The sequence below is a fragment of the Berghia stephanieae genome, chromosome 3 (genome assembly GCF_034508935.2).
Source record: "Berghia stephanieae isolate SIO BIC M18660-M18661 chromosome 3, UCSD_Bste_1.3, whole genome shotgun sequence".
Lineage (NCBI taxonomy): Eukaryota > Metazoa > Mollusca > Gastropoda > Nudibranchia > Aeolidiidae > Berghia > Berghia stephanieae.
This window is the reverse complement of record NC_088362.1, coordinates 3686332-3738815: the sequence shown is the minus strand read 5'-3', so window position 1 is coordinate 3738815 and position 52484 is coordinate 3686332. Positions and strand designations below refer to the sequence as shown.

General features: G+C 35.6%; 3 protein-coding genes across 4 annotated transcripts in view; 2 read left to right on the top strand and 1 right to left on the bottom strand.

Moving 5' to 3' along the window:
* LOC144967042 (neuropilin and tolloid-like protein 1) overlaps window positions 1-2917 on the top strand; it is a gene marked incomplete in the record, with an annotated part of 130706 nt that extends 127789 nt beyond the window's left edge. The window contains 1 exon segment of the mRNA XM_078903797.1: window positions 628-2917. Within this exon segment, the coding sequence (XP_078759923.1) occupies window positions 628-891 (264 nt within the window).
* An 18819-nt stretch (window positions 2918-21736) lies between these two features.
* LOC144967037 (malonyl-CoA decarboxylase, mitochondrial-like) lies at window positions 21737-51980 on the bottom strand. 2 transcript variants are annotated; one of them, XM_078903795.1, is made up of 10 exons: window positions 51655-51980; window positions 34305-34442; window positions 33645-33785; window positions 31978-32118; window positions 30510-30662; window positions 28523-28687; window positions 27176-27413; window positions 26140-26298; window positions 24166-24399; window positions 21737-22152 (listed from the first exon to the last, which is right to left on the bottom strand). In XM_078903795.1, exons 2-10 carry the CDS (start codon window positions 34404-34406, stop codon window positions 21929-21931), a joined length of 1557 nt encoding a protein of 518 aa, XP_078759921.1. In that variant the 5' UTR covers window positions 34407-34442; window positions 51655-51980; the 3' UTR covers window positions 21737-21928. The 2 variants fall into 2 exon arrangements, with proteins under 2 accessions (XP_078759921.1, XP_078759920.1); XM_078903794.1 differs by lacking the exon at window positions 51655-51980 and adding an exon at window positions 35257-35571.
* LOC144967038 (all trans-polyprenyl-diphosphate synthase PDSS2-like) lies at window positions 36054-42425 on the top strand. Its single transcript, XM_078903796.1, has 6 exons — window positions 36054-36554; window positions 37688-37819; window positions 38564-38765; window positions 39373-39624; window positions 40505-40660; window positions 42154-42425. Exons 1-6 carry the CDS (start codon window positions 36190-36192, stop codon window positions 42313-42315), a joined length of 1269 nt encoding a protein of 422 aa, XP_078759922.1. The 5' UTR covers window positions 36054-36189; the 3' UTR covers window positions 42316-42425.
* Window positions 51981-52484: the final 504 nt, after the last annotated feature.

Here is a 52484-nt window from a genome sequence, read left to right as displayed (position 1 = left end):
AATCTTGATATCGGTCAAAATCTTATGATAAAATGATTTAATATTTCAAACCACAATGACAGGCATATGTGACGTATCACGTCTATCTGGTATTAGGTCGAATTGAATTAAATGTGGATGAATAAAGTCAAAATGATAAGAATTGGGGAAATTCAACTTTTTTTTTTTTTAAGTTTGATAAACAAAACTTTCTTCTTTTATTTAACCTCTCCTTACCACCCATAGGAAAATCGTCACGGTCATTACGATGCAACCAACAAGTTTCTCATTCTGATTTCTCTTGTACAAGACATCACAAAATGTAAAGAAATGCTTTGATTACAGCCATAAATACTAAACACTGTGTTGTAGAGCTCACATGTTACTTTTTTGTTCGAGTAAGAAAAGTCTATTTTGTGCTGGGTGGGTGTGAATTTTCAGGGAAAATTCTAAAAATAGCTGGTAAGGAGAGAGTCAATACAAACATTCAGCTTCAAATTCATTTCAAAACGCCAGAGTCATCCCGACATAATACCGCTTACAGACGAAGGGTCACTTAATATAGTTTAAAATATCTTTTGCTTATTTTTCCTGATACATGTCGTAAGACCATAAAATTACCATTATTATTTTTGCCTTTCTTTCCAGGGCAACGCATCTCACGATTCGTTCACGTCAAACCATCACCAAATGATTCTCCACACGTCCTTTGTAGACGGTATTGGCGGAGCCACGCCCACAAATATGATGATAGGCAATCACGAGGACCCGGATGACATCGATTTGCAGACGACACGAGGACTTTTCAACGAAGGGCCCAGTAACAGTTTACGAACGCACAAGAAAAGGCCGTCGTATCACATGATGCAACAGAATTATGAAGATGGGAATCTGATCGTCGCTCAAATTTGATATCTTCTAGTCTCAATGAATTAGCCATGCCCAAAGTCCTATTTATTTTCGATGCCGCTCTAACGAGCTCTGAGTATTTTCAATATTCAAATTAGGATTGCCACCCAAAACATACTTCTGACATCAAATAATATGCAAAATTATATACTGTGTCAATTGAAGCGCAATCTTTCTCATGCGATGTACATAAGGAAAAATAAGACTGTCTTTGAAAATATAAAAATGATGTCCTCAAAACAAAACAAAAATGGTGGAGGGTTGATAATTTGAGTTGTTGGGGGATTTTACTGCTTTCGGATAGGACACAATTCTTTAATTGCCCATTTTAAATGAGGGCTGTGTCTTTTCATTGAGACACCAGCAAACAAGTAGAGACAGTGAGCGGAGGTGGTCGATCAAGTGCGAAAATCAAGTGACGAAACCTACAAAATCATTCTATTCTGTTATAATAATACCGAGCGAAATTGGCGCATTTGTCTCACACGGGCTGTATCTTAGGTACACATTCTTTTATTATTTTGCAAGTCTGATAGCGAACGCAACTATGGGCTTATATTAGCATTGTTGTAATGTAGTATATCTTTTCGGTTGGTTTGCGAGTATTTACAATAGGGAATCAGATTAGCGGAAGAGTAGCGTCCCTTGATTGGACGTCACCCATAGTCTGTGACGTCACCGGAAAAAAAGTTATTAGAGGAGAGAAGGTCATGTTGGTTGTGCGCATGCGAGGACGAGAGACGCATGTGCACAACCAACATGACGTTCTCTCTCTAATAACTTTTCCGCCCGTGACGTCACAGACTATGGGTGACGTCCAATCAAGGGACGCTATTCTTCCGCTAATCTCATTCCCTATACATAAATGAGACTATCACAACATGTGTTATATGTCTTGTCAAAAAAGCTCATGTCTGTTGTATCTAATAATAGGAAACGTGTTTGTTGGGAAACGAAATTAATTTACTCGGCTGTTTCCAAGACAGTTTCCTAAACTAAACCTAAGCTATCCTAATATTCCTTGATTTAATTTTTTCTCGCTCATTTCATTCTTTAAACATTTTATACGTACAAAACCTTCTTGAATTTGGCAGCTGACTTATATATATTTTGATGACAGACATTTCCATTACCGTAGGCCTAACACATGATATACAAAATGCAATCGAAGGTTATCGCCAAATTAGAACACATCCTTTCACATAGATAATATTTCATGGTATTGTCCGGCTATGTGGTCTTGTGGTATGACACTCGCTTTCGGATCGTAAGGTCCTGGGTTCGAGCCTTGCGCTCGGCGCATAGTTCAGTCCTTGGAAAAGGCTCTTTACTCACATTCTTTCACCATACTCAGGTGTAAATTGAGTACCTGGCCGTTAACAGCGTTGTCTTTGTCCGAAAAATTGTAATATAGCCTAACAGGCGTTATGTCCCGTCATAAATGTTAAATGTTGCTGTTGACCAGGGACCCCTTGTAAAGCGCTTTGAGCACATTTTGTGGATATTGCGCTATATAAAAAAGCTCCAAAAAAAAAGAAGCTCAATTTTATACTCGAGCTTGAGCTTTTATGTATAACGAGACATGGCGCCTGTTTGGAGATAATATTACAATTTTATCCGACAGATACAAAGCTGTCAACCGCAATTATGCGCCTCTTAGAGCGGGACTCGAACCTAGGACCCTTCCGATCTGAAGGCGAGTGTCATACCACTAGACCACATACTAATTTCATAATATTATGACCCGACGACTCAAACGGGTGTTGAGTTGTAAATTACGCGCAAAAAATATGATTTTATCTCCACAAATTTGAAACATGGTTGGTTTTTATATTGATTGAAGACAATAGACACAGTTTTTTTTGACGTGACAAAAACTTAAATCTTATATTTCTGTTCATTTGTGCAATAAAATAGTTATAACATCTGGCATAGTGCCGTTATGAGACGATGGGTCACAGATCTATTATGTTTTTTTTTCACATATGATTGGATTGATGTACAGATCGGAACCCCCCCCCCCCCCTCCTCCCCCACCTTCTCATCTCCGGATAATTCAATAATATTCATAACATCCAAACCAAATGCAAAACAAGAATAAGTCAGAACACTTCATTGATGGTTTATTTACCACCTAACCATTTGTGCGGCTATCTGGTCTTGTGGTGTATGACACTCGCTTTCGGATCGGATGGTCCTGGGTTCGAGCCTTGCGCTCGGCGCATAGTTGAGTCCTTGGAAAAGGCTCTTTACTCACATTCTCTCACCGTACTCAGGTGTAAAATGAGTACCTGGCCGTTAACAACGTTGTCTTTGTCCGAAAAATTGTAATATCGCTAACAGGCGTTATATCACGTCCTACATGTAAAATGTTGCTGTTGACCAGGGACCCCTTGTAAAGCGCTTTGAGCACATTTAGTGGATATTGCGCTATATAAAGCTCAATTTTTTAAAAAATGTTAACCATTTGTGAAAAATAAAATACAAGACCCAATTTGATAGGCGTGTGAAATTATGAGGTATAAAGCAATCCAGCTTGGAGATTTTGACCGATAAAATATCACAGAAAATGAATAAACCATCTGAGCAGTGATGAAGACTAGTCTGGTGTTCAAACACTTCAGAAATGAAAATAATGGGCATGATCTAAATTAACTTTCCATGTCGTGCTCGAGGTCATTGGTCACATTGCAAAATGTGCTCAAAGTGACCCACATAGTGAAAGGTGTTCACAGATTTTGAAATATCTAACATCACGATTGGTCATTGTGTTCAGCTTGACACATGGGTGTGTTTACAACTTTCATAAACAAAGCAGCGTGTTAACATTTGTTCAGAAATGTCCAATCGTTGGACAGCAAAAATTCACGTGATTGATGACTCGGTTGGACGAAAACATTAATAAAGATCGCTCCCATTAACACACACGGAACGCTTCCCCCCCCCCCCCCCCCCCCCCCCCCCGGACGCTACTCTTCCGCTAATCTCATTTCCTTTCTAGCAGCTTAAAAGGCTTGTGTTTCAAATTGCCTAATCATAATCGTATCAATGAAATGACAGATTTATATCATTATTTATTGCCTACAAAAAGAATTGACTTAGACAATAGATAATCATGCTTTAAAAATGCCACATGTTAATATTGTAATGTAGTCGCATCACTATTCGCTGATATCGTAGCCATCGTTATGTTAAATAGCCTGACACTGAAATCCAAAAGGACTGGCAGTTTGACGTCATTATTTGGTTTTTGCACCTCCTAGTGAGTTGTCGTTAGTAGAGCTCATGGAAACAAGTTATTTCATTGGTTGAACTATTGAATACAACTCACGATTTGTTTTCTTTTGTTGCAAAAGACGGGCATTTTGATGTCATTTTTTTGGTCAGTGTCAGGCCATAACTTTACGAAGGCGACGCTGAAACACCCTAATATTGTCATTCACACAATAAGGCTTTCTCGTCATTGAAATCAAAATAATGATAAATCAATCACTATAGATTGCTATTTTTGATGCCATGCGCTTAGGTCAAATACCTGTACTGCACGCCAGATCAATCGTACCACAACAATCACAACTAATGAACCCTTTATCGATGATAGCCGAGACTGAAATACCGAGACACTGGTACTCTTCTCGTAGCCATCGTTAAGTTTATAGATAGTATGTGCTTGGCGAAGAAGCTCATAACATTGCCATCCGGAGGTATAACAGACCAACACACAAAACTGTGTGTATCCATGAACGTTTATAGTCGGCTTAATACAGTTCAATGAGCATTACTCATAAACGCGGATGGCAAAAAACAATAACAAAGACCTGAGTGACGTCATCTGCATACTATCTATAGCCTGACACTGAAACCCAAAAGGACGTCATTTTTTAGTTTTGTGTATTGTCTAGTGAGTTGTCGTTAGTAGAGCTCGTGGAAACAAGTGATCCTATTGGTTGAACTATTGAATACAACTCACGATTTGTTTTCTTTTGTGGCAAAAGACTGGCATTTTGACGTCATTTTTTGGTCAGTGTCCGACCATAACTTAACGGTGGCTACGCTCTTCTACTCACTTCATTTCTTGTTATTAAACACTTAGACAGTATTTTTGAGAGTGTCGAAATAGCAGACGACGCGTTTCTAGACCAGGTCATTTTAAGTCGGTAAACATCATTTCACTCATATTCTTATTTGTATTAACAAGAGATGAAGTGAGCAGTAAAGTGCCAGAAGACATATATAGAGAATAAAAATTTTTTGCGGCGGTGATGGGGATTTGAACCCGCGAACTTACTGGTACGACAACTCCGCCTGGCCGGTGAGAGCGTGACTCTCTTAATGGCACAGATATATTGGTTTGGTTCATTCACAACAAAGTGTAGATAACCCATTGCTTATGATTTGCACAATATTTTTACTCTTCCAGTGATGTTCAACGTGCGGTTTAGTATTATTATTATTTTTTTTTTATTTCCTTGTTTTGAAAAGGGGAGGGGAGGGGGGGGGGGTATCTCAACCCCACATAAGAGAATACAGCTCGTTTTAAAATCCCCCCGCTTTCATGTCTTGATGTGAGATACATGGACTTGAATTTCACTGACAATGATTTGCTTATTATGACATCCTTTAATTTAAGATTAAACATATTTGATTACAATCGCAAGCTTCCAGATTTACCTCTAGTAATGGGGTTTGTGAAATGGGTTTGAATGCGAAATGCCACGATTCACATTTTATTCTTTGTTAAATTAATATATTATGCGCATGCGTGAGCGCAAGTTTAAGCCTGTGTGTTTTGGTAATATGTACATTACGTATATAGGCTACTTAAGTTCGTGCGCATTACAATGTTCATTGTATGTATGTATGTATGTATGTATGTATGTATGTATGTATGTATGTATGTATGTATGTATGAATGTATGTATGTATGTATGTATGTATGTATGTATGTATGTATGTATGTATGTATGTATGTGTGTGTGTATGTATGTATGTATGTATGTATGTATGTATGTATGTATGTTTGTTTGTATGCATGTATGTATCTATGTATATATGATATGTATGTATGCATGTATGTATGTATGTATGTATGTATGTATTTATGTATGTATGTATGTATGTATGTATGTATGTATGTATGTATGTATGTTTGTATGTATATATGTATGTATGTATGTATGTATGTATATGTGGTGATATGATATTCCCAAAGGCCACTAAAGGATAAATCTAGCTTATTCACTTCACCAACATTTCTCATAAGTTCAAAGCGCATTCAAATTTCATATAAGTACCTCTCTGTGTTTTAAGCTTTCTTTGTGCTTCAACGACACAACTATAAATTGTTCTAAATTGCTCAACCACCTACTTGCACTCTTATTTGAAATATCCCACCAGGAACAATATTGAAAGAAACCATTTGATATCTGGCTACAGACCGACATCAACACGCAGAGAAATCTTTTATACCAAATGATACACATTGACCATTTTATATTTCTTTAGGTCAAACTACCCTATTGGGGTCACGTGTCATTAAAAAATTCTCCCATAGTGGGCAGGGGGGTACATACTGTGTCTTCTATCCCCTTTTATGTTTTCCAACATGCTTTCTGTCTTTGTCTTGGAATGAGATTACTTGGTTTTGTCCTGGCCCTGGCCGGAGTCCTAGCTGGGAGGGAAACAGTCAAATGCATATAAGGGGATAGAAGACACAGTTTGTACCCCCCCCCCCCCTGCCCACTATGGGAGGTCAGGATCCCCACCCAGTTCCACAACTATCACCACCAAACGATCGACAAAAAAAATTTAAAAATCCCAAAATGTTGTCAATATTATTATTATGCTTTTATGCTGATATATTATTAATATTATCATGATTGCACTCTTTTTTATTATTGATATAACTTATTAAAAGCATGTTTGATTATTATTATTGCTGGTCCCTTTACTATTGTTTCGATCCAATACGACCAGTGCGATGACTAATCTCAAATGATTATGATGCACTAAATTATTATCCTTTGATAAATGTGACCCCTGGTCTCAAACCGGTATTATGTCGGGATGGACCAGATGCTAAAAAGTCAAATTATAGTTAAACTGCTCAAACATATAAAACGTTGGTATTTAGCACAGTAAAATATGATATTCTTGTTCCTCTATAAAGCATATAAACTCAACTTAAGCATGATATTTCTGGCTACAAATTCCATTTTCCAGCGTCTTAATCATTCCGACTTAATACCGATTTGAGACGAGGAGTCACAAATGCGTTTATTGATATTAGTAACAGTAAATATAGAAATGTCAAATACATTTATATTCAATGGTGTTTGTTTACCCGAAAAGTGTTCAGATAAGTAGGCTTAACTCGCTCAATCCTATAGATTTTTTGCTACTTTTCGAATAAAAATGTATTAAAAATGAGCATGTACATAGAAAGTTTTATTCACCTATCATTAACATGTAAAAATTAAAAACATTAGCTTTGATACTACGCCTATAATTTGTCTCAGAAAAATGTAATAAATAGGCATGGAGTAAAAGTAATCCAGGGTAAACTACGGATATAGTCGGTGTTAGGGTTGAGTGAGTTAAACTTGAGCAGCACAAAACAATACATTAGTCTTTCGTCGCACATGGCGTAAGCCTTTAAATTTAAATATGAATATCACAAGATCAGCTTAAATGACGTATACACCATCTTGGCACAAATCAAAGCGATAGGTCGTGGAATTTTTACATTTTTGCTGGTAACAATACCATAATTACTTAATTAAGTTTACGCCGTATGCTGCCAAAGGGATCTAGATAATAGACAAAGCCCGGTCATGATATATATATCATTGATGTAGACTGTCCCAAACATTGTGGTAAATATTTTAAATAATATATATATATATATATATATATATATATATATATATATATATATATATATATATATATATGGATGTACATAGTATCTGAATGACATTGTCGTGCAAGTACAATGACAGAAAGCCGCATTGAAAATAGATTTCATTTAGTCATGTCTTCTTCTTTTTGTTCAAAATCAACCCTTTTTAACATTAAATCAGCTTGTTGAGAAAATATGAATTTCCATAAGCGATCACTTCAGTTGCAATGAACTTTATTCATCGCTTGTTAAGGGGGAGGTAATATATATATGTTGTTAATCATTTATAGTATTGGTGAAAATGAAACAATTTTCTTTTCTATTTTTATTTCTCATTGTTTTGTTTTTAATATTGTCATTGTTTATGGTTTCAATCTACGAAGCTATTTTAGTGTTTAATTTGGTTTGTTTACAATTGGAACGGCCATCATCTTCATCGTCGTCATCCTCACCACCATCGTCATCATCATCAACATTATCACCATCATCATCTCAGCCATGAACATTAACATGTGTTTGACATTTTAAGTATGCGAGTGAGCATTAGTAGCATTTAATTGTTATAAGAAATTTTATTTTTATTTTTTTTTTTGTTTACATCCAGCATATTTCCTCTTTCTCACAACTCATGAAAATAAAGCAAATTATCTTCTTTTTTTTTTTCTTTTTTTTTTCTTCTAAATTTCAATTTGGTTTTTGAAAAATGACTTATGATCTTACAAGGCAGCTGAGCAAAGGTATTTCTGAACATGATAGAATACAAAACATGGTTATTATTTGAATAATGTCGTCCATATTTTCTACAATTTTCACTAGAAATATTCAAATGACTCTAAATATGTGTTAGATAATTTTAAATCATCAAAGTGTTTGTCTCATTTTGCTCATGTTTTGTTTTCCCAATTTCTTTTTTGTACGATTCAATTTTGCAATAAAATTTGTCATCCTAGTCCTCGTTTTTATTGTTGTACTATTTGTCATCCACACGTCTATTTGTTTTGTGAGCTTAAGTGCTTGTGTCACTACAGTAAACGATGGATTCCAGCACGTGCTCAGGAAAACTCAAAAAGCGTGCTTGAATCAGAGAGTTTTGAAATCCAATGCTCCCGGAAGTAGCGACTTGTTATATATATAAAATTCGGTCACCCAGCTCCAATGTACCGTATTGTAGAGCGTGCTAGTGTTGGAATTCGGTCACCCAGCTCCAATGTGCAGTATTGTAGAGCATACTGGAATTCAGTCACCCAGCTCCAATGTGCCGTATTGTAGAGCGTGTTGGGATTCGGTCATCCAGCTCCAATGTGCAGTATTGTAGAGCATACTGGAATTCAGTCACCCAGCTCCAATGTGCAGTATTGTAGAGCGTGTTGGGATTCGGTCATCCAGCTCCAATGTGCAGTATTGTAGAGCGTGTTGGAATTCAGTCACCCAGCTCCAATGTACCGTATTGTAGAGCGTGTTGGGATTCGGTCACCCAGCTCCAATGTACCGTATTGTAGAGCGTGTTGGGATTCGGTCACCCAGCTCCAATGTACCGTATTGTAGAGCGTGTTGGGATTCGGTCACCCAGCTCCAATGTACAGTATTGCAGAGCGTGTTGGGATTCGGTCACCCCGCTCCAATGTACCGTATTGTAGAGCATACTGGAATTCAGTCACCCAGCTCCAATGTACGTATTGTAGAGCGTGTTGGGATTCGGTCACCCAGCTCCAATGTACAGTATTGCAGAGCGTGTTGGGATTCGGTCACCCCACTCCAATGTGCAGTATTGTAGAGCATACTGGAATTCAGTCACCCAGCTCCAATGTGCAGTATTGTAGAGCGTGTTGGGATTCGGTCACCCAGCTCCAATGTACAGTATTGTAGAGCGTGTTGGGATTCGGTCACCCAGCTCCAATGTACCTATTGCAGAGCGTGTTGGGATTCGGTCACCCCGCTCCAATGTACCGTATTGTAGAGCGTGTTGGAATTCGGTCACCCAGCTCCAATGTACCGTATTGCAGAGCATGCTAGTGCTGGGATTCGGTCACCCAGCTCCAATGTACCGTATTGTAGAGCGTGTTGGGATTCAGTCACCCAGCTCCAATGTACCGTATTGTAGAGCGTATTGGAATTCGGTCACCCAGCTCCAATGTACCGTATTGTAGAGCGTGTTGGAATTCAGTCACCCAGCTCCAATTTGTTTTTGTTTTTAAGGGTTTTACGGTGCTTGCAACACATTTAGGTTATATCAGCGCCAGTAAAAAGGAAGAAAATAAGATAGTAAAAAGTTATAGAATTACAATTAAAGTGGCCAAGAAAAGAGAAGACAAAAGGGGAATTGATTCAAATAGGAAAGAGATGTAGATTCCAAGAGCACACTATCAAAGTACTTAGTTTGAGATTACCTAAAAGTCTCATCCAGACACAAGCACAGGTCCCAACTAAGAGGAATACACTCAAATGTTTTACAAATTGTATATACTATAAAGAAAGCATAATACAGTGCATAACAGAGAGATGATTTACAAGGAAAAAAATATCATCTCCTAAAACAATAACTATGCATTTGACTGTTTCCCTCCCTGCTAGGACTCCGGCCAGGGCCAGGACAAAACCAAGTAATTCCATTCCAAGACAAAGACAGAAAGCACGTTGGAAAACAGATATAAGATGATAGAAGACACAGCATGTACCTCCCTGCCCACTATGGGAGGTCAGGATCCCCACCCAGATCCAGCTCCAATGTACCGTATTGTAGAGCGTGTTGGGATTCGGTCACCCAGCTCCAATGTACCGTATTGTAGAGCGTGTTGGGATTCGGTCACCCAGCTCCAATGTACAGTATTGTAGAGCGTGTTGGGATTCGGTCACCCAGCTCCAATGTACCTATTGCAGAGCGTGTTGGAAAAAGAAGAAAAAACATGCACCACTTATTAAAAATCTGACTATAGTACATCTACTTCACAAAAAGGACAACATTGCAAAATTACACGTCTTCAACTAAACCCAGAACACCATTGTTTATTCTTTGAGATTATATTACATAAAACAGTTTTATATTCAACGTTCAACATAATACAAAAAGCATACAATTTATGGCAGTAATCTGTAGACATTGGAATTCAAGATCAATTCATGTTGGAACACTTTTAGGTCATATTATTAGAAGCGTCAATGACTCAGGAAGATGTTACACTTACACCCGCACAGACAGGGGCAGTGAGGTTTTGATTTTATTAGTGCCTGTTTTTGTTTTTGTTTTTAAGGGTTTTACGGCGCTTGCAACACATTTAGGTTATATCAGCGCCAGTAAAAAGGAAGAAAATGGGATAGGAAAAAGTTCTAGAATTACAATTAAAGCACCCAAGAAAGGGTAAGACAAAGGGGAACTGGGGACAAATAGGGATCAGATGTAGATTCCAAGAGCATACCACCAATGTACTTAGTTTGAGATCACCTATAAGTCTCATCCAGACACGAGCACAAAATCCAACAAAGAGGAATACACTCAAATGCTTACATTATATACTAAAAATAACAAATATAATAATACATAAGAGAGATGATTTACAAGGAAAAAAATATCATCTCCCAAAACGATAAATATACATTTGACTGTTTCCCTCTCAGCCAAGACTCCAACCAAGGCCAGAGCAAGTAACCTCATTCCAAGACAAAGACAGAAAGCATGTTGGAAAACATATAAGGGGATAGAAGACACAGTATGGACCCCCCTGCCCACTATGGGAGGTCAGGATCCCCACCCAGAGTGAGGTTTTGATTTTATCAGTGTCTGCAAACTTAACAGTTCAGCGAGGTCAAATAAGATGTAAGAAGTAATCGATCATGCACCCAGTCTGACGCTGACCAAAGTCTCACATCAGATGCCGACACAGTCAGAAAGTTTATCAAAACACAGTAGTGTGGGTATAATGTGGTCTTGTGATATGACACTCACCTTTGGATTGGAAGGTCCTGCGTTCGAGTCCCGAGCAGCACCAAGTTGAGTCCTTGGATAAGGCTCTTTATTCACATTCTCTCATTGTACTCAGGTGTAAATTGAGTATCTGGTTGTTAACGGCGTTGTTGTCCAAAAAAATTGTAATATCGCCTAACAGGCGTCGTGTCTCGTCCTACATGTTTAATGGATATTGCTCTGTATAAAAGCTGTTTTTTTTTTTTCTTCTTTTCAATAATAAAAAAGACCACACATCTGACTGCCTCACTCATGGCAAAGGACTCCAGCTATGGCTAAGTCATATACCACCAAGACACTGCGAGTAAGCCACATAAAAGAAACTACAGATACAGGGAATAGAAGAGATCCTTTCAGCCAATATCCAAGCGCCAACTAATGATACAGTAGCTTAAACTTTCAGTTCAATAATTCATAACTAAAATATGATTTACCTGTAAGATGAAAATTGGATTGTAAATATATGTGTACTACACGGAATCAGTCTTAATCATCACAGGTATTTCACAACCATTTTCATACAACACAGGTTAAAAGATACAGGTGGGTAAGATTGAATATCGGAGAAATTTATATTTTATTTATTTTTAAGGGTTTTACGGCGCTTGCAACACATTTAGGTTATATCAGCGCCAGTAAAAAGGAAGAAAATGGGATAGTAAAAAGTTCTAGAAATACAATTAAAGCACCCAAGAAAAAGTAAGACACAGGGGAACTGGGAACAAATAGGGATCAGATGTAGATTCCAAGAGCATACCACCAATGTACTTAGTTTGAGATCACCTATAAGTCTCATCCAGACACGAGCACAAAATCCAACAAAGAGGAATACACTCAAATGCTTACATTATATACTAAAAATAACAAATATAATAATACATAAGAGAGATGATTTACAAGGAAAAAAATATCATCTCCCAAAACGATAAATATACATTTGACTGTTTCCCTCTCAGCCAAGACTCCAACCAAGGCCAGAGCAAGTAATCTCATTCCAAGACAAAGACAGAAAGCATGTTGGAAAACAGATATAAGAGGATAGAAGACACAGTATGTACCCCCCTGCCAACTATGGGAGGTCAGGAACCCCACCCAAATGATCGGAGAAAGGTTTTGCAAAGCTCAATTTAAAGCATGAATACTTTTCTACATCTGCCTCGCTAGGAAATATTATCAGGAATACGTTTCATGGGTTAAAAGATAAGAGAGGGAAAATGGAGATAAGAAAAGTGGTAATAGGGGACTCTATGCTGCATCATTATGGTTTTTCCGCTTGCGCATACTGAAAACTTAAAACTGTATCTCATAATTATTTAATAAGCAGCTTGAAGCTTTTATGGTCTGAAATAGTATTTTAAGAAAGAAGAAATGCAATAATAATAATAATAATAATAATAATAATAATAATAATAATAATAATAATAATAATAATAATAATAATAATAATAATAATAATAATAATAATAATAATAATAATAATAATAATAATAATAATAATAATAATAATAATAATAATAATAACAATAATAATAATATAATAATAATAATAATAATAATAATAATAATAATAATAATAATAATAATAATAATAATAATGACAATGACAACAATGATGAAGATGGCAACAATGATGAAGATGATGAAAGTATAACATCAATATTTCTAGTCTTAAAGGTTGTAAAATAAGAAAAATAGTAAAAGAGTAAAAAATAAGAAATGGCAAGCATCCACGACTCAATCAGTCAGGTGACAATCAAGATAGAAAACTATAAAATGAATGCTATAAATGCATCGTCTGATCATGAACAGCTTCCGCAGCAATGATTGTGTTTTCTGCATAGTATATCTCAAATTCTAATACTCTTCAACAGCCCTCGTAATGACACATAGTAACTTAGCAACTAGCTCTAAACTATCGGAACAATGGCGGACGCCCTTATGAAATATGTCTCTGGCGAGCATAAAAGTGTATCCCGAGGAAAAAAACAACATTATAAATTTGATCATGTTTTGACTTTTACACATTCTGATCACAAGACATATGAAAAGTTCTGGCCAGCTTGAAGAATAAAAAGCAAAGATTTTCTTTGTTTAGAACCAAGATGGCCGCCGTGACATCAGACTATTGAATCCAATTGCATCAGTTGCTTGCTACTCATGACCAGCAGTGATTAAAAGCCCTAGTAAAGTGACACCCAGATTGAAAAGGAATCAAAACTATCTTCAAATATATTTGGACACCTTGGAATCGCCAGGAAAAAGCTTAGCTTATATACAAAACACTTGCAGTGTTGTTCTATAAGTCAAAGATGACAAGTATTATCCTCTTTAATTCACTAAATATATTGACCAAAAAAAAACAGAGAATTTCTCAGAATGCTGAAGAAGACTTGGCAGGTATTGGAAGACATTTCCTCATTTCTTCCCTCAATTAGCTTGTCGGTGCGTGTGGTGGCAAACAGCATTTGGCCTCTAGCAATTCTATTGTTTTTATGGGTTTACAGTGCAAATGGCACCTTGGCGTTTTGTTTTCTTTTTAGTGTAAATGTTGCTGCTCGAAGCTCGAAGAAATTAATAATAACGTGAAGTTGAATGTAAGCTTCAATTTAATCCACATCATCTCATTAATCTGTGGTGTTTCAATCATCCTGTTTTGTTGATAAAGGGGAAACCTGAAACGTTCATTTGATCTGTTTTTGTAATTAAATTGAATCTTACATTCAACTTCACGTTATTATTTATGTTTTCTTTTTAGGGATTTTATGGCGCATATAGCTAGCACGATTAGGCCATTTCAGCACCAATAAAAAAGAAGATAAATAAAAGAAAAGTTGTAAATCTGAAATTGAAAACACCGATGAAAAAGCAAGAAAAAAGTAGACTAGTCCAAATCGGGAATAGAAGACTCCACAAGCAATTCACCGATTTTCACATTACCCGAATCAAGGCATCAGTAAAAGATCCTGCTATTGTTTTTGTTTGTTTTTAAGGGTTTTACCGTGCTTGCAACAGATTAAGGTTATATCAGCGCCAGTAAAAAGGAGGAAAACGGGATAGTAAAAAGTTCTAGAATTACAAGTAAAGCACAAAATAAAAGGTGAGACAAAGGGGAATTGGTTCAAATAGGGAACAGATGTAGATTCCAAGAGCACACTATCAAAGTACTCAGTTTGAGATCACCTATGTTTGTTTTTTTGTTGTTTTTAAGGGTTTTACGGCGCTTGGAACACATTAAGGTCATATCAGCACCAATAAAAAGGAAGAAAATGGGATAGTAAAAAGTTCTAGAATTACAAGTAAAGCACAAAATAAAAGGTGAGACAAAGGGGAATTGGTTCAAATAGGGAACAGATGTAGATTCCAAGAGCACACTATCAAAGTACTCAGTTTGAGATCACCTATGTTTGTTTTTTTGTTGTTTTTAAGGGTTTTACGGCGCTTGCAACACATTAAGGTCATATCAGCACCAATAAAAAGGAAGAAAATGGGATAGTAAAAAGTTCTAGAATTACAAGTAAAGCACAAAATAAAAGGTGAGACAAAGGGGAATTGGTTCAAATAGGGAACAGATGTAGATTCCAAGAGCACACTATCAAAGTACTCAGTTTGAGATCACCTATGTTTGTTTTTTTGTTGTTTTTAAGGGTTTTACGGCGCTTGCAACACATTAAGGTCATATCAGCACCAATAAAAAGGAAGAAAATGGGATAGTAAAAAGTTCTAGAATTACAAGTAAAGCACAAAATAAAAGGTGAGACAAAGGGGAATTGGTTCAAATAGGGAACAGATGTAGATTCCAAGAGCACACTATCAAAGTACTCAGTTTGAGATCACCTATGTTTGTTTTTTTGTTGTTTTTAAGGGTTTTACGGCGCTTGCAACACATTAAGGTCATATCAGCACCAATAAAAAGGAAGAAAATGGGATAGTAAAAAGTTCTAGAATTACAAGTAAAGCACAAAATAAAAGGTGAGACAAAGGGGAATTGGTTCAAATAGGGAACAGATGTAGATTCCAAGAGCACACTATCAAAGTACTCAGTTTGAGATCACCTATGTTTGTTTTTTTGTTGTTTTTAAGGGTTTCACGGCGCTTGCAACACATTTAGGTTATATCAGCGCCAGTAAAAAGGAAGAAAATGGGATAGTAAAAAGTTCTAGAATTACAATAAAAGCACCCAAGAAAAAGTAAGACATAGGGGAACTGGGAACAAATAGGGATCAGATGTAGATTCCAAGAGCAGACCACCAATGCACTTAGTTTGAGATCACCTAAAAGTCTCATCCAGACACAAGCACAGGTCCCATCTAAGAGGAATACACTCAAATGTTTACCAATCATTTAATATAATATGTAAACTCAACATAATACAATGCATAACAGAGAGATGATTTACAAGGAAAAAAATATCATCTCCCAAAACTATAACTATACATTCGACTGTTTCCCTCCCAGCCAAGGAGCTCCGGCAAGGATCAGGACAAAACTAAGTAATCTCATTCCAAGACAATGACAGGGAACAATTGGGAAACGGGTATGGGGGGATAGAAGACACAGCATGTACCTCCCTGCCCACTATGGGAAGTCAGGATCCCCACCCAGAGAGATCACCTAAAAGTCTCATCCAGACACAAGCACAGGTCCCCACTAAGAGGTATACACTCAAATGTTTACCATTCATATAATATAATATGTAAACTAAACATAATCAAATGCATAACAGAGAGATGATTTACAAGGAAAAAAATATCATCTCCCAAAACTATAACTATACATTCGACTGTTTCCCTCCCAGCCAAGGAACTCTGACAAGGGTCAGGACAGAACTAAGTAATCTCATTCCAAGACAATGACAGGAAACAATTGGAAATCGGGTATGGGGGGATAGAAGACACAGTGTGTACCTCCCTGCCCACTTTGGGAGGTCAGGATCCCCACCCAGGATCCTGCTATGAAAGATACACCCAAATGCTTACAAAGTACAATAATATATTCAAATTTAAAGACTATAAGACTACATAGCACAAGAAGAATTACAAGGAAAAAATATTATTTCTCAAAACAAAAAAATAAGTACCGTACAATACATTTGACTGATAAGGATCCCCGCCAGAACCAGGAAAAAAGACTAAGCAATCTCAATCCAAAACAAAGATAGAGAGCAATATGGAAAGGGAAAACAGATAGAAGACACTGAGTGACCTCTCGGCCCACCTAGGAGGTCAGAGGGTAAACATTATTTTATCTGAGTAATGAGACTATGTACTGTTCTTGTCAATCTTGTGTTCAGCTCACCCCTTACTTCATCTATAATTAAACGGGCTGTCACCACTCATCTTTATGAAGTAAGATAATGCTATCATTTAGCTTTTGAAAAATCATAATTGAGTGTAAATATTTCTTGGTTTCATTCACATAAATGATTTAACTCAGAGATCAATGCAATAGTTTTTTAAAAAGTGACATTAAATTGGGAACATGTAAAAATGACCAGAAGTATGTCAACACTGTAACAATAGGGAATGAGATTAGTGGAAGAGTAGCGTCCCTTGATTGGACGTCACCTTACAGAGAGAACGTCAAAATGGTTTTGTGCATGCGTCTCTCTCGTCCTCGCTTTCGGTGAAGTGTCTCATGCCGCACAACCAACATGACGTTCTCTCTCTAATAACTTTTCCGCTCGTGACTTCCAATCAAGGGACGCTACTCTTCCACTAATCTCATTCCCTGTAGGGAAAGTATTGCAAATTGTAGGAAGATCAAGTATATATACTATGACACAGTCCTTGTACATCATTAATGTCTGCAATGCCAAGCTTTGAGCCATAGCATTACTCGTTTGTTTGTTTTTAAGGGTTTTACGGTGCTTGCGACACATTCAGGTCATATCAGCGCCAGTTAAAAGGAAGAATATGGGATAGTAATAAGTTCTAGAATTACAATTAAAGCACCCAAGAAAAGGTAAGACTAAGGGGAATTGGTTCAAATAGGGAGCAGATGTAGATTCCAACAGCACACTATCAAAGTATTTAGTTTGAGATTACCTGAATGTCTCATCCTGACGTTAAGCACAGGTCCCCACTACGAGGAACAACTCAAATGTTTATAAATCATATATAACATGTAAAACAAAACATAATACAGTGCATAACAGAGAGATGATTTACAAAGGAAAAAAATATCATCTCCCAAAACTAACCATACATTTGACTGTTTCCCTCTCAGCCAGGGTATCCGACCAGGGTCAGGACCAAACCAAGTAATCTGATTCCAAGACAAAAACAGAAAGCAAGTTGGAAAATAGATTTAGGGGGATCGAAGACACAGTAAGTACCTCCCTGCCGACTATGGGAGGTCAGGAACCCCAGCCAGTCTATGGGAGGTCAGGAACCCCACCCAGTCTATGGGAGGTCAGGAACCCCAGCCAGTCTATGGGAGGTCAGGAACCCCACCCAGTCTATGGGAGGTCAGGAACCCCACCCAGTAGCAATACTAGAATAATAGTCATCAGTTCAAGGTTCAAAGTATAAAATGAAAATTTTGTTACATCTAATTCGTGAAGGTTGTAAAAGAAAATCATTGTAAAGCGCACATAAAACGGAAATGCATTATCATATAAATACAAATATTTGTTTAACCCATTAAATCTTTGGAAAAAAAAAAAAAAAAAGACCGAAAAAAACAGTTAAAAAATATCTAAGCATGTCAGCCCAGATTGCTTTTAATACCTTATGCCAAATCAAAATACACATTTTAATACCTTATGCCAAATCAAAATACACATTTTAATACCTTATGCCAAATCAAAATACACATTTTTTGTAATAGTGCATACCCTGTATTGCCATTAAAATGTTGACAATTAAGCATTCCATCTAAAACAACGATAGCCTTTCATAAACAATGTTTTTGAATTTGTTCTTCTTGCTCCTCCAACATTCAAATTTATCATCAAAAGCCAAATAATAATAATAATAATAACAACAATAATATTAATAACTACAACAATAGCAATAATAATAATAATAATAATAATAATAATAATAATAATAATAATAATAATAATAATAATAATAATAATAATAATAATAACAACAACAATAATATTAATAACTACAACAATAACAATAATAATAATATTAAAAATAATAATAATAATAATAATAATAATAATAATAATAATAATAATAATAATAATAACAACAACAAATAACTACAACAATAACAATAATAATAATATTAAAAATACTAATAATAATAATAATAATAATAATAATAATAATAATAATAATAATAATAATAATAATAATAATAATAACAACAACAACAATAATATTAATAACTACAACAATAACAATAATAATAATATTAAAAATAATAACAATAATAATAATAATAATAATAATAATAATAATAATAATAATAATAATAATAATAATAATAATAACAACAACAAATAACTACAACAATAACAATAATAATAATATTAAAAATAATAATAATAATAATAATAATAATAATAATAATAATAAATAATAATAATAACAACAACAACAATAATATTAATAACTACAACAATAACAATAATAATAATATTAAAAATAATAATAATAATAATAATAATAATAATAATAATAATAATAATAATAATAATAATAATAATAATAATAACAACAACAATAATATTATAACTACAACAATAACAATAATAATAATATTAAAAATAATAATAATAATAATAATAATAATAATAAATAACAACAACAATAATATAATAACTACAACAATAACAATAATAATAATATCAAAATAATAATAATAATAATAATAATAATAATAATAATAATAATAATAATAATAATAATAATAATAATAATAATAATAATAATAATAATAACAATAATAATAATAATAATAATAATAATAATAATAATAATAATAATAATAATAATAATAATAACAATAATAATAATATGAACAATAAATATCAGTCATGTATGACATTTGCATTTGTCTCTGGGTCATTACACAAACATAGTAGTGCACAAAACCAACATAGGTTAAACGACAAAAGAATTGAACATCATTTAAATAGAAAATGATCTAAAGATTCGAAACACAAACAGTTGGCTTTACCTTGAGAGAACAAAGAGACACCAAATCATTGATTCAAATAGTTTTACACAATAAAAAAAAAAGAGATGTCTGTAGGTTTGTATGTTTGTTGGCTTTTAAGAGTTTAAAGGAACTTGCAGGACTTTTATACCCCTTCAATACCAGCAAGGAGATAATAAGACGGCATAGTCAAAAGCGTATAGATTTAGAAGTATAGATAGTTCAAAGATGACGTCACTCAGGTCTTTGTTATTGTTTTTTGCCATCCGCGTTTATGAGTAATGCTCACTGAATGGTATTAACCCGACTATAAACGTTCATGGATACACATAGTTTTGTGTGTTGGTCCGTTATACTTCCGGATGGCAATGTCATGAGCTTCTTAGCCAAGCGCATACTATCTATAGGGTGCATGCACTTACAAACTCTCAAGAAGTAGTAAGACAGGGGACAAGTTTAAACTTGGATCAGAAGTTGATCCGAAAAGCAATTCACCCATGTCTTTAGTCTGAGATTGCAAAAAGTTTCATCAGAAGAAAGGCGTAGAATCACAGGCATTATATCAATGTATCAAAATCTATCACCGGCGAAGATATAAAGTACGGGTATGATCTACAAAGTAAAAAATATCATCTCCAAAATCAAGGTCCCTTAAAAACCGTTTGGTATCTTTTTCAGGCAAAGGATCAAAGCCATGACCAGGGAAAAACCAAGTCTCATTCTGGGACAAGGACAAAGAGCAGCATGAGAAAGGACAACAGCTATAAGGGACAGAGGAGACAGCAAGATGACCTTTGTAGCGACAGATGGGAGGTCAAGGGTTCCTACCCTAGGGTAGTTTATGCTGGACATTAAACTTGTTTCGTTAAAAAATCATAGAAATCTTGTGTCTTGTCAAACAGTCAAAGCAAAGAAAAGCACATCTAATTGCAGACTATCAAAGCTGTAGATACAAGTCTTCTAAATTGGTATTTGTAAAATGAATAAAGTTGTAAAGGAATTTTAAAAATAATTGTACAATTATTGTATCAAAGTATCGGGGGAAACAAAGTGAAGGATGGTTTATTGACACGTAATATATCCATTTCAAAATATCTGGCTGGGCATGCTTTGATTTTGATCAGGGGACGATAACCAGATAAAAAGAGAATTGAATATAAACCCATAGAATTTCCTTTGTGCAACTATGTGAGCTTGTAGTATCGTGCTCAAATATTCGAACCAGAAAGTCCAGAGTTCGAGTCTTGTTCTTAGTGGCACATAGCTGGGCATGCTTTGATTTTGATCAGGGGACGATGACCAGATAAAGAGAGAGCTGAATACAAACCCATAGTTTCCTTTGTGCGACTATGTGGGCTTGTGGTATGACCCTCAAACATGGGTGCCAGCAGGAAGAAGTGCTGAAACTTGAAACTAAAATCTCGACACTTTGCCAAACCTGAAAATGTTCCTACTGAAAATGCGGCCTAAACTTTACTCTTATTTCATCACCGATTTTATACCAATATTAAATGATTACACAGCAAATTCAAAACACTGAAACCGGAGGTATTTGACCTCGAGATATCGCGAAACCGGAATTCCGGCATGAACCGGAAAACTGGCACCCATGCCCTCAAATTCAAACTAGAAAGTCCAGAGTTCGAGTCCTGTTCTTAGTGGCACATAGTTGAGTCCTTGGACAAGGCTCTTTACTTACACACCCTCTGATGTAAAATGAAAACCTGGATGTCTCTGTCAGAAAAAAAATTGTTGTATTGTCATATTGGGTGTCATGTCTCGTCCCACATGTTAAGTGTTTGTTGGCTTGGGACCTCATGTAAAGCACTTTGAGCACATTTAGTGATATTTATTGTTCTATACAAATGCTCAAGTTTTTTGTTTTTTTTCTTTTTAAAATCAAATCAAATCACATGACTAATCACATGACTACGATTTAACATCTCATTTTATGAAAACTCTTGAAGATGCTGCCTATGTGTCATACCTCAAACTTTCCATTAGGTGAATGGAAAGATTTGACATGGAAAATATAAATTAAATTCGAGGATTTTCACATGCAATTTTCACAATCCTTCACTTTTGTTGGCCGTCTTTAAAAGGGACAGGACGCTGTCCGAGGCACTAATTTGGTGATTTTCCAAATAGTTTCGGCCGTTCTCATCTGTCATTTCCAGGAAATAGCGGTAATTGACCATCAAACCACATGACTGATTAAGGCCTCGAACTGACGTGTCTGCAAGCATGTTGATACGCCATAATACAGCTCCATTGCTCAAATGAAAATTTGCTGTGGAATAAAAGATGTGTAAATTATATATATGATTTGCAGGAAAAGGAAGGAAAACAGTCAAAAATTGTGTGAAAAACAATTAGCTTGAATTTGTTTCATACATTCCAGAGTAAAAAACAATTGAAAAGATCCCAATAGTTTTTAAACCAACATTAATTGTTTGAATAGAGTAATCCCGATAACCTGAAGTCAAACTCAAAGAAAACGCGTGCTTATCAATTAGATTCAATAGTCTGATGTCACGTCGCCCAGCAACGGCGGCCATCGTGGTTCTAAACAAAGAAAATTGGTACTATTTATTCTTCATGCTGGCTAGAACTTTTCATATGTCTTGTGATCAGAATGTATAAAAGTCAAAACATGATCAGATTTATAATGTTTTTCTCCTCTGAACAGACTTTTATGCTCGTTGGAGAAATATTTCATAAGGTCGTCCGCCATTGTTCCGATAGTTTAGAACCAGTTGATAAGTTACTATGCGTCATTACGAGGGAAGTGACGTCACGACAGTTGAAGGCTATTACCTTCACCTAAACTTTTCCACGTAGCATTTATACTGGAATTTCTTCACCTTTAACATTATAAAATTGCAGTAAATACACATTAAGGTGAATGAAAATTCAACTCAATAAAAATCAACATTCATAAAATTGGTGATACCATTCCAGAAACTCGAAATCTAAATTTGATCTAAATCTTAAATTACAAATTCCACTAACTTAATAATAATAATAATAATAATAATAATAATAATAATAATAATAATAATAATAATAATAATAATAATAATAATAATAATTAAAAAAAAAAAAAAAAAAAAAAAACAATAATAATAATAATAATAATAGTAATAATAATAACAACAACAATAATATTAATAGTAATAATAATAATAATAATAATAATAATAATAATAATAATAATAATAATAATAATAATAATAATAATAATAATAATAATAATAATAATAATAATAACAATAATAATAATAAACAAAAACAACAATAGACATCTATCTCACTTCTCATACCATATCATGGACTAAAACCAAAATAGGTTTTTAGCAAATGCTTCAAAGTAGACAAAAATACTTTTTCACGGATGCTCTGTGGTAAAACGTTTCACACTGATGATCCAAAATGAGCAACCAACAGAGCATTACGACAATCTAATTTTAATAGCACGAGGGACACAACAAATGGCTTGGCCACATCTGCCGTCTTAAGGAAAAAGACCGTATATTTACTTGGAATAAGAGGCCACATACGGTCTTTTTCCTTAAGACGACAGACACCCTCAGATATGAATAGTCTACTGAAAGCAATCTTTTTTAATTGGAAAAAGAGAGATTCAATAAGTTATGAATCTATTGCTCCTTCGACAGTCCAGAGTCTAAGTCTAAGAATATGCCCAGGTTTTTTCACTTTGTCAACAATTTGAATGGAAGCGTCCCCCAGTTTAGAATCTGATTCACTTTTTCAATTCTCATTTTCCACATACAGCATCTCTCTCTTATCATTGTTCAGTTTCAGTCTTGTTCTCACTCATCCATTTCTTCTTAACAATTTGAATGCATTCCTCGCTGATGTCTGATTCTGATACTTTTTGCACATTTTTTGGAGACTCAGTATTATAATTCACAATCAGTGTATTGATGACAAGAAGGACGATGTACAAAACTATACGTCCAAGTGATGAACCCTGGAGAACCCAGGGTGGGACAGCGTGGCTCAGCGGTACGGTCTTTGCTTCGTACCCAAAAGGTACCGAGTTCAATCACCCGCCGCGCTGTGTGGCCTTGAGCAAGTCACCTCGCCCTAGCTCACTTTGCGGCTTACGCCTGGGTTATTCCAGTCTTCCCTTGGAGTACACCCTAAAAACAAATTTCCCCATGGGGATAAATAAAGGGAATTTTATTATTTTATTTATTTATAATCAACAGCAATCTGATCAGATCCAAGTTAGTGTCTAAGTACAGAAACTCACAAAGAGAAAATGATAACTACTCACCAACGGGATTCAATGCGTAGTTTCTTCTTTTCTGAACGTAGAGATAATGGGCACAGAGTCGCATCAGTGGAACGGTCATGACGTGATTTAGAGGTTCATCTCTCACCCATTGGTGATTAGTTATCAAGGCTTTGAAGGTGTCCAGGGCTGAGAACTGACCTTGAGTTTGATATGGTTCTATAGCTGATAATTCATCTGGCAAAAGTATTGGAACTCCTGGATCTTCACCAGCATCTAAAATTGAAAAAAAAAAAAGATGATCATGTTTTGTTTTTTTCCAGGAAAATGTCCAGTTATAACCAAAGTGAAAATAAAACTTTCATTAATATCTTAATATCAAAGTCTAAAAAATTATATACGAGGGCTCTTTCATAAATAACCGAAAAATGCCCATTGCTTAGCAGCCAGTGGAGATTTTTTAATTCTGTAAACGACATGATATTCCTTATTTCCTTACGGATATTCCCAGAAATTATGAAGTGCATCATTTTGCACAATGAATTTCTAGACAATTTTAAAGATGGCGGCCCACCTTGAAACTTGGTCAAAGGAGGAAATCAGAGCTGTCATACGTTTTTTGAACGCCAAAAGTCTGAATCCTACCGAAATTCATAAAGAACTTCAGAGTGTATATGGTGAGCATGTTATAAGCCGTACACAAGTCTATCACTGGTGTAATTTGTTTGAAGCTGGCCATTCCGACTTGACAGACAGGGAAGGGAGAGGGCGTTCGATAACTGCGACGTCAGAAGACAATGTGAAGCGAGTTGATGAGCTTATTCGTCAAGACAGGAGGTTGAAACTTCATGAAATCGCAAGCAGTCTTGAAATTTTGGAAACTTCTGCCCATAGAATTGTATTTGATGAACTTGGCTACAGAAAAGTCAGCGCAAGATGGGTTCCTAAGCAATTGACAGACAATCATAAAGAACAAAGATTGGACATCTGCAGGGAACTTTTGAGAAGAAGCAAGAGCTCACGCAGGGTTCACGGGCATACTGCCAACGCCGGCGGAGACTTTCTAGGGTACGATGTGACTTTTCTTGACAGCATAGTCACCGGTGATGAGACTTGGTTGCACCATTGCACCCCAGAAACAAAGCAAGATTCGATGACATGGAAACATCCATCCTCACCTGTCGCGAAGAAATTCAAAGTCATGCGGTCAGCAAAGAAAATAATGGGAACTGTTTTCTGGGACAGTCGTGGTGTTATTCTGTTCGAAACCTTACAACCTGGAGAAACAATCAATGCTGCAAGGTACTGCCAAACTCTTGAAAAGCTTAGGGAGGCCATGCGCAGAAAGCGCCCGGGGCAGTTGACCAACGGGTCATTTTGCAATACGACAACGCTACACCCCACACAGCACGAGTGACGCAAGGTTGGCTAGAGAAATATGGATGGGAGATTTTGCCACACCCACCACACAGTCCAGACCTCGCACCATCTGATTATCACCTCTTTGGGCCACTGAAACGTGAGCTGGCAGGAAAGCGCTTTGATGTCGATGAAGAGCTTGTTGACCATGTGTGGAAATGGCTACAAAACCTTGACGGAAATTTCTTCCGAGAGGGTATCTATTCCATGGTGCGGCGTTGGCAGAAGTGTGTCGACAGACTTGGCTGTTACGTAGAGAAATGAAGGACGAGTCAAGGTATGAACACGTGCAAGAATTTTGTTGATAGCATAAAAAACGCGGATTTTACAGGCATTTTTCGGTTAATTATGAAAGAGCCCTCGTAGGACAAAGCACAAAAAACATTTTATAAAGATTGAAATTTAGTCATTGTAGAGCTATACTTTTAAAATTAAGAGGTTGCGTAAGTATAATCATGAATAATAAGTATGAAAAAGTTCAAGCACATCACTGGAACTATGGACTTAGCCAATGGAAAATAAAAGGTAAAAAAAATTACAAACCAAAAAAAAAACAAAATAAAAACCCATGACATATGTGGTCATGATTTATCTTACTTCTTTTGTTGATGTTATTGGTGATGGCCATCAAGAGCCACTCGCGGAATCCAGGGATTGGAGACAGACTAGAAAACTGGGTCATTTGTGGAAATTCTTCCTGGAGCTTGCGTACGACAGACTTGATTAAATAATTACCTAGCTCTATTCCTTGTAAACCTGAAATATTCATTATGAAATCTTCAATTCATGCTTTTCTTAGTATATATTGTTAGTAAAACTAATAAATAGAGGTGCCTAAATGAGTCAATAAAATGGAGATAAAGATAAAGGGAGTAAATCTGACTCATGAATGAACAACACAAAACAAAAGGCCAAGGGCCGAAACTTTGTTTTGTGTTGTTCATTCATGAGTCAGATATACTCCCTTTATCTTTATCTCCATACATATTGTTACATTGTTAATTGACAAAAAAAATTCTTAAAACTTGAAAATGATGCAAATTTCTTACAATTCAGAGTCTTCAAATTTACGAATTTTATTAGATGAGCCATACAATGATTTTTCTGGTAACAAAATCAAATAATATCTAGCATGGTTGGGATACAACAGGTTGCAAAACTCTGGCCCTCAGTGATATTGTGTGCTTGGAAAAGAAATTTCTTTCATATAGTCCGGTTTACACCAGGCTGTAGGTCCTGACAGATATTGTAAGAACGTCAGTACAAAAAGGACACCTAAAAGTCGTTCTTTCCTAACAAGATCCATCTGGTTTCAAGAGTTTAGCCCAGAATGTTTTTCAGTATAAATACAGTCTGCATGGCACAGTGATATTGTCTTGGACTCATAACCTGTAAGCATCGAATGGTTTGACATTGCACGGTGACTGGACTCAAATTGCCTTTAGGCACTCTTATTTTCTTCCCCGGGCAAGGTAATTTATCCTCATTTTATTAACCTGGACTACGCGGGTGATTCCTGCTGACATCAACAACCTGATAGGGCATGTCGATGGCCTCTTAAGATGCAATGCAGATGGAAGAAATAGTTTTAATTTACATTGTAAAGAAAAAAGTGTGATTAAATTTCTCAAACCTCTTTGGGTGGACGTTATGGAGTAGAACACCGCGCACTGGATTTGAGCTGGGTCTTCTTTTTCATCCATGACAAATGTACTAGAAAACGCAGGAGGTTGTGATGAACTGGAAGAGTCTGGAGATTGGAGGGAAGAGGCTGGCGAGACAGGACTGGAAGCGATATTCTCAAACCCAATATCACCATAGTTGTCTTCTTGGTGGAATGATGGTCTGAATCGGGCATTATAAATTATGGACTGAAAGAGAGAAGAGAGAGAGGGAAAGAAGAATATTTTGGTAATGACAATTAACTCAATAAGCTTGGAATGAATGAAATGTCGTATTTAAAGAAAAAAAAAAACCCAGCACAACCCAACATTTTCTTTAACCAATTAGGGCAAGTATAACGACACATTGAAAAAAAAAATTGGCAACTCATACCAAATCTAAAATCATGTGGTTTACATTAATATAAAATGTGATCTCATTGGTCAATACTGAATAAATCTATTGATAACAATTGCAATCGTGCACAAAATTATCACCCATGGAGAGGGAATTATAAATAACTGTGATTAAATTGAGACAAATAATTGCTTTAAAATAATTCAGCCATGGTGCAAAAATTCCTCTAGCAACTGATACCAAACAGTGTAAATCACATGACTTACATGAGTACTAATGAATTCTCACTGGCCAATGCTGGCATTTGATTGTTAATAATAATAATAATAATAATAATAATAATAATAATAATAATAATAATAATAATAATATAATAATAATAATAATATAATAATAAAATAATAAATAATAATAATAATAATAATAATAATAATAATAATAATAATAATAATAATAATAATAATAAAAATAATAATAATAATAATAATAATAATAATAATAATAATAATAATAATAATAATAATAATAACAATAATAATAATAATAAATAATAATAATAATAATAATAATAATAATAATAATAAATGTACATTTATATAGCGCTTATGCCGAAGCTTCGAAGCGCTTCACAATGACCATCAGTAAAAAACATGACACACTGCAGATTCGGACACGCATCCAATTACACAAACACACACACACACACACATCCATATACACACTGTACATAAATACTCACACACACACAAACACACACGTATATATATATATATATATATATATATATATATATATATATATTATATATATATATTGTTCATGTAAATCTATTGATCCCAGAAGGGGAAACATAAATAAATGAAATAAAATTGGTTTATATAATAATAGCTCTAAAAATTCATCATTGTTCAGTAAATCAACTAGCAGCTTATACCAAAGGTTATGAAATCACGTGACTTACATGAATACTAGATGAGATCTCATTGGTCAAGGCTGTATGTAAAACAACCACTGGCTCCCTAGGCATGGCATTATGGGTAAAAATATAACATCTTCTGTACGGGCCTACTCTTCTCTTTATATCCTCCCATGTCTTTATTCTGTGTACGGCTTCATAATTGGACACCTAAAAGAAAGAAGAGAAAAAAGAAGATTTAAAAAAAAAGCAAACTCAATTTCAGAAGATTTTAACAGAATAATAATAATAATAATAATAATAATAATAATAATAATAATAATAATAATAATAATAATAATAATAATAATAATACACATTTATACAGCGCTCATTCATTCTCGTGTAAAACACAAGCTCTGGGCACTTTACAATATAAATTATCAATTTTAAGTGAGAAAAAAAAAAAAAAAAAAAAAAAAAGAAGATTTTGACAGAAGAAAAAAAATATATAACCATTCATCCAAATGGGAAACAAATCTACTTGGAACATAAAACTCTGTATTAATGGTGCACTTAGTAAAATGCTACCATACAGTGTTCTCATATTTCATTAAGCAATATGATGTGCTGTTTGGTGGTCTTGTGGTATGACCCCTGAATTGTAGGTCACTGGTTCAAGTAGCGCTATGGTGACGCAAAGTTGAGCCCTTAGAAAAGGCTCTTTACTCACATTCTCTCACCATACTAAGGTGTAACATGAGTTCTGGTTGGTAGCAGAACTGGCTTTGTCGAAGAAAAAAAACGCCTCTTACAGGCGTCATGTTAGATTCTACATGACAAATGTTGCTGTTGTTGTCTTGGCATCTCTTGTGAAGCGCTTTGAGCCCATTTGGTGGAAGTGTGGTATAGATAGAATGCGCTTGGCCAAGGAGTTCACAACATTGCCATCCGGAAGTATAACGAACCAACACACAAACTCTGTGTAACCATGAACGTTTATAGTCAGGTTAATACAGTTTAGTGAGAACAACTCACAAACGCGGATGGCAAAAACAATAACAAAGGCCTGAGTGACGTCATCTTCGAACTATCTATAGAAAGCTCATGTTTCTTTCTTTTCAAATGCTAGTGTCAGCCCTGTCGCCAGCAAGACTAATTTATTGCTATTGCACTCCATCGTTTTTGCTGGATGGTAATATTTAACAATGCAATTGTCTAGGAACCTACCTATAATCAACCAGTACATTTGGTGGTTCCAAACTAGCAGCATGTTACGTTACGGAACTGTCAAATATTAGGTTACTATCCTAATTGAGCTTTTGAGTTTTTTATATAGCGCAATATCCACTAAATGTGCTCAAAGCGCTTTACAAGGGGTCCCTGGTCAACAGCAACATTTAACATGTAGGACGGGACATGACGCCTGTTAGGCGATATTACAATTTTTCGGACAAAGACAATGCTGTTAACGGTCAGGTACTCATTTTACACCTGAGTAAGGTGAGAGAATGTGAGTAAAGAGCTTTTTTTAAGGACTCAACTATGCGTCGAGCGCGAGGCTCGAACCCAGGACCTTCTGATCCGAAAGTGAGTATCATACCACTAGACCACATAGCAGCACACATCCTGTTTGCTTGGACGTCTTCAGCAAATATGATTATGATGTATGAGATTGTGTTTTTCTATATCACTTTTGTTATAGCCATTATTTCTTTTTATTCAATTCCATTAAAAAAATGAGAGAAAAAAAAGCACTTAGCAGTTAACGAAGGGTGTGGTAAACAGATTCTGTGGGACCAATAGGAATAAAATTGTACAGTTATTAGCTAAAAAACAGATGAGTTTTTATATTTTGTCAAATTCTTCTTTTGATTGTATCATGTTATATTTGTTTTTGTTTTGATTTTTCTTTTCCCTTTATCTTGGTTGATCCATGTATTCAGAAAAAAAACTGCCAAAGACAACCCCCTCCCCCTCCCCCCCCCCCCCCAAAAAAAAAATTTTAAAAATCCAACCAACATGGAACAACCATAATACACAGTGATCTTACTTTTTGAACAAGGTCACATGGTGAATTCCATGTAATTCTCTCCAAGTTGAAAAAGCCGACAGTAAACCACATAACAAACAGCTCACGAAGAATAAGATTCAGTTCCTGGAACACTGCAGCCTCAAGCTCTTGGGAAGTGGACTGTCTTAGACTCTGGAATTTGAACGTTAATATAACACTAAAAAAAAAATAAATTGAAAAAAACAATTCTAGTTCATCTGATATCTGGTATCTTAGAGCCAATCAGCCCATGGAATCGGAGTTTATTTTGATTTCTAAAGCGATAATGAGAATAATAAAAATTGCTTACTACCTTTATGATAGGACATTAATCTATTGTAAAGTCCTTTCTGTCAGACCTAACAGACACAGCTACCCAATTTCAATCACTGCTGGGTAGACAGGGGGTCAGAAAAAAGTCTTCTCTGCATCTGGTTTGTTTTTGTTTGTCTTTAAGGGTTTTAAGGCGCTTGCAACACATTTAGGTCATATCAGTGCCAGTCAAAAGGATGAAAATTGGATAGTAAAAACATTCTACAATTAAAAGGACTTGAAGAAAAAGTAAGACAAAGGGGAATGGTACGAATAGGAAACAGATGAGGACTCCAAGAGCACACTGTCAGTGTACTTAGTTTGAGACTACCTAAATGTTTCACCCAGACACCAGCACAAGATCCCACTAAAAGGAATACACTCAAATGTTTACAAATCATATGTTTAAAAAAAAAAGAAAAGATTTACAAGAAAATAAATATCACCTACCAAAACTATAACTCTACATTCAACTGTTTCCCTCCCAGCCAAGGACTTCGGCCAGGGTCAGGACAAAACTTGGTAATCTCATTCCAAGACAAAGGCAGAATGCAATTGGAAAACAGATACAGGGGGATAGAAGATACAGCAAGTACTATGAGAGGTCGGGAACCCCACCCAGACTTTCTGCATCTGGGATCAATATCGATACCTTTGGGTGTGAAGTGACGCTCTACCAAAGGAGAAAACCCGGACTGGATTAGTTCAAATGATATTATTATCTTTTTTTATAAAGAAAAAAAAGAAGAAGATGATTACTACAGTTTCATTGGCAATATATGATATGAGTGTTTTTCAAATGCTTAGTTGTCTGCTAATACTTAGAATATTCATTGTATTGGGGGGGGGGGGGGGAGGATAGTTGAGTAAGTACCTAGCAAATTTCTTTCATAAAAAGTCAAGCTGAGGATTAATCTGGAAAGTTAAAGAAAGAATTAAACTTATGGGCTGCCCCCCCCCCCCCCCCCTCCCCCCCCGCCAACCAACCCCCAATCTGACAGTAAAGATTTGAATCAGATTATTTATATGTGTGTCGAGTACTCTACATGTTGAGGTACCAGGACTCCTACGACTATTTCCATTCAGGATCAATAAAGTATATCTTATCCATTGAGAAATATCATTTGACTGAAGCCATTGCAATGTAAAGACTGACCAGAACATCTGCCCTGAGATCCACAAGGAACTTGACTCCACCACTCACTCTTCCAAGATGAGAAAACATCAATTTGTAGCGGGGTTTCAAAACTGACCTCATCCTCTCACACGAGTTCAAAAAGTTGGCGTCTCCTTTGCTCTGTAATAAAAAGCATATGCTTGTTATTTATCATTTTAAGGAATTTGACAATAGGAAGTGGATGGGTGGAATGGTTGGGTGCAGCATAGTGCCTATAAATTGTGCCGCTATGTGGTCTAGTGGTATGACACTCGCTTTCGGATCGGAAGGTTCTGGGTTCGAGCCTCGTGCTCGGTGCATAGTTGAATCCTTGGAAAAGGCTCGTTACTCACATTCTCTCACCGTACTCAGGTGTAAAATGAGTACCTGACCGTTAACAGCGTTGTCTTTGTCCAAAAAATTGTAAAATCGCCTAACAGGCGTCATGTCCCGTCCTACATGTTAAATGTTGCTGTTGACCAGGGACCACCTGTAAAGCGCTTTGAGCACATTTAGTGGATATTGCGCTATATAAAGCTGAATTTTTAAAAAAAATAATTTTTTTATCATATAGCTAGGGATTGAACATACGCACCATATACACATTAGTTGTAAGAGCATTGGTTCACTTTTTCGAAATCATATATGTATTCTTACAATCTCAAATCTTATTGTCTCAATCTCTTTCATTTCTGCATGGACCAACAGACCTGACTGGCCAGTTTTCTTTCTCTGAAAACTTTTTTCTTCCTTCATCCTTCCAATGAATATACCTAATGCCAACTCCTCGCTGAATAATTTGTACTCATTATGGTGCCCATCTGTCATAAGCCTTGATGATTAAAATACAATTCTTTCGCTCTATTCCTGACAATGAAATCCTGGTAAGTAATCTACCATGCCTCATTGTTGTGTTAAGCCTCATATCTAATGGTCACAGATGACTGCACAAACCCGAACTGCAAAGCCCTGGCCTCTTTTGTCTCTAATAGAGTGGTGACACACTACTGTAGCATTTAAGCCCGCCCACTCTCGATTCTTCAACATGTCATGATTTCACCCATGATGAAATCAAATCATGAGATTTTGTTTGATTGATTCCTTGAAGTTGCCTCCTTTTCAGGTCGAAAATTTGTTACGATTAATCAAAGTTTGTTGCAATTAACCAGTGACTTTTATGTAGAATTCATTCAGTTTCTTAGGAAATGTTGCGATTAACCGAAAGTTGCAATTAACCGAGTTGCGATTATCCGGAGTGGACTGTACCTCAATAAAGTGAACATATTGATGATCTCAGTTACAAAACATTCATCTATTGAAAACCCAACAATGTGGGCAATTAAAAAAAACAATGAATGATATAAAGGTCTGATGGACATGAATGGTTTTGTAACGCGTCAAAATAGAGCATTTTCATTAGATAGAAGAGTGATCTTGAGCTATAATTAGAAAACTGCATATTCTTGGACCAAAGCTACATGCTTGAATTGGCAGGTCTGACAACCGAATACAATTATGGGCTTGATTTAACACTATTGTAATGTACAATATATTGCTATGGATTGAGAGCATTTCCATGACAACAATGAGCCTGTAATAGTTTGGGTTATCAAACCTTCATATATAAATACAAAGGGACCAAGGCTTTTGCTACCATTGACAATTACCGTAGACTGTGTTATACTGTAAGCCACAGATGCTATGCTGTCTCTGTCTGGTCCATAATCCTTCGCCAGTTCACAAAGAAACAGTCCCTTTTCTTCTTTTTTGAGGCCTTTGTAATATTCCATGAACTTGCTACATCTTTGCTGAAATTGATGAATAATAAAATAATGGTTGAGAAAGATGCCAAGAAAACACAATACGGGTAAACGTAGGTCATTAGAGTTTTTTGTTGTTGTTGTATTTTTACATTTATCAGGGGAAAAAAGTTAAGTGAGACAAAAGATAAAAATAAAAACAAGAAAACAAATGTTTGACAGGCCATTTCCTTCTTAGCACTTTGCGCGGAGGAGGGTGGGGTGGGGTTGGGGGGGGGGGGGTAGATTTATCTTGTTAAATATTGACAATACTGTGAACATATTTATTCTAAAAGAGCAATTTTTAAATCGGGAGCTTCTTCATAAATAACTATATAATGATTCCACAAAACAGTAATTGGGCAGATGGGCTTGATTAAGATTTCATGAACAGTACTCAGCAGTTATATTTTTGACATAATTGTAAAATAATGTTAATATTAATATGCACTTCATATTTTTTTTTAAACCTGAAAGTAATGCACTAAAGAACAAATGATTTTAAATGGCCCATTATCCATATATTACCTCTGATGTCAAGAGACTGGCATTTATGTCCATAAACACTGTCTTTAATATTGATGTGTTGTCTACGATACCGGGATCACTCATACTACTTAAACGCCTCATGACAATGCTACTCAAAGCCGGGTTTGGGTTGAAAACCTGATGAATGAAGAACAAATAGAAATTGAAATGCATAATATACCATGCTGGAAACAAGAGAAGTAGGCTGTTTTGCAATTTTTTTACCTCCATTGATTTCAATTTGATAGCTATTTTTTTTTTTTTGGTGAGGGTGGTGGGGGGGGGGGGGGGGGGGGGGGGGTTGTGGTTCTTTCTTATTTGGTATGCCAGTATGTCTAAAATTGTTCTTGTAATGAGAAACAGAGGGATAAGTCAAAGAAGCTACAAAAACGGTTACTGCTTAAAAGACGAATTGCATAAAGATATCAACAACATCAGCAGATGCAGCATCATCGGGGCTTGAGAGAGAGAGAGAGAGAGAGAGAGAGAGAGAGAGAGAGAGAGAGAGAGAGAGAGAGAGAGAGAGAGAGAGAGAGAGACTAGTCTTAAATTAAACTGGCTGACATGACGCTGTCTGATAAGAATGAGGTATTGCATTCAGTGAAAAAACCTCTCCAGTCTCCAGCTATCCAACATAACAGTTTGTCTCAAAAAATCAATGTTTGAAAAAAGAAGAGAAAAAAAATGAGAGAGAACCAACTCTCTTAGCCCCTGTCTATGTCAGCTTATTTTCGCTGGTAGTTTGAAAGAAGACTTTTTTTCTTTAACCAAAGCCAGCCAAAAAAAAAAAAGTCTTGTAGTTTATTTCCTTACTTTTGGGACTAAGATTTTTTATTTAGAATCGACTTGATCCCGCCGTTCAATTGACCTGGAGTGAAAACCTCACTTGTTCGTCATTAACTTTAACCGTAAAATTATATATTGACCCAAGCGTTCTAAGAAAGAAAATTACCAGATTAAGTTGTTTGAGTCGTCTCAATGCATCCATTGTGAAGAGTCGAGTTCTTAACATTAACATACTTAGTCACATACCGAACCTTGAGCAATGGGTCAATATTTGTTGATCTTTCACTTTCACTTTCTCAGAAAGTTTCTGGACTTGAAGAGCAATGTCATCAGTTTGGCATGGATGTAATGACAATGACCTTCACAGTTATCATTCGTAAGCGAAAATGAAGCTAAGACGTAATTAAAGTAAAAAAGTAAAGTCAAAATGTCATGGACAATTATATCAAGTTTTCAGCAGTCAACAAACAGCAAGTGGGAGATAATATTTGACCTTTGACCTCTGAACTTTCGTTTTCTGATGAAATAATTTTTCAGACTAAGTAATTTAGATTTAGTTTGTAGTATTTCTCCCTATTTTGAGTTATAAATTATATTATTATGACTAAATTAGGTATCTAGCTACAACAACAACAGCCATGCTTAGTAGAAATGGCACAGCACAGTGTGTATTACAAACGTATTTTCATTTTCGTTTCGTTACATTATCGTAATTTTAACACTTTGACCTCTGCTACAAAATAAACACATTGTCTTGTTCAAGCACACAACTACGACCAAAGCAAAGCACTTGGCCTTGGTTCAGTCAACGATGGATTGTATCATTTTTGGTTCAGTGACAGCTGACTTTCAATGTCGGGATAACAGTTTTGACAGTGGAAAGTGATCATGTAAATTTGTATCTAAAATCGAGTCACCGATATTTCCTTTCTTCACTTCAGATTTTTCTTGGAAAGGTGGATGGCTGAACTCAATGACAAATTCCCCTTGTCTAGACATGACAAGCCGGCCCTAATTAATTGGTTTACTTAAATTTTAAGTATATTGAAAATATTAATTTGACATTTAATTTTTTTGTTTGTTTGTTTGATTAAGAAAAATGTCTAAATTAAACAGGTCTGTTATACTTTGCCGAAAATGTATACCAATAACTAGACACAGACCAGTGATAGACAAATGTTCATTCGTAAAGTTAGTGTCTCCGCAGCCACTAAGCTCATCTTCACATTGGCGAGTTTCTCTCTCAACGTCAAGTCATATAACTAAAAGTTCGTTTGGAAGTCTGAGACTACTTAACTCTGACCAAGATGCAATTAATAAAGTTGTATCGGATGCTGAAAAAATTGTCGGCTACCCGACGTCGTTTCTTAGCCTCAGATGTTTGCTGTCAGACGAGTTGTCAAATGTTGCAATGCAGATGAGGAAGTTAGTTGGGACCAAACATCCACTTTTGAAAACAGCTAGGTAAGTCCGGGATTAGTAATTGTTTTTTGTTTTTTTTTTGTTAGCCTTAATTTCATCCAGTTCTATCCCTGTAACTCCCCCCCCTTCTTTTAGTTAAATCTATTTTACATCAAAAACTAGGGTCCAGACTAGGGGCACAATCTCTGCCTCTCAATTTCACCTATGTGGTCATTAAATGTCTTGATGGACTGAGACGTGAAAAATTTTGCCTATATATAGATTTTTTAAATGATCATTTGATGAGAGGTCTTTGAGGTCCAATTGGTCACTGCTGTTGTGCATCACTGACTTCTTTTTGACAATTCTGTCCATTTCTCATGCTCTTTCATATTTTCCGTCAGAACACAACACGGTAGAGTTGGACTACAGGCTTACCCTCTTTATATTTTATAATAAAGCTCATGGAAAGACGCCAGTTTGAATTATTCTTTCCAATGACAGGCTATCCTTCATTTATTTCATTTAAACACACTTTGATGATTTTGTTTAAATTTTCTTTTGAATGCAAAATATTTTTCTCGTCCCTACATATTGCTGCAGTAGTGTTTCTTCTATCACCACAATGTACCTACTCATCTGATGTCATGATCAAGCTGTAACTCTTCCTTTCCAAATTATCATTTATTTTAGACTCTATGAACAATTTAAGGAAATATGCCAAGTTGTTTGGGTATCATTAAAAAACGGAAAGTTGTTGGTTTTTTATTCAATTCACACATTTTTTTTTTCAAGATTCAAACATTTAGTATAAATTTAACTCCATGTGCATTGAACATAAATGGTTGTAATAATGATTTTCACCCATGAACAGTGGCATGGTTATAGACGGTGCATTGAACATAAATGGTTGTAATAGTGATTTTCTCCCATGAACAGGGGCATGGTTTTAGACGGTGCATTGAACATAAATGGTTGTAATAATGATTTTCACCCATGAACAGGGGTATGGTTTTGACAGTGCATTGAACATAAATGGTTGTAATAATGATTTTCTCCCATGAACAGGGGCATGGTTTTAGACGGTGCATTGAACATAAATGGTTGTAATAATGATTTTCTCCATGAACAGGGGTATGGTTTTGACAGTGCATTGAACATAAATGGTTGTAATAATGATTTTCTCCCATGAACAGGGGCATGGTTCTAGACGGAAGACACAATCGGCAAATGAGAGGCCTTTTAGTCATGTTGATTGCAAAAGCTGCCGGACCAAATCCAAACAGATTATCACCAGACGATGAATCATCAAGTGGAATATATAACAGGTTTGTTATAGAACTGCTGCTCATATTTTACATGTTGTCTAGTCATATATATAAAACAGGGTAACAAATATGCTTTTATAATGTGCCAAATATTGTTATCTCATAGAAATGTATGTTTGAAAGAAAAAAAAAAAACCCAAAAAAAACTACTTTCATTCAGCTAAATAGTAAAAGAAACCTCTTCACTTGGAAAAGAAAGAAAAAATTAAACACGGGAAAAGTATTTTAAAAGCCATCGGCATAACCAGAAACGTTTCCTTAAGATGACTGCAATTCAGTGGTATGTTTAAAAAGATAGGAAACCTAATATATCACTGGCAATTAAGAAATGCATCTGAATTATTTTACAGACTTTTATCAGATGTTGCCATTCAAGTATATTTATCATTGAATAGAATAGGCTAAGCAAATCTGCAGGTCTAGTATTGACATGTCATGGTCTACATTTACCCAAAGTGTGCCGAGTAACGAAATTTAATTTCATTATTATAGAATATGTAATTTAAAAGGCTGGTAAATATTACTGGTCTAATTCATATATTACTGCATGTATTGTTATTTTGAACGAGAGTTGGAAGTTCTTATCTATCGCTTAACATCGGGTAAGTGTTGATTTTCTTATAAATATAAGTGTCCCTTTTGTTTTCAATGGCTACATTTTTATATTTATTTTATTTTTTCATTGTTGGTGCTAAAGAGGACTGAATTTCAGTGATCTTAATTCAGTTTTTTTTTTTTTAACAGTCAAAGATCATTAGCAGAAATTACTGAAGTTATTCACACAGCAAACCTTATACACAAAGGTGTGGTCAACCTGAGCAAGTTACCCACTGAGGAAAAAGGATTATTAAAGGACATGGCGTTTGGAAATAAAATGGCTGTGCTTAGCGGGGACTACCTATTGGGATCTGCCTGTTCTGGTCTAGCTGATTTGCAAAATCCGTCGGTGAGTGTATTTTAATTAAGTTTCACTGTATATTTTTTTTCTTTTCTACAAGTATCCTTATCAGACATGCCTCAAGTAGAGACCAAAGGAATGTTCAGGGTATGGACGGAAGCGTTAAGAATTGCCGTTTATCTTCTATCTGTCTAAGCCATTGTGCTCTTATGTTGGGCTAGATTTATCCATTTATTATGTTATCTCTGGAGTTTCAAGTTATGGTTATCAGTACTAAAAAGAATCTGTTCATAGCTATTGTATTTTTCGGGAGTTCTCACAGAGAAAGTACTCTTGACTTAACTTAATATATTGTTCAATGTTTTATTTTTTATTATGTAAAGCGCCGCAGAGCACGATTAACGTGGATGTTTAGGCGCTATATAAATTCATTATTTACTATTTACTATTTACAATGTGAGTTGTACCATCAGAGGCATTCTTTGTACCTTTTCTAGGTAGTGGATATATAATTTTTATGTTTGTCTTTAAGATACGAGTTGGTGTTCTTGTGATTTAAATTAATTTTGTATCATTTCAGGTCTTGTTTTAATAAGATGTTAATTTCTTGTATTTTATTTATAATGTCTTTTACTTTTGTTCATTTTCTTATCAGGTTATTGAAATTGTTGCGTCGTCAATTGGCGATATGATGACAGCTGAATTTACACAATACACGGATTCTTGTGGGAAGCCGACTTTACCAGACACATCTAACGGTTTCTCTGACTGGCTGAGACAGACATTCTTGACGCTTGGAAGTTTGCTTTCCAAGAGCTGCCAGGCAGCGTTGATGCTTTCAGGACACCCTAAACAGCTGCAGGATATGGCCTTTAATTTTGGGAAAAACTTGACTTTTTCTCATCAGGTTAGCAGACATGAGTGGCTTTTTTTAATTTCGTTTATTTGAAAATATTAATACCCCTATCCCCTCCAGCCTGTGGCATATAAAAGTATAGATAGTATGCGGTGGTTAAGAAGCTCACAACATTGCCATCCGGAAGTATAACGGACCAACACACAAAACTACGTGTAACCTTGAACGTTTATAGTCTGGTTAATACAGTTTAGTGAGAATTACTCATAAACATGGACGGAAAAACACAATAACAACGACCTGAGTGACGTCAACTTCATACTATCTATAACCAATTTAAAGATTATTTTTTTGCCAGTCAAATATTATCCAGGTCATTAATTTTTTTTAATTTTTAGGGCGTTCCCTACCTTTCTACTTTGGAATGAAAATTTTTTTTAAAAGATTGCAATTCTGTATTTGCCATTTGCAATTCATTGCAACAATTAAGTTGAAGATTCTAAACGAAAACGAATAACTCTTTTTTAAAGTTTTCTCCACCACAAAAGTGTCAAATTTATTGATATGCATTTTTCTCGTTGAAAACTCATTTTTACATTTTATTTATTTATATATATACTTTCTCGTTACCACAAAACCAAAGTATACAGTTTCTATATATTCTGAATTACTTAATATTCATTTGCCTCCACGAGTTAAAAGTTCACCCAATTTTTAACCATGGTTTAAAATATATAAAGATAAAAAAATAATCTCAGATACTATTGTTGACTTACAAAACCGTTCAATTAAAAAAATGACTTGCAATAATCAGCAACCTATATTACTACTAACAAAATAGAGGGATTTAAATGGGGAATTGATCTACCGAGTTTGAGATTTCCATGCTCGAGTGTATTATTATTATGAATTTTTACTCTTTATTCCACAGCTCTCAAAGGATATAATTCCATTCATTGAAAAAAGTGATCTCAATAGTCTAAGCTTTACATCAGCCCCTATTCTCTTGTACAAAGAATCTGCTAGTGCTGAAGAATTCTCTAGAATACAACAATTGTGGGACGGAGGTGTCGCTAACAATGCCAAGGTGTGTGATTTACCTTCATTTTATAACAATGAACAGTTGTTTGGTTAGATTTGAAAAGCATTGGTTAGCTGCTCTTTATGGTTACATTAAATATTGGATTTCCTCAAATCGCCTCTTAACTGGACATGGCAGAACTGCATCAAATATGTGCAGATGGAAACTTGGAAACAGTGATACCTGCCAGAAATGTCAGGCAGCGCCAGAGACCAGCGATCACATCGTCCTTCACAGTGATAGTGATACCTGCCAGAAATGTCAGGCAGCTCCAGAGACCAGCGATCACATCGTCCTCCACTGTCTAGTCACTAAACTTTAAGGTGGCTACGAAACCGTCCTTAGGGTGGAGGAAGACTTAAGGAGCTGGGTTGACGGAATAAATTAGCTGCCATATTCTGGAAAGACACGTGTTTAAAAATTTGGCCAGAAAACTCATACCGCAGATATCGATCAATCTAAATGACCCTCAACTTGGCATAAACTCTCGAACATTGGGGGTCCAGGTTGAGGGTCATTTAAATTGATCGATATTTGAAAGACACTTTTTCTGGCCAAATGTTTAAATACCTGTTTTTCCAGGGCACGGCAGTTAACTCTCTCCTTACCAGCTATTTTTAGAATTTTCCCTGAAAATTTACTCCAATCCAATGCAAGAATAGACTTTTCTAACTCAAACAGAAAAGTAACAAGTGAGCTCTACAGCACAGTGTTTAGTGTAATCAGCTATAATCAAATAATTTCTTAAAATTTTGTGGTAAAAGAGAAATCAGAATGAGAAAATTGTCTGTTGCGTCGTAACGAATGTGACGATTTTCCTATGAGTGGTAAGGAGAGGGTTAACTGGTTAATTCAGCTGTTTTTAAAAATCTGACAGACTCCTTTTAATTTGTAATGTGAAAATGTTTGTTTCCTTTGCATTTGAGAATACAGAATTCCAACTTGCATTAGAGTTTGTGTGAAATATTCTTTAATAACCAACCCATACCTGCCTGCTGTTACAGACCGTCCGTAATTGTTACGGAAGTGTAAGGACAATTACGGACTTACGGAAATAGAAGAAATATTACTGATACAAATGGTCGCAACATTAAATTAAAAAATAATTATTTTTTTTTTTCCATCATTTACCGCATGCTACAATAAAAAATCTCAATGCCTCGTTGGCTGGCGATGAGTGATGTCATCGACTCGACACAGAAACTTTACCCTCATCGATAGACACAATGCAGTGTTGAAAGTAGGTCATCAATAAGCATATCATTATCGCAGGGGGTCAGGGGTCATTGGCAATGCCCAGTCGAGCCTAGTTTGGTTGGATTTTACATAATATATAAAAGGGTGTATCTATAATTATTTTTGTTTGCTTTAGTATTAGTGAAATTTGACCATTAATTACTGATGAATTTTGTATTTCTTACTGAATTTGAAATTTTCAAGTAGGCAGGTATGCAAACCTCTGAACTTCTACTTTATACCCTTTCATCCTTCTTATACAGATTGTGTCAGAGATTAATGCAAAAGGAATCATAAATGTCTGCCGGGAAAGATGTCAAGATTACAGAGACAAAGCCATTACTTCCCTAGACAGTTTCCCAGAATCGGATGCAAAATCAGCCCTTATCAGCATGGCCCGCGTCATGAGTGAACCCTTGCACTGATGTTGAAATACTGTTTTAAAAATCCTTAAAAAATACACACCAACAGTTGTTTTGTTTTTTTTAAACCTCATTGTTTTAAATAATCAAATTAAATATGTTTTAAAAATTAATAATTTTACATGTTTTTGTGTTGATTGTTTGGAGAAATTGTTTGTATTGGGGGCTTGAGTGCTTACTAGTGCAGAGATACACTCTAGCAGCCCTGCCATGCATATGTACAGTGCAGCCCACTTATAACAACATCCTCAATATCGACATGGAATCCAAGCCCAGATTTTTTTCCTTTATGTCACTGCTAATGAAAAACTTGCCATAACGACATATATTTTAGTAGTAAAATCCATGAATGTATAGCAACTTCAAATCGACAGTCGAGGAAAAATTTCTGGTCCACTGAAATTATTTGTAGTCGAGCCAATGAAAACACTCGACTGGCTGACCAATGACATTAATTGATGTTGGCATTTTCCGTAGGCGAGGCAAAGCGAGTCAAAAACCTAGCTTATCTGGCGCTTCGCATTGCACAAGTGTTCACTGGCTGCTCGACTGCCATAGCATGAGCCATGAGTAAGAAAATGGAGGATGTGAAGACGAATGAGCAATGGAGGTCATCCAGCTAGGGAATGCAGATACACACCTACTGCCCTTTTGACCCACTTTCGCTAGGTACTCTGATTGCTGATCATGCACTCAAATTAAAACATAAATCATGATGTCCACTCCTACTTCCACCAAGTTGAAGAGAAAAGCGATTACTATAATATTTTTGGTGCCTAAGTGAGCCCGACAGCAGTAGGCTGGTGAGTGAACTTAATTATCCGAACCAGCGACCACCTGAGCTAGCCCTTCGGTCTTGTGCCATGACGTAGAAGTTAGACGTCTTTTGTAGTTGTTCCAGGTGACTATAAAGTGTGTTACTGATGCTTGGATTTGGTGGGAGGGTGAGTGAACAATTCCTGCTACACTAGCTTTTTGCCTTGCTTTGCCTCGCCTACAGAACGGATTCCCCATAACTTGGTCATCAGGATCATCAAGAAACTAACAGCGTGAGTTTGAAGCGTAGAGAAGAAAAAAGCAGCAGCCACTGCTGAATGCTGATGTTGATGCAGCTATGCGAACAACAGAGACGTCGTGGCCTATGATTTAGATCAGGCAAAGATAATATGCTTCAACAGTCGTAACGTCACTTCCCCCATAATGACGCATGGTAACTTAGTAACACTGGCTCTAAACTATCGGAACAATGGCGGACGCCCTATGAAATATTTCTCAGACCAGCATAAAAGCGAATCCAGAGGGAAAAAAATACATTATAAATCTGATCATGTTTTGACTTTTACACATTCTGATCACAATACATATGAAAAGTTCTAGCCAGCATGAAGAAGAAAAAGTGCAGATTTTCTTCGTTTAGAACCACGATGGCCGCTGTTGCTGGGCGACGTGACATCAGACTATTGAATCCAATTAACCAGTAGCTTTTTGACTAATCAAAATGCATGATTTGTGTCACACCCTCAAGCTAAAAAAAAAAGGTAGTCCACCATAGCCATTCAGCCCATGGAGTCAGGAGTTTATCCCGGTTTCTATAGCATGAAACTGGCAATAGCAATTGCTTGCTATTCTTTGGATAGGATGCTAGTCTATCGCAAAGTACTTTCCGTCAAATCTAACAGACTCAGTTACCCATTCACTGCTGGGTGGATAGGAGGGGGGGGGGGGGTGATCAGAAAAAAATCTCAACTGCAAACAGGATCAATCACGGTACCTTTATGTGTGAAGCGAGTGCTCTACCAACTGAGCTATCAGGACCTTCAAGCTACTTCAGACAAATATAATTGGTTTTTACAAACATTAGAATACTGAAAGTTGACATCACTCTACTCTTGTTATTGTTTTTCAACCACTAGTTGTGTGATTAGTTCTCACCAGATTAGCGCAGTCAGACTATAGATAGTTTGCGCTTGGCTAAGGAACTCATAACATTGCCATCCGGAAGTAAAAAAAAACAATAACAAAGACCTGAGTGACGTCATCTTCGAACTATCTATAAACGTTAAAAGTTACACATATAATTTTCTGTCTTTGGCACAATTGATCAGGTGTAGGAATAGTGAGTTTTTCACTTAAACACACACAATCTATGGTCACTCCTTGTATTTTGATTAGTTGAGCACCAACTGCCATTGTTTACATTCAGACAGACGGCTGTCAAGGATGTGTGGTTGCATTCCCTTTCCCTATGTGTCTATAGATAGAATGAAGTTGACGTCACTCTGGTCTTTGTTATTGTTTTTTGCCTTCCGCGTTTTTGAGTAATTCTCAGTCAACGGTATTATCCATACTATAAACGTTCATGGATACACATAGTTTTGTGTGTTGGTCCGTTATACTTCCGGATGGCAATGTTATGAGCTTCTTGGCCCAGCGCATACTATCTATTAATAGAAGACAAGTTAGGTCAAGAGTTTTCATGCAAGTAGTGCAAGTAATTCCTGGCATAAAGTCAAGTAGCGGCATGGAATTATTTTCAAGGATCCTACTTCCGCTTTAAAGGCCTTTGTAGATGGTTGAAAATAGATAGTCTATTACTATTACTTTACTCCCTCTTCCTCCATCTCCCCTCTCCCGCTGCTATTTTTAGTTGCTCCACTATAACGACAACTTTCTATTCTTATATCGGCATTCTTTTCTGGTCCCTGCAATGTATTTAACCGGTATTAGGTATATATATATATATATATATATATATATATATATATTTTTTTTTTTTTTTATTTTTTTTTTGGTGGGGGGGGGGGGGGGAGCTAAATTAGAAATTTTTTTTTGCTCCAGATTTGGCATTTTAATTTTAAACCAAAATTTTTCATAGGGCAATTGGTTAAAATAGTGTTAGTTTTGTATGAGCTACACTGGATCAATGGTAAAGTGACAAATAATATAAATTATCTCATTTTCTTCCTTTTTATTTGCGCTGATACTGATATGACCTATTTTTATGTGTTGCAAGCGCCAATATTTAGTCTAGTCCCTCCTGTCCTCCCTTACATTGAAAAAGAAAAATGATTGTAAGTTATTAGTTGGGTTTTGACAATTTAGATAATAGCACACATCGAAATTGGCCATTGACTAACATAATAATATGTACCTATCAAGTCTTTAATACATAGAACAAGGTTAAAGAGTCGACTATGGTTGTTCCGTGTCTAGAAATAGACTCACAGGGTTAAAAGAGTAGACTATGGTTGTTCCGTGTCTAGAAATAGACTCACAAGGTTAAAAGAGTCGACTATGTTTGTTCCGTGTCTAGAAATAGACTCACAAGGTTAAAAGAGTCGACTATGGTTGTTCCCTGTCTAGAAATAGACTCACAAGGTTAAAAGAGCCGACTATGGTTGTTCCCTGTCTAGAAATAGACTCACAAGGTTAAAAGAGTCGACTAGGGTTGTTCCGTGTCTAGAAATAGACTCACAAGGTTAAAAGAGTCGACTAGGGTTGTTCCGTGTCTAGAAATAGACTCACAAGGTTAAAAGAGTAGACTATGGTTGTTCCGTGTCTAGAAATAGACTCACAAGGTTAAAAGAGTCGACTAGGGTTGTTCCGTGTCTAGAAATAGACTCACAAGGTTAAAAGAGTCGACTATGGTTGTTCCGTGTCGAGAAATAGACTCAAACTCAAAGCAGCACAGAATAAAAAAGACAAATAAAAGTAAAAGGAATGTCTCACCACCGATGTGTCGCATATTTATACTACATATTATATATGGGCGGAGTTATGTTTCCCTTGTTGATTTCATTTGAATGGTGGTTTCATGGCTGATTGTGAATTGTGCGTCTAAATTGTTTTATAAAGCAAATCTCAGGACTTCGACGTGTAGGCAGTAGGAGGGGTGGGGTGGGGGGTGTTCCTGACACAGCTTTTTAGTGGTATAAAGGGATACATAATAATAATAATAATAATAATAATAATAATAATAATAATAATAATAATAATAATAATAATAATAATAATAATGAAATTTATTTATATTGCGCCCACTCCTCTATACAATAAAGCTCTAGGCGCATAACAATAACTTCAATCCATTCAAATTTTTCTCTCTCTCTCTCTCTCTCTCTCTCTCTCTCTCTCTCTCTCTCTCTCTCTCTCTCTCTCTCTCTCTTCTCTATCTACATCTATCTATCTATCTATCTCTCTATCTATCTATCTATCTATTTATCTATCTCACTCTCAGTCTCTCTCTCTCACACACAAACACACACACACACACACACACACACACATACAAACCTTCCACCATCCAACTATTTAACATATTTAAAAAATAAAGTAATATATAATATATATATATAATGTATATACATAATATTCTAATAGGATTCAATAGTCGTAACGTCACTTCCTTCATAATGACGCATGGTAACTTAGTAACACTGGCTCTAAACTATCGGAACAATGGCGGACGCCCGTATGAAATATTTCTCCGACGAGCATAAAAGCGTATCCAGACGGAAAAAAAAAACCACATAAATTTGATCATGTTGTGACTTTTGCACATTCTGATCACAAGACATATGACAAAATCTAGCCAGCATGAAGAATAAAAAGTAATGATTTTCTTTGTTTAGAATCAAGATGGCCGCCGTTGCCGGGCGGCGTGACATCAGACTACTGAATCCAATTATCATCAAGAATAGAGATGATGAAATATCGGAAATTCCCCATTCCACTTAATTTTCTATTCGGAGTATCTATTCGTCCTACCCCTATTCCCTTTTCTGTTTGAAGCGTCGGTCGGACTAAATAAGCAAGCTGAATATTATTATCTAAGGTTTGGGCTGGATTGAAAAAAAAATTGAGCTTTTATATAGCGCAATATCCACTAAACATGCTCAAAGCGCTTTACAAGGGGTCCCTGGCCAACAGCAACATGCAACATGTAAGACGGGACATAACGCCTGTTAGGCGATATTACATTTTTTTCGGACAGAGACAACACTGTCAACGGCCAGGTACTCCTTTTCCAAGGACTCAACTATGCGCCGAGCGAGGCTCGAACCCAGGACCTTCCGATCTGAAAGCGAGTGTCATACCACAAGACCACATAGCCGCACAATGGATGACTTATTGAATTGACTGGCTACATAATTTTTAAAATCCTTTCTCAGCTTATAATTGGATTAAAGAATTTTAAAAAATCGTTTTATTTTTCAAATTCAAATAGATAAAAAAGGTAAACAAATTTACCTTACTACCACTATCAGTTATTGCGGCATATCACCATTCATTTTTTACTCACACTTTAAGTAATTTATTGATTTTCTACAGCTCCAATTACCGGACCTAATAATTTGTGACCCCTCGTCTCAAAACGGTATTATGTCGGGATGGACCAGATGCTAAAAAGCCAAATTATAGTTAAACTGGTCAAAAATAAAGTGATTTAACACAGTAAAATATGATATTCCTTCTCCTCTATAAAGCATATAAACTCAACTTAAGCGTGATATTTCTGGCTACAAATTCCATTTTCAGCATCTTAATCATCCCGACTTAATACAGTTTTGAGACGGAGGGTCACATTTTGTATCGAGTCTCAACGCTTGGATTACGACGAGCAATCCCACAAATTTAGCCTGGACTGGAGGCGACATAAAACGGTAGCTACTACTATTGATAAACACGAGACTTTGATCACAGTGACCCAAGTTCAAGTACAACCTGACCTGACCCTATCTTTTATGCTTCCAGTCACAAGATCTGCTGTCATTGCCTCGTGCATTTTTATTTTACATTCAAAAATGATTTGAAACAGTGCTATAGCACTGGATTGGATAACGTGATAACGTTTTAATCCAATAAGCACGAAGGAAATAATACGTATGTTTACTCAATCCTAGAGATTTTTGCTACTTTTCAAAATTGGAAAGAAAAAAAAAGTATAAAAATGAGTATTACAAAGATATTTTTATTCAACTACCATTAACATGTAAAAACTAAAAACATTAACTTTGATACTACGCCTATAATTTGTCTCATAAAAATGTAATAAATAGGCATGGGGTAAAAGTAACCCGGGTAAACTACGGGTATAGTCGGTGTTAGGGTTGAGTGAGTTAAACGGAGTGACGGAAAAGTCCTGATAAAACTGTCGCCTTTGTTGATTCGTTGGTTAGCAAAGTATTGCCTGTGGTATACTGCAATAATAAATAATGGCTGTGCTCAAAACTTGACATCAACTTAGAGAATACATACTTAGAATGAATTGAGAAATAAAACAATATTACCATAACATAGATTAGATAAATTGCGCTGGAATTAACTCTTGGTTATGAGTTCCATATAAACGATATGTAATCACAAAGGCATATTTAGTAATAAATAAAAAAATAAAAAATTCCCTTTATTCATCCCCCAGGGGAAATTTGTCTTTAGGGTCTATTCCAAGGGAAGACTGGAATAACCCTGCGTCAGCCGCAGAGCAGCGCCGCAAAGTGAGCTAAGGCGATGTGACTTGCTCAAGGCCACACAACGCAGCGGCGGGTGATTGAACTCGGTACCTTTCGGGTAGGAAGCAAAGACCATACCACTGAGCCACTCTGCCCCTATTTTTATAATAATATAATAAAAAATAGCATTGAGTTGATGTTTCGGTGCGATGTGTACTAATTTGCAGGTCTGATCGCCCAAGTTGTTATGGGCTCATTGTTGTAATGGATACACATTCTCTCAAACCAACGAAAGATATACTCCATAACTAACAACAATGTAAAGACAAGCCTATGATTGCGTTCGGTTATCAGACCTACAATTTATGTGTACGTTGTTTTGATGTAATGGTAGGGAGATAGAGGGTAGTTGTGGTATATTAATACGATTGAGTTCAACTCTGATGTGTGTTGGCGCGGTTTTATGACTAACGCTGCTTTTGATAATTGTATGTAATATAATGATGAAGAAAACACTCAAATGTGTGAGCACCCTCACCCTCCCTCCCCTTGAAAATCCTAAAAATCAGAAAATTTGCATGTAGTTTTAATTTAATTATCTAATTAACAGTTCATGTATACGATGAACGTGCATCGACGTATCTAAACTCACTTTTAAAAAAACAAAGCAAATTCTTTAAAGATTTCGTAATTTAGTCTAGATCTATCTACCTACTTTTGATGCCAATTAAAAACTACGCTTTGTTGTTTTGACGCACCAATTTAAGCACTTAAAAAACGTCATCAATGACACCTCAACATAAAAGCAACAATATGTGTTTATGACAGCATAATGCTAATAGTATTGTAAATGACGTCACTGCTTGAAGCTCGAAGAAAAAATAACATTTGTGAAATGGAATAGAAGTAGAAGCTTCGATTTAATTTTCCTAGAGGTTTTGGAAATTTCAGCCTTCAGTCAACCTTGACTAGGAAAAATGAATAAAATCATTCTACGGACAAAGTATGCCTACTGACGACGAGGATGAACACCACAGAAACATGTGTTTCGGCCATAATATATAAATGTGACTCCATTTTTATTTTACATTAGCTCTAACCAACGTTATCGAGCACTCTTGTACCTACAAGTACCCAACAACACTCATATATATATATATATATATATATATATATATATATATATATATATATATATATATATATATATATATATATATATATATATTATATATATATATATATATATATATATATATATATATATATATTATTATATATTATTATTATGTATATATAGTATATATATATATATATATATATATATATATATATTGTGTGTTTTATTTATGTATATATTATATATATATATATATATATATATATATATATTATATATATATATATATATAGAGAGAGAGAGAGAGAGAGAGAGAGAGAGAGAGAGAGAGAGAGAGAGAGAGAATTTCCGCTTTTAAAACATACATTTTGCAGATAGATAAGTAAAATTCAATAAATGAATGTTGAAAACCATTTTGGGCTCAGATCTTTATCCTTTATAATGGAAACAATTGCATTATATCACTTATTCATTTTAGTAGCCTATTTTATTTACTTTTTATTGAAGAGGTTTTCAGTATTTAGATAATCTATGCTTTAAGCCAATGGCGCTGATATAACCTAAATGTGTTGTAAGCGCCGTAAACCCCTAAAAACAAAAACAAACTGTAAGCCACGAATCAGAGCTAAAAATATTATAATAATATCACCTCAGTTCGGGCAACACATTTTTTAAAAAATAACGAACTTTTGCGAAAGTTGTGGTCAAATAATCCAGGTTTTATTTCTTCCGATTGAAAGGCGGGAAAGGAGGGGGGGGGGGGGGTGAAGATGAAGGAGAAAACATAATCTTTTTTACGGTAGAAATTGTAATTTTCAACGTACAATTATTTACATTAGTGGTAGGATATTTTCCTTCTCTATTTTTTATTTTCTTTTTAATTTGCTCAATAAAATCGGGGTTGTTTTCTTATTAAAAGCAAAATTTAAAAAATAAATAAAAATCAACACAGAGCGAGAGAGGCAGAGAGAGAGAGAGAGAGAGAGAGAGAGAGAGAGAGAGAGAGAGAGAGAGAGAGAGAGAGAGGGAGAGAGAAATGAAAAGAATAAAATAAAGCTTATCCAATTATGATAATATTATGTATATTGAATTGATGCTGCAGAAAACGTCGTTTTTACAGTGTTTTCAATGATCTATAGCAGGCGTGTATTTTTTTAAATGTTGACAGTCGCTAGGTAAGGTAAATTAGCATTCTTAAAAAGCAGTCGGCAATTAATATCATATCTCAGGAGAAAGCACTCGAACGTTTCAGCATTTTATCCCAAATAGATCAGGGGAAAAACAGCAACACTGAACATTGTATGACTAGATGTGCAGCCCGAAAGAATCTTCTAGAAATAATTTTCGACAGAGGCAACGCAAGTACTCGTTTTACACCTGGGTATGCTGAGAAATTGTGAGTCTAAATCCTTTTCCAAGGACTGAATTACGTGCCGCTTGTAATTGTAATCACGGGATTCGAACCCCCTACGTATAGACCAAAAGCCGAGCGCCATATCAATCGTCCACAAAACCACTGTATAATTCACTGTTCTAGTTTTGCCCAGTAGTCTCTGTGTAATAACCTAACCACTCGCAACATCTGAAATAGATTGATAATTATACAACGTTAAAAGCTTAACATTAGACTGGTATCGATAGTGGGTTGGGAAACACATCACTAATATACTAATATAAAAAAGACAAATGCAAAAAATTGATGGTCTAGTAAAGTAGTCAGAATGAATTTATCTAATTTCTTATAATAAGCAGTGTAAAGCAGATATCTACCTTTCTTTCGAATTATATCAATTCCTCGTAGACGAATTAAAATCTCAGAAAAATGCACACAAGAACTTCCTGTGAAATGGTTGCAAAATGGAGCGCAGACCCGTTTTTAGGAGTTATATAAGATGTTTTTTCTCTCGCTTTGTTGGTCACTTTATGAAAACGATAAGGTAGTTACTTCGCGTATGATAATTGTTGGACAACTGACCGGTTATTTTATATAAACTTTGATTATTCCATTGCGCGTTTGTGAGGTAATACGATTGGTGAATAGTCACAGTTTCAATTTTGAATCGCTGCATTAGTGGAAACGAAGCATTTCCAAGAATTCGTCACGCATCATGGGATTTCCCGATCGTTCCTGATAACCGGATTTCATTGGCTCGACAGTGAAGGAGGTCGACCAATGAATCATGAACAATCCTCGGCTAGCTCTGTGTGTTTGTAGGTATTTTAGCACGGTTTCTCTTGGCGTATTATTATTTTCTCCGTAAACATAATTAACAATATTGACATAATTCATTACAAAAATAATCTTGGTGTTATCGTCGCCTTTTGAAACATTTTTTTTCATCATTTCTGCCATCGTTCGACTTTTGTGACACATGTTTATTGAACCCAATGACCTGAATTGAACCCAACGACAGCTTGTGTGGTAATGTTGCTAAAAATAGTTACTCAAAAGCCTGCAAAAGAGATCCACAGCTTTCACTAGGGCTTCTAAAATAAATATTATCTCCCTTTGGTCACCCTTGCTTACACACTTAGCCTAACTCAGTATGGGATCTGTACCTACCTTATCAATATCCTGTTTATATCCAATTAATTTATCC

What these genes read in the sequence shown, in the direction of transcription:
- LOC144967037 (XM_078903794.1), bottom strand. Translation starts at nt 35,322, where the DNA reads ATGTTAATGTTAAGAACTCGACTCTTCACAATGGATGCATTGAGACGA. An exon ending in AGATCTCATCTAGTATTCAT is followed by an intron (nt 27,414 to 28,522) that starts GTAAGTCACGTG and finishes TCTCTCTTTCAG; the next exon opens with TCCATAATTTATAATGCCCG. An exon ending in CATAACGTCCACCCAAAGAG is followed by an intron (nt 26,299 to 27,175) that starts GTTTGAGAAATT and finishes TGAATATTTCAG; the next exon opens with GTTTACAAGGAATAGAGCTA.
- LOC144967038 (XM_078903796.1), top strand. Translation starts at nt 36,190, where the DNA reads ATGTCTAAATTAAACAGGTCTGTTATACTTTGCCGAAAATGTATACCA. An exon ending in ACTTGACTTTTTCTCATCAG is followed by an intron (nt 39,625 to 40,504) that starts GTTAGCAGACAT and finishes TTTATTCCACAG; the next exon opens with CTCTCAAAGGATATAATTCC. An exon ending in GTGTCGCTAACAATGCCAAG is followed by an intron (nt 40,661 to 42,153) that starts GTGTGTGATTTA and finishes CTTCTTATACAG; the next exon opens with ATTGTGTCAGAGATTAATGC.